This window comes from Miscanthus floridulus, chromosome 16 (genome assembly GCF_019320115.1).
Source record: "Miscanthus floridulus cultivar M001 chromosome 16, ASM1932011v1, whole genome shotgun sequence".
NCBI lineage: Eukaryota > Viridiplantae > Streptophyta > Magnoliopsida > Poales > Poaceae > Miscanthus > Miscanthus floridulus.
Genome location: NC_089595.1, coordinates 35,220,751 through 35,283,715, shown reverse-complemented (window position 1 = coordinate 35,283,715; position 62,965 = coordinate 35,220,751). Strand labels below are relative to the sequence as shown.

Sequence of the window (62,965 nt, the reverse complement as noted above, 5' to 3'; positions counted from 1 at the left end):
TCTCTATCTTTAGCGAGCGAGAAAGTAGTGACAAAGAGCATAGAAATATTTGGATATCTTGTTAAAAATATTGTTAAGGATATTTTCACTAAAATCTTAAGTTCTATCAATATACAAAAGGATATAAATAGACTGGTGAAGTTGCTCCATCGAAAACTAAAGTTGAGTTACATGGTGGGACATATGCCTCAGACCTCAGTGCATGCACTGCAGGGGTTCATGGCGTCACTGTTTTCAGAGCAATGAACGCTTGGCCGGCCAGGTTACAGACTCACAGTAGTCATGAATGGAAGTAATAATTCACTAAAGTACAAAGAAGCTCCCGTAAATTTCGCCCATACCGTGGTATCATCCGTGATCCGTTCCATCCGTGCTCAGCTCGCTCGCTCTCTCTCTCTCTCTCTCTCTCTCTCTCTCTCTCTCACACACACACACACACAGCTTCTCGGCACATTTCTTGGTGATCTTCCATTCTTGTCCAGATCGAGGACGAATACGTACAGCCTCTGAATTGTTTGAAGCATAATGCGCCTCTGTTTATTTTTTCTAAGTACTAGTATATATGGAAGATCGCTTTGATTCATTCATATATGCATCCGTTTTAGCGTACAAGTTTGCCTTGCAACATCCATGACCTCTCTCTCTGTCTCTGTCTGTCAGTGCAGCGATGTTTGTTTGCCACTCATTGCTCGCAATGCTTTCTTTTCTGGAACCAGCTGTTTCAACAGGTGGAGACATGCATGTGTGTTGTGTACATGACACCCGAAACGTTGTTCCAGGTATTCCAATCGCACTAACGACGAAGAGCGTGTGCGAGTACAGTAGTAGACTCATCAGCCTTGCAAAATTTTTTTTTGAAAGGAACAAATCATAGGGTCATAGACCTACCGGTGCAAGCACCTTTGGTACAGAGAGTCTAGGGCAAAGAACGGGATCCTATCTATCGAGGGTGGTCCATTGCTGAATCCTGTTAAGACTTATTAGCTTAGCTTATCAGTTATGGTAGAGTATTTTTCTCTCATAATAAATCAGCGAACAATATTTTTCAGCTTAGCTTTTCAGCGAAACAAACGTGGCCTTAAGAGTGGTGAGGAGCACAATTAAAAGCCCTATTTGATTTTGTCTGGGGCTTCCATAATCAACGGGAATATGAATGAAGATGGGGCAATCTTGTTTGAGCCTTAGGACAGGACAACCGGTGGGGTTAGTGTCACCCTGAAGCCTGGCCCCATACAACTAGTTTTGGCTCTATCTATCAGGCCAATCTCAGTGCTAGTTTTCATCGAAGTTTCATTTGTATTCATTAAGTTGTCAAATAAGCGTGTTTGATGATATGACAACATTTTTAATAAGAGAGAAGAAATTGATTTCATGGGGATAAAAGCTCTCTTGGCACGATTACCAACTTCCTATGAGTCATGAAATTAAATGTCTATGAAACTGTAGAATGAAACTCTCTATTGAAAGTGGGTGTTTCATCTACGTTTCATTTCATTTCTATATGATACGGTAGCCTTGAAAAAAACAACACCATAAAACTCTCCACTGACACTGGCATAAAGTTAACTACACTTATTTTTGGTTCTCACACTCTCAAATGAAAGCAAATGAATTCAATTTAGCGCTGGTATTATTTGAAAGTGGACAAAAGGGGAAAATCCTTCAAGAAGGTTTCTGTCGTAGAACCTCTCACTTAGTGCAAGAGTTGGTGCCAGAGTTGGCAAGGATTGGCATGGAATGGTAGGGAATATATATGGACTGGTTGGATCTATATAATAGCTAACTTAATAGCTCACAACTAAAATTAGGTAGCTATTAACTACGAGGTGCTTAATCCTACCAGCTAATAAAAGGTCAAATTATTCTTTTACCGTTGCCTAGCTAACAGTTACTAGTTACTAATAATTATTGATTCATCAAGTGGCATTTTGGACACTTGTTTCCCAATTAGCTATGTCAATTTTCCCAACTAATGATATAGTTGTTTGTGCAGCTAACAGTTAGTTAGCCTATATCTAGGATTGTTGGATCACCTAACTAACTATTAGGAGCACCGGCAGAGCTAAGTGTCAGCCAACCTGGGTCACAGGTCCCCTTGCCCTCCGCTCGTCCACTGCTATAGAGTCGAGAATTCCGTCGTTTACTTTGAGCTCTTGTGCTCCACAGTCCCCAGCCCCAAAATCCTATATATCCTAGACTGCTAGTCGCTCTTGGCACTTCTGAAGGTACGAAGATTCGAGATTGTTCTAGTTATTTTTATAGTTTTGTTCCTTGCTTCTCATCTGAACCTCATGTACTACGGCGTCGGTCCTCATGAAACAGAGTAGAAATGCTATATTCAGCATTTGAAGGCTACTTACTCTATATTGGGTATATGTTCATTTATATTATTAATTAGACAAAATGCCCCCCTCTCTATTGTTGTGAGCTCCGCAACTGATTGAGAGGTTGGATCAAATTAAGTCCATAACTCGATCCCTGTCATTCCATGGTTACTTACGTCAAACAGAACAAGGCTTTACTGAATTTAGTCGAAATAATTAATACCAGCGTCCGGTGGGCTAATGAAATCAAGACATTACTGGAGCATTGATCTCGATAATAAGATTACACGAGGGAAAGAGTGTGACTGCTAGCTAAGCACTCTTTTAAAACCAGAATGCTGTTATTTGCGTATTACTACAACAATATATAATGGGCCCAATTCAAGAAGTCTCTCACAGTCTCACCCTCCCAGTTCTATCGGAACAAAGAAAACACCCAATACTGGACGTGGTTGTATATAAGAGGCTCATCAGTAGTTTGGGCCTCCAGTCCATATATATGCTGACGGTTCCGATCGCTTCCAGCTCACACCTCTCTGCCTCTCACGCCCACACCACGCCACCGCACGCAGAGAGCGAGCGCGCGAACGGGGGAGACATGGCCCACTCACCGTCGGGATCGCACGCGGCGGCGCCCTCGATCGGGGACGATGCCTTCACCGACGCGGTGGCGGAGGACGGCGGCGACTCCAAGCTCTCCGCGCTCCTCTTCGGTACGACCACATCCCCCCGCAGTTCGCTTCCGCAGTCGCCCTCCCCCCTTCTGCTAATTACCCGAGATGCTGAGTCTGTTTGCTACTGGGTTCGAAGCGATTATTCGCCCCATAGATTGGTGGTTGCTGATGCGGAATTTCCTAATTCGTGCTTCCTTCGAGGAATGTTTGGTGCTGGGGTGCGGGGATCGAATCGCCCGTGGTGTCTCGTTGCCTGGTTTCGCACGACGGCACGAGTCTGTGGTCTGCTTAGAATCGCGAGCAATTTGGTCCACATCCATCCGATTCTTCTCGGTTCGGTCGTTTCCCCATCCCGTCCCGATTCGATTCATTGTTTGGGGTTATGCTCTCTCGGTAATTTTTGAATCGGTGTCTCGAATTTCCTATCAGAAACATCTCCGTTCGGCGGCGATAGATCACTGGTTACATGTTACATCCCGATTTCCGAACACTCTTCACATGTGCACACACGGGATCGCCTCAATTGACTATCTATTCGCAAGCCAGTAGTAGTAATATGCTTGTAGATTGCTAGTGCGATTTGTTGCTGCTCGAATGTGGAGTGACTGTGAAAATGGGGGCTCTATTACTCTGCAGTCGTAGTCGGGGATGGTTCTTCTGATCCATACCATACCATGTTCATTTGTTTGTGCATCCCGTTCCAACTGGATGCGACATTTAAGGCAGCTTCCTCCTCATAAGTTTACTCGTAGTATTGAACTGTTGTATTAGATTTTTACATAAAGTCAAACGAATTTCATCTACAAATCACCTCTGTTGCATAGAGTGGACAGCTTACTGAATTCCATATACCCAAACTACTCATTCAAACTGGAATTGCTCTTCATACCAACAGAACAACTGTTGGCACCTGTGTATTCCCTGGTACAGTACTATTCGTGCTAACATGGGCGTGAACTGTTTTTGCGTTTGGGCGCAGACGTGTCGCAGCAGGTGCAGGGCGGTCTCCAGAGCATGCTCAAGATGAGCAGGTGAGCACCGGTCGCGCTGTGCATCCTTATTTCAGATTCTCGATTAATCCAGTAAACCACCGGCTTGGCCCTGACACCGTTGTGCCATGCCGTGCCGTGCCTCTTGTGACAACGGTGGCAGCGAGATCGCGCGGTGTGACGGCGAGATCGACGCGGAGGTGGAGCGCGCGAGGGATGCCGTGGCGGAGAAAGGCCGGGCGCTGCACGACGAGCGGGAGAGGGTCCAGAAGGCCGCCCTCGTCGCGCTCGACATCCTCAGCGGCGGCCGTGGCGCCATCTGAAGGGACGCACGCCGCACACCGCCACCGACAGTATGCCCCCACCTCAGATCACACACGGTTCTCGCAATATTCCTGCTCCATTTGTGAATGTCATGCTGCAATACGTTTTTGGTCGATGTTAGCCTTTGGCAGTAGTAGTAATATTTAGACTGATGGCAGTAATATCAGCTTGTTGCCTGTTGAACCGCCGGAACGTAGTTCAGAACTAGGGCCTCGTTTAGATCACCTCTAAATTTAAGTTTTTTTTACTCTTTCTCCATCACATTAATTTTTGGACGTATGCATGAAACATTAAATGTAGGTAAAAAAAATAACTAATTGCACAGTTTGGTTGTAAATCACGAGACGAATCTTTTGAGCCTAGTTAGTCCATGATCAAATAAAGTTTGTCAAATACAAACAAAACGTGCTGTAGTGTCCAGATTGAAAAATTTGCAATCTAAACAAGGCCAGATGTGCACGATATGATCGATGGAGATTGCCGTGGTAGGTACTAGTGCAGAGATTATCAGTGCTGTTAGCGTTGCACGCTATCGCAAAAATGGTGACTTTTTTTTTGGGATCTGGGACGTTGAGTGTCTTTTGGAACTGAGACTGTTGATCAAGTGCAGTTGGGGAGGGGGTCTACGGGAACACGATTTGCGCTGCAGAATCGGGAGCTTTACAGCGTGTTTAGTTGTCCAAACTTTAGAATTTGGGTTACTGTAGCACTTTCGTTTTTATTTGACAAATAGTGTTCAATCGTGGACTAATTAGGCTCAAAACGTTCGTCTCGCAATTTTCAACTAAACTGTGTAATTAGTTTTTTTCGTCTACATTTAATGTTCCATGCACGTACCGCAAGATTCGATGTGATGGGTACTGTAGCACTTTTTTTTTAGAAATTAGGGTGAGAACTAAACACGCGCTTAGTTCTTGTGCTCAATTGTAGCTTCTGGGAGTCTGAGATCCCAGATCGTAGATTCTGCCTCTGCCGTTGTTCTGCAACCCAAACTTGTGAAACGAGCTGTGACGAGCAACGAGGTGCCTCACGAACTTTCAGTTGACAATCCGTCGTCTTGTACAAGTTGTAACAGACGCGGTGTAGGTAACATGGGCCGGGTGTTCCCCACCAGCACATCGTACTGGCCCATCAGGCCATGGCCGGTCCAACTCCAAATAGCGCTACACATTTTCTGAAAACGAATGGGCTACCTCACACTACGTACTTCGTTTTTCAATCTTACTCCTATTTAGTGTTTTTAATAAGGAGGACAAATGTCGATGACAGCATACGTCCTGTTCGTTTGGCTTATAAGCCATACTTTTTTAGCCAACGAATAGTATTTTTCTCTCATAATAAATCAGCCAACAGTACTTTCAGTCATGACTTATCAGCCAAGCGAACAAGGCATAGTCGACAAAGAATAGGGTTTGTTTGAGATCAAATGGAGAGGTAATACCCTATGTCTTTGCTTGTGATTTTTGTGTGCAACGGTTCGAGTATAATAGTAATTAAGCATCTGACCCTAGTTGCATAAAAGATAGGATATGGTCGATTATAAATTACATTACAAAAAACAAAGTTTTCTAGGCTTTGATTGTTGCTTATAAGTTCTTTATTAGGGGGACAACTCATCTTCTAATATAGAGCACATTTGGTTTTCTAGGCAAGCCTCACTTTGCCTTACCCAACCAGAAAATGAAGAAAGCAATGAATTTGGTTCCCTTGCCTTGCTGCCTAGATTTCAGTGCAAGCTAGAACTAAGCTAGCCAAATTAGCTCTCCTTAATGGACAAGGTTTAGGCTTGCCTGGCCGAGCAAGGTTAGCTCCCCATCCAAACATAAACCATAATAATGTCTAAGAAGAGCCTGCCTTTATTTAGATTTCCTGGGAACAACTTCAGTAGGACCATACTCACAACTTGAGAGTTGAGGAAAAATTCATCATCTCTTAAGACCCCTTAGACCCCTACTGAAGTCCTACAGTGAGGAGGCCCTCAAATCGTTCCTATGCGCTCTCTATACCAGGCCTACACACGCACTATCTCTTTTACTTGGCCATGTTGTCTCCCATCTCCATGTCTGGCGCCATACTTCTCCACCTCCGATATTGCCCACGCGCGGTCTTCCCTGCCTCTTCTACCGTCAACTTGCACAGCCTCAGCTACTTTCCTCGTGGATCTGGACCCTCCCCCTTTCAACTTTGTTGCTGACCTGCACCTCCTCTGGTTATTTGCCATCAAATTGACGTTGCTTGTCTCTGACAAAGCCTCCACGTTGAATCGAGCCTCCCTGCTCAAGCACCTACATGAGCTTCAACCTACCAAACATGCACAATCTTGTCCACCTGGAGCCCCATCGAGGATAAGCCAGCCATGGCTACAGAAAACACCGACATCATCTTCATGTCCTTCATGTCATGATATAGTGGAGTGAAAGGACCTAGGATGCCGCATAGAGGGGGATGAATAGACGTTTCTAAAAATTAACACCATCAAATACAGAAACAATTAGAAAAGGGAGTTTCCAAAATGAAAACTCCAAATTAAGAGTAATGCCACCCTCACAAATTAGTCACAGAGTAAACAAGGTATAAAGAGTATATCTAGAAGTTACAACCCTGCAACACAAAGTTAGAACAGAGAATAAATATTTTCAGCACAGGTAGAAAATACCGGACGTGTCCGGAATGAATACCGGACATGTCCGGTATACACGATTTCTGCAGAGCAGCCCCAGACTTGCTCTTTTCGATTTCTATCTTCAAGCCAAACTGCAGGTACCTACTAGAGATGACAATATACATAGAGAACCTGCACAAGAGCTGGATCAACACAAATATCAAATGAAATACGAATTAAGACACGATATTTGTTTTACCGAAGTTCGGACTCGTTCGAGTCCTACTCTCCGTTGAGGGGACTGCGGGCGACCCAGCGAAGGTCAGCCCTAGAGAGTACCACGAAGGTCACTCTAGCCGAAGTCTTTTCCAACTTATTTTCCTCCTTCCACTAGTTGATTCCGAGGCAGCGAAATCGACCGTTACAAACTTTCCGAGGCACACCACAATCTCTCGGGTGCTCTCCAGCGACGCCTAGCCGTCTAGGATCGAAGAGTCCAAGAGTAACAAATGCAAATCACAAGATTTGATAATATGCACAAGTGCTCAAGTGGTTGGATTGCTCTCTTTTTGAATTTCTCTCAACCCACTAATTGATTTGGCAATTTGGATCACACACTCACTAAGAGAGGGTTTGGAAGAGTTGGCAAGGCTCAAAAACGTGTATGTGTATCAGCAGAATCAGCAGCCTCCAAAGGTGGAGGCTTGGGGGTATTTATAGCCCCCTTGGAAAACTAGTTGTTTTATAGCCGTTGCCATACCAGACACGTCCAGTATGACTTACACTGCGCCAACGGTAACTGAGTTACAGTAACGTTTGTAAGGCATCGGAACTCCCGATGAATGCCGAAATTTCCGACCGTCGGAACTCCCGACTCATGTCGGAACTCCCGACCCTCGGCACATTTGAAAACCATGGTAACTGAGTTAAAGCATGTTAGGTGTCGGAACTCCCGATACATGCCGGAACTCCCGACCCTCAAGGCATTTGAAAACTAGCTGTTGGCCTCTGGCCGTCCATACCGGACATGAATACCGGACACGTCCGGTATGACCACCACAGTGAACTCTCCAAGTCAGTTAAGCGCGAGACGTCGGAACTTTCGACCATTGCCGGAACTCCCGACCGTCGGAACTTTTGACTCACGTCGGAACTCCCGACGAACCAACTCGAGAAAAATAAGAATTTTATTGTGGCCGGGCACATACCAGACACGGCCGGCCAGATCAGCAAAACACAAGTTAGCTCCTTTGTCTCTCAAACACTCAAAACTCACATGGGTTGGCTTGAGCACTTATGAAACATTATCTACCAACATGATGCATCCCTCTTAATAGTACGACATTCCTATTAACTCAAATTTAAAAGTATAACGAATTTCTTAATAGTACGACATTCCTATTAACTCAAATTTAAAAGTATAACAAATTTAAACCTTTTGAGTTGATCTCTTTCAACCGAAGCCATGTATTCCAATCTTCATCAAGTGAGGGTGCTAACATGTTGATATTGATCTTTTCACTTGAGCATAGCCATCTTGAGCACGTGACTTGATTCCATTCATCAAATTTGAATAATCCCAAATGTATCAAGTCACTTCCATCAAACACTCCAATAGTAATTTGATCATCCACATTAACATGACCATCATAGCTTGATTAGTACCTCAACTAAATGCAAGTACTTCCTTCTTCACCCTAGCTAGGTTCTTCGACCGCCAATCCGTCGCTTGCCCTTCACCCTTGCTTAGTACCTCGAAGCCTTTCCTTGCTTTCTTCACCATCTCAAGCCATCAAGTCACATCTTGTGTTGAATCATCAATTCATTTGTATTGTTATCTTTTTTATTTCAATTTAGCAAGCTTCAGATATGAGACCATTCCATATGCAATCCATCATGTCTCATTAATTAATTCTTACGAGTTTGCTTTCACATAGTATATGGTAATCCCACAACAAATAAGCCTTTGTATGAATTACATTTGTATTGTTGTCTTGTGCTTGAACTAGATTATTTATACAACAATACATCATTTTGGCTTTCATAAAGTACCTGTGAGATAACCTATTATCTGTCCACACTTAGTAAACGGTTTAGACCTTTAATCATGTTGTCATTGAATCATCCAAAACCCACTAAAGGGCTAGATGCACTTTCAATCTCCCCATTTTTGGTGATTAATGACAACTTGATTAAAGCTTACAAAAGAATATAAACATTTAAGCTTTTGGGTTCAATGATTTATGAGAGGCTCCCCCTTAATATGTGCTTATAATTAGAATTCACAAAATGACCTCAAATGTCAATTGCACATACTAAAATATATAGGAGACTCCCCCTAAATCATTACATCCGTGGAGTGCATGTGTGTGTGATAAAGTAAAACCATGATGCATATAACAAGATATATGACACAAGAATAAATATAAAGACGTCACATCAAATATTTTCATTCTAGTATGCATAGTCCATATGAAAATAAATAAAACACATGTATGTCACACATAGCACTCATTGCACATTTTCTCAAATCCACAAGCCATTAATATATAAATAAAGATCATGTCTCGAGAGATACATAGATAAAGCATAAGTAAGTCTCATCTCAAACTCAAGATACATTAATGAAGCTCAAAAACTATGGCCTGCAGTACATATCTTCAGGTACAAAGATAAGCAAATGAAACAAAAATCCTAAAACTTTAATCAGTCTCTCCCCCCCTTTGTCATCTATCACCACAAAGGTCCAACAATGACATACTAAGGACAAAGGGGCTACAAGCTGTCTCTAAAAGCTGTGATCACTCATCATCATCTTCATCTCTACCAACATCCTCATCATCTGAGCGTGTAGCACCGGCTGGACGAGAACCATCCGCACCAGATGGTTCATAGAAACTACCTGTGAGGTCACTCCACCAGTCTGAAGCATACTCGTCTGCAGCACTAGGACGTGGCTGAGAGTGAGTAGGCACATGAGCTTGTAGTGGTAAAGTGTCAGGGTGCTGCTACCGTTGCTAAAGGAACTTAGCAAACTCTATGTCGTACCTGCCCTGTTGCTGCTCCTCAGTCTCAGGCTCACTACCTACCTCATCTAAAAGTGGAGATCTAGGAGGATCAAGCTCAAGTCTAGTAGCAATCTGCTTCAGAGTCCGAGTGACCTTCCTCCTAGCCTCCCTCTCCTTCTGCTGATAGGTCCATATGTCCTTGCACATCCCAAAGATAGCACTGAACATCTTACGAATAGGAGAAGGAGGACTGCGATGACATGTAGGAGCATGTGGCAGAGGGGAAGCTCGTCCTGCTGCTGCACCCCCTATAGGTGCATCTGCCTCTAGTACTGCTGCTCCTCCTCCTGGTCCTGCTGGAGGTACACGAATCTCAGGTAGATCTGCAATAATCTTCAAGGACTTATGTACTTTGTCATACTCAAAGGTATGCCCTGTGACCTGCTCAATCATGTGCATGATGTAGGGAGCAAAGCCACAGCCCTTGAGGGGCCTCTCTCCGATACTCCTGATCTCGCACCAAATAAAGTCAAAGAAACTGAAGGGCCGTGCACCTAGAGCCATCCTGTGGAGCAAGTTCCTAGAGTAATCTGCAATGTTGCCCTTGTCTCCACCCTTGTAGTCAATAGTCTTCCTGAACATCCTGTCTAGGTATCTATAGGTAGGGTGAAGACCTAGAACCTTCCCCACTGCTCCTCTCTCACCTCCTAGTGGATACATGTAGACGAGCTGCTCTAGAGGCAACACCTGCTCTGTGTGGATCCTATCTTTTTGAAGATCATCATCTGAGAAGCCAAGTAGAGCTGCAAAACAATCATAATCAACGTTGTACCACTGGCCCTCAAGCATCTAGTGCATACGCCTCTCATCCTCCTCAACATATAGGGTGGCATAGAACTGAGCTACCACCTTTGTGTTTTAGTCATGCTGGAACTCCATAATCTCATAAACCCCTGTATGCTCACAAATGGCAATAGCGTGATCAATGGAGACCTTCTGCAAATCTTTGACATACTGCCAATCAATCCACTGAGACCTGGCAATCACTGAGTTTCTGGTGAGGATCACACTAGTGTGGAAGTCCATATGAAAGACTGTCTGAAATTGATGATCAAACTGAATCCTAGACAAGCCCCTTGGATCAATTCTCCTCTCATCTCTAGCTCTTCTGGTCATGCCTTTCCCTCAATAGTCAACTCCAGAAACATAAGAGGGTACACTAGGTGGATGTGGCTCAAGTAAACCATAGTGCATACCCTGACCTAGCTGGTGCTGAGTTGGAGGTACTGCCTGCTCTTCCTCAATCTCTTGCTCATCATTTGAGCTACCACCATCTGAACCTCTATCAGTGCTCTTCCTCTTTCTGGTACTGGGCTCCACTCTATACTCCTCTATATCTATGTCAGAGGAAGAATTGTTGTCTCTCTCTTTGTACTGTGGAGCACCCCTAGTAGCCCTGGAGAGTCCCCTGCTGCTGCCCTGCTCCTACTAACTGTATCTAGGATGCATTTCTTGTCTTGCCTTCTTGTATTTCTCCAAAGCTGGATCATGCCTATGCTTGGACCTAGGCTCCTGTCTTCCACTCATAGTTGTTGTCCTGTATCCAAAGATTTGCAAGGAATTTTTTATACATGCCCAAACAATAGCTCATTTTAGTTGAAATATAGAAATAAGAATAATTATCCTATGCTTTGTAATCACCTCAACCAAACTAGGTCAAAAGGTTCACAAAACACAATAGACAATTAAACTTAGTCCTAAGAATCAACCACTGAGAAGATTGAAACAAGGGAGCAAAATCTGCTCTGCTGTCCCATACCGGACACATCCGGTATGAGCGGATAGCAACCCTAACCGGGGTCCTTGGCTCAATCTTCAACCAAACCAATCCAAACTCTGGGCATTGCTTCTAGACAGGTAATGTAGCATCTCTACCGAAGGGATTTCAAAATCATGCCCTAACCACTTAAATCGGATGAGGTCCGGGATTAGGGTACCTTGAGAGTGAATGAAGATGCGATTGGAAATCCAAGTCCCAGAGCCTTCGATCTTGATGGAAATCTCCTCCTGTCCAATCTCCCTCACTTCCTTTTCATGGTGGAAACTCGAAATCGCCAATGAAGGTTGAGGAGAGGCGGCTGGGTTGGCTGGGAGGAGGAAAAACTAACTTGGCCGAAGGGGTACCGACCGTTTTATAACCCTGCTCATACCAGACACATCCGGTATCTGCGGGCTGGCTGTTCTTGTTCTAAATTTCATTCACTTAATTCCAATCCACTTCTCTATCATTTCTTGATCCAAAAACATGTATGTCCTTGATCCAAATAAGGTGTAATTACTTTTCTTATCCAAATGCCATGAGTATCACCTCTCTTTTCCAAATATTTGGCATATATAGATTTTGATTACTTGAGAGAGATTGTGAGACAGTAGATTGTGGACTTAAGAAAGCCATGTCATGTGTAATTAGCCAATCAAACAATCAAGGAGAGCTATAATTATCATATGACAAGGCTAGGTCACAAAGACCAAGATTCAAATAGTTTTTCAAATTCACACCACCTACACATGCTAGTAATGAGTTTTGAAAAAACATCTCTCCTATGTCACACAAATGCACATTCTAACATATAAAGGGCCTTAGATGCACTTACAATGCATGTATATAAAAACATACCTTTGCCTTGAGCCCACAAGAATACCACTAAGAACATACATAACATGATAATCTTTATGTTGACCTTGATTGCCAAATAATCATGCTAGATACAAAATCAATTTTTCATCCAAAGGACTACAAAGAATGCTAGATAAATTTATTAGTCCACAAGGTGCAAAATAGAAACTGAGCTCCCCCTAAATATAAGTAATTTGAATAACTTTCAACTAGCACTTTATTCTTTTAAGAATTTGGGAGTCAATTTTCTATTTTGAACCATAACCAAATAATTTGCCATATTTAAATTTAAGTACAAGAGATGCTCACAATCCACTTAGTTTTGGTAAACCACAAGCTTCTGAGTAAATTGAGGATATATGAAAATATATGGATCAAAGACCCAGTTGCAATCCTATTAGTGTTCTGGTTCTTGCAATACCGTTCACGTCCAGTAGGTATACCAGACATGTCCGAAATACGCAGAACAGAAACACTTTCTTTCTGTCCCAGGCCATACCGGACACGTCTGATAGTAATATCGGACACGTCCGATAGGTGCAGGACAGAAATAATTAATTCGCTGCTTGTGATTCTTCGTTTAGCTCTATTATTTATTGTATACCTGCAACTCAACAAATGAATTGCTCTACTAGAGAGCTATTAAAAGCATCATATGGCAAACATGATAATTATCAAGTAAAACTAATTAGTCACTTTCAATTTTTCACAAAAATGCCTATTTGTGAGTCATTGAGCACAAAACAAACAAAGTGACTATCCTATAACGGTTCAAGTACTTTGTTACCAATGGTGAAGATGAAGTAAATGATATATTCATTAAATTATCTTTGGGTCAACCATATAGGAGATTATGATAAGAATTGATTGATAGATTGAGTGAATATTTTTAATTTACTTGCTCAACCACCCGAAGCCTTCATCTCATCACCAAGTACCTACATCATTAACCTAAGCACACTTTGGTACTCAACTCTTGTTGGGTCCTTTTGAGTTAGTCAACAAATGCTTAGACACCCAAATAGCTTTAGCACTAGTTTGTGGTGAACACATCACCTTGCTAGTGCTAACTCCATTTGTGGTCTTCCTAAGCATATCATTATAAACAAATGTGTTTGGCTTAGGAGTGTTACCATTTGGGCATTCATAGCTTACATGCCCCTTTCTTCTACAAGCATAGCATATGCGGCCTTTGTTTGCTCTATGCTTGCTTTGCTTGTATGGACATCTATCAACCTTGTGGCCCATCTCATTGCATCCATAGCATCTTCTTGTTGCAACTTGGGCTTTCTTTCTTGCCTCTTTGTACATTGGCCATTTCTGGTAGGATGCCCTAATTTCTTGCTCATGAGACAAGCGCTTTGTTCATCACTTTTCTTTTGGTTGGCCAACTTATTTGAGGCCTTTTGTTCGGCCACTTCACACTTGTTGACCCAACTCTTATGTGGACACATGGCCCACTCATGTCCATATAATTCATAACCATAGCATAACCTTTTTCCATGTTTCTTGCTCTTGGTTGTGTTGGCCATACTTGAAATGTGATTCTTTTGTTGGGTTTTGGAGGAAGCAAGGTTTGAACCCTTCTCGAGCTTCTTCACCATGTTATCACGGTTATCTTGAGAAGGTTGTGCTTTCTCCTTACCCTTCAACCGAATCACATCTTTCTTTAATCTTTTCACCTTTTCTTTGAGCTCTATGTTTTCTATGAGATTTAGCTCAATCGAAGATTAGCTTGCTTGAGGAGCACACTCATTAGTACAAGAAATACTTAATTGAGATGGTGTACTAGTGAGTGAATGTGTAAGAGGTTGAGAAAATTTTACCGATGTGATCACAACCTCATGAGCTACCTCAAGCATGATGCTTGATTCTACTACTTCCTCATGAGAGCACTTTAGATGAACATAGTTTGCTTATAGCACATTATACTTGCTTGATAGTTCATCTAGCCTTGCCTTGAGCTCAAAGTTTTCCTTCTCTAGTTGTGAAACACTAGAAGAGAAGTTAGTAACTAAAACATGCTCAATTGATAATTTTTCATACCTTTCACTTACATCCTTTAGTTCTTCCATCTTAGAGATGAGAAACAATTCTTGCTTTTAAAGTGATTGCTCTTGCTTCTCAATCTCTTCTTCAAGCTCATCATTCTTTTCAACTATATTCATGATAATGAACTTGTCCTTGTGGTTGAGATGATCAAAATTGTAGTTGTCTTCAACTTCAACATCACTCTTATCTTGATCATCCACTTGTGCTTTCTCCTTTTCTTGATCTTTCTTGTTACTCTTCTTCTTGCTTTTCTTGGCCATGAGACACAAGTGATGAGTATCATGAGATACTGAGGTTGACTCATCACTTGGTCGCCACCAGGCTTGAGCCTCATCATCACAGACAACCTATTGTCCTATTGCCACGGCCATATCGGACACGTCCAGTAGGCATACTGGACACATCCAGTATGTGCAGGCAGCCAACATGTCATGCATTGCTTGCACTTCTTGCTCCGGCTCGGTGCTCTTGAGGTCTTGTGAGGCTTCTTCGCTGCATGAAGACACAATGCACATACTTTTTATTGACTCGATCTCAAGTGCATCATCACATTTAGATTTTCCATATAAATCAAAAAGTCCAGTCCAAATGAGATGAGCACTCTCCGGAGGTGGTTGTCCATTGAAGATTGACTCATCTTGAACCTCTACACTCAATGTACTCAAAATAATATTAATAGCTTGAGCATTGAGTTGCACGCATATCTCTTCCTCTTTTGACAAATTTTTGTAGTTGCTCCAATCAACTATAGAAAGAGGTATGCTTGCATCCATAATATGCTCAACAAGAGGACTAATATCTCTAAAGGCATTGAGTACATGAATTGACCAAGGTAGAAAATTTGAACCATCATTTTGGAGAAGCACCGACTCCAACTCGATGGGCGTCGACATCCTTTTCTCACGGCGGTGAAGCTTTAGGTGAGAACCTTGCTTCGATACCAATTGAAAGGACCTAGGATGCTGCCTAGAGGGGGGTGAATAGGCGTTTCTAAAAATTAACACCTTTAAATGCGGAAACAATTAGAAAAGGGAGTTTTCAAAATGGAAACTCCAAATTAAGAGTAATACCACCCCTCATAAGTTAGTCACAGAGTAAACAAGATATAAAGAATATATATAGAAGCTACAACCCTGCAACACAAAGTTAGAACAGAGAATAAATATTTTCAGCACAGGTAGGAAATATCGGACGTGTCCGGTATACATGATTTCTGCAGAGCAGCCCCAAACTTGCTCCTTTCGATTTCTATCTTCAAGCCAAACTACAGTTACCTACTAGAGATGACAATATACACAGAGAACCTGCACAAGAGCTGGAGCAACACAAATATCAAATGAAATATGAATTGAGACACGATATTTGTTTTACCGAAGTTCAGACTCGTTCGAGTCCTACTCTCCGTTGACGGGGCTGCGGGCGACCTAGCGAAGGTTAGCCCTAGAGGGTACCATGAAGGTTACTCTAGCCGGAGTCTTTTTCAACTCCTTTTCCTCCTTTCACTAGTTGATTCCAAGGCGGCGGAATCGACCGTTACAAACTTTTTGAGGCACACCACAATCTCTCAGGTGCTCTCCGGTGATGCCTAGCCGTCTAGGACCGAAGAGTCTAAGAGTAACAAATGCAAATCACGAGATTTGACAATATGCACAAGTGCTCAAGTGGTTGGATTGCTCTCTTTTTGAATTTCTCTCAACCCACTAATTGATTTGGCAATTTGGATCACACACTCACAAAGAGAGGGTTTGGGAGAGTTGGCAAGGCTTAAAACGTGTATGTGTATCAGCAGAATCAGCAGCCTCCAAAGGTGGAGACTTGGGGGGTATTTATAGCCCCCTTGGAAAAACTAGCCGTTTTATAGCCGTTGCCATACCGGACTGCGCCAACGGTAACTGAGTTACAGTAACGTTTGTGAGGCGTCGGAACTCCCGATGAATGCCGGAACTTTCGACCGTCGGAACTCCCGACCCTCAGCACATTTAAAAACCATGGTAACTGAGTTAAAGCATGTTAGGTGTTGGAACTCCCAATGCATGTCGGAACTCACGATCGTCGAAACTCCTGACTCACGTCGGAACTCTCGACCCTCAAGGCATTTGAAAACTAGCCGTTGGCCTCTGGCCGTCCATACCGGACACGTCCGATATGACTACCACAGTGAACTCTCCAAGTCAGTTAAGCGCGAGACATCGAAGCTTCTGACCATTGCTGGAACTCTCGACCGTTGGAACTTCCATCTCACGTTCGGAACTCTCGACGAACCAACTCGAGAACAATAAGAATTTTATCGTGGTTGGGCACATATCGGACACGTCCGGTATCAATCCGGATCAGCAAAACACATGTTAGCTCTTTTGTCTCTCAAACACTCAAAACTCACATGGGTTGGCTTGAGCACTTATGAAACATTATCTACCAACATGATGCTTCCCTCTGAATAGTACGACATTCCTATTAACTCAAAGTTAAAAGTATAACGAATTTAAACCTTTTGAGTTGATCTCTTTCAACCGAAGCCGTGTATTCCAATCTTCATCAAGTGAGGGTGCCAACATGTTGATATTGATCTTTTCACTTGAGCATAGCCATCTTGAGCACGTGACTTGATTCCATTCATCAAATTTGAATAATCCCAAATGTATCAAGTCACTTCCATCAAACACTCCAATAGTGATTTGATCCTCCACATTAATATGACCATCATAGCTTGATTAGTATCTCAACTAAATGCAAGTAATTCCTTCTTCACCCTAGCTAGGTTCTTCGACCGCCAATCCGTCGCTTGCCCTTCACCCTTGCTTAGTACCTCGAAGCCTTTTCTTGCTATCTTCACCATCTCAAGCCATCAAGTCACATCTTGTGTTGAATCATCAATTTATTTGTATTGTTATCTTTTTCTTTTCAATTTAGCAAGCTTCAGATATGAGACCATTCCATATGTAATTCCTCATGTCTCATTAATTAATTCTTATGAGCTTGCTTTCACATAGTATATGGTAATCCCACAACAAATAGGCCTTTGTATGAATTACATTTGCATTGTTGTCTTGTGCTTGAACTAGATTGTTTATACAACAATACATCATTTTGACTTTCATAAAGTACCTGTGAGATAACCTATTACCTGTCCACACTTAGCAAACGTGTTAGACCTTTAATCATGTTGTCATTGAATCATCCAAAACCCACTAAAGGGCTAGATGCACTTTCACGGAGGCTCCTCAAGTTTGTCGCCGGGCACCATGAGTGGCACCACGTTGTGCTCGCGCACCACCGTAGCTCCTAGTAGGATGCTTGACACTAGCTTCTTCACTGGCAGTGGTGGAAGGGGCAGACAACACAGTCGAGGCGATGATTCTAGCGGTAGAGGAGGGAGATAGGGGAGGGATGATGTATCTGGTTTTGATGGGAGAAGGTAAGGGATGATGGGGATATGGAGAGAGAAACAAGGACATTAGAAGAAAAAAAAAGTAATATAAGACAGTGACAAAAGGGTTCCACATGTCATGAGAGAATTGAGGGCTAAAATGTAAGTGTTGTTGCTAGAGTTGGATCAACTATTTGAGAGTTGTACAAGTAAGGAAAGCCCCAAATTCTCTAAATATAGATCCTAATTTGAGGGATATTATTGAGGTTGGTGTAAGCTTGTTCTTCAAGTTGGCATTATCGAACAAATATTATCCCCAATACACTAATATCCACCGACAAATCTACTACGAACCTGTACTATCTTTTCACAATTTTGGTACTACATTTGAATTAGAAAATATTTGCTAGGGAAATCTCCACTAAGGCGGTGTTCGGCTGGCTGGTGGCTGGCTGGCCAGCCCACTCATGAAAGAACAGTGTTTCCAGACAGAACAGTATTTTTCTCTCACAACAATAAGCCGGAACAGTATTTTGACTTATTTTTCAGTCCTGCCGAACATGCTATAAGTCGTTAAAAATGATTGTTCAAAATCTGATTTTGCCAACCGGATAAAAGAGTTGCGAGCAAAAGATTTGTCATCCATGAACAGTTTCTAGTTTTTCCCCCTCTACATAAGACCACTCTCAGCAGGAGTTTTATAAGAGTTTCATGTACATTAAATAAGCTAACATAACATAAGCATAGATGAAAAAGATGAAACTTGTCTATGTTGTTTTCAAAATATGTATGAGATTATTGGAAAACTCTCGCTCGTGGGCCTAGCGATTGATGGATTCAGCTTGGTCCGTGGTTTACGCGATCACGCCATCATTGATAGCCGAGATCGGCGTCTACAACTGCCATGCCACCACATCGGCAGTCAGCAGGCACAGCCAAGGCAGGCCAATCGTGAGCAGGGCAGGTAGAGCCGTAGAGGTCTTCCGAGGATACGGCGAGTCATAACAATTCTGTTTACAAAGGCAATTGAATGAATCATCGTCGGACTATTTCACACTTTTCTCTTGTCATCACAGGTCGTACAAAGTCATCGTAATGTGTATGGAAATATACGGTGGTTCTATCTCGAGACAATGAGACATACAATTATTTATTTATTTATTTATTGAGATAGAGAGAAGGGACACTGAAGAATGTGTAACGATTATTTGGCGGGTGATTCTAAGGACTACACAAGTCTATTCCGACGGAGAGATTTGTGTGTATTCGATTTGATTAGGCTGATGTAAATTGCGGTATGGATGTCTTATTATTAGTTTGGTTTCTGCAGGTTTAGGATGCATGCATGAACCAGGATCTTTGTATTGAATGAATTCGTTACTGTTTCTATTTTCCACGAAAACACTGATATACCTTTTTTTCAATGTATATAAGCAATATCATTCTAGATAGATGGCTGATAAATAAATATATGTTGATCAGACATATAGAAATAACAATAGTTATCGGTCAAAGATTTATCCTAGCTTGTATACAAAAATAATGTTATCGAAAATAGAATAGAGGGTACTTTAAATCTCTAGAAGAAAAGTTGGCAGAATCTCTTCTTCTATTTTGTTTGTGATGAAGGAAGAATCTCTAATTTACGTTCTGTTCATTTTGGCTTATTTGGCTGATAAGCCATGGCTGAAAGTACTGTTGGTTGATTTGGTGTGAGAGAAAAACACTGTTCTTTGGTTGAAAAAATACGATTTATAAGCCGAAGTGAGTTGTCCACGTTGGACCCGGGCGTCCGAATTTTTTACTTTTTGGCCCTTTTTTTCGAAAGTTTCTCTCAAATAGACCCCTGGCGGAAAGAATTCCAAAAATGTACCCTTGGCTCGGCGCCAGAGTGAGTGGCGCCGAGCTTGGCGCCACGGTGACTGGCGCCGAGCTCCTGGCCACGGGCAAACGGCCTGCAAGGGGCTCGGCGCCAGAGTGGATGGCGCCGAGCTCGGCACCGTAGATCTTGGCGCCGAGCTCGGCGCCACTCACTCTGGCGCCGAGCTACCTGCATTTAACCCCAGCCCAGCCTTCTTCCCTGAGCGTTCTTCCTCTTCTTTCTCCTCGGGTTTTTTTCTCGCCACTTCATCCTACCTCACGAATCGACATATTGGACCTTGAAAACCTTGATTTGATCCGTAGATCTTCGAGAGCAAGGTATACTCGCTCACCTCCTTGTTTTCTCGTATAGATTCGGTACATATTAGTCGGATTTTTGAACCTAAGAATCGTCATCACTTAGGGTTTCATTGTATCCCTCAATATATGTATTATACAACCGTAGGTTCATTTTAAGGCGTGAAAAATGCTAGCAAACCAAGCCGCATGTAGTTATGTTATGGGTTTATTGTTGTGGATGAAATGAGAAACCCTAGGTTTAGGGTATAATGTTAACTGCTTTTGGTTCTTATAACGAAATTGATTGTATTGTAGTTATGGTTCTCATTGATATTTTGTTGTGATGTTTTTATTTATGTTTGATAAATTACATCCTATTTGTTAGATGCAAGAAATGTTTCGGGAGGAGTTTTGGCGAAAACGGGGTCGTCCTCGCGAATTATACCCCGACGTGTCTAGCAAAGATGCCCCTGTTCCCCCTGACCTTCCTGTCCCTAACTGTGATTGTGGTTTCCCGACCCATGTTTTTCAATCGAAACATCCGGACACAGCCGCGCGTTGTTTCTACACATGTAGTCGGTTTAATGTAAGAAATTATTTGTACTATCCTTTTTCTTTATTTGTTTAAGTATGGTACTAATATATTATTGGAATCTCGTTGTGTAGGACCATGAGAGGTGCTTTTTCTTTCAGTGGATCGATGGTGTAGAAAAGTTTGATCCTAGGTACCTCTTTTTCGACGATTGGTTTAAAGGGAGACATCCACGTGAGCACTTCAAGCGGTGGGTTCCACCCCCCCTAACCCTCCGGCAATGACGGCTAAGGAGAAGCACCTAGCCGCCGTTAGACGACTCGAGGAACCTCCTCTGTGCGATTGCGGAGATCGAGCTGTGATAAACCCTGAGAATACGTTGGAGTTTGTGTGTCCAAACAAGCATGAAGTAAGTGCAAAGTGTATGTGTTAAAATCTTGAGCTATATGTATTTATGTACTAATGTCTCATTATTTAGGTGTATTCAATGGCGAAGTGTCGTTTCAAGGAGTGGTTGTATGGTCCTAAGAACCAATGGCCGAAAGAACCGCGGAGGGTTAAGGAAAAGAAGAAAGAACGTGTAATCTACAAAGCACCTCCTGTCATGTGCGAATGTGGTGTAAAATCCAACTATAGCCTAGTCCCTTCGGAGCTTGGAATAGGTCATTATTGCGGCCATATGATTGAGTATGATGAGGTTTGTTATAATTCTGGTAAACATGAAATCGTATTTTGTTTGTTTTCCTAATACATATATAATATAATATTTGTTTTGAACAGAGTACTAGGAAATGCAGTTGGGAATGTTATGATGGTCAAGCTAAGTTCTTGGATGAACTGAAGAAGAGGCAAGTAATTGCACGGAAGAGGGGATATGGACCTGACTACGTCAACCTATTCGTTAAACATCACAAAGAAAAGATGTATGAGTTTGCTAGACAGCGCGGTATTTGTAACCCGGTCGATGTTGGGCTTAACAAATGGGGATTGGAGAGGCGAACGACGTTAGAGGAGGAGAGGGCAAGGAATGAGGCAAGGGAGGAGACAAGAGTACAGATGCAGGTCTTGGACGAGCATGTTGCTACATTATGTGCCAGTGAGTGCTTGAAAACCTTTTTTCGTTGCCTGGTTTTAAATGTAATATTATCGAGTTGCTAACTGATTGCATTTTATACATCAAGGGATTGGTTGCAGCGGAGAACATGCTGCAGAGGTGGCTCGTGCAAGATATGAGGAGAAGAAGTTAGATGCCCATAGATCACGAGCTGGTCGCACCGTTCAATCATTGATTGTGCTGTGTGATGATGGAGACGAGGATGAGGACGACACTGGTAGACTGAGTGAGCTCATTGCTTTAGCAGAGGCGGGCATACAGGCGTAGGAGGCTGAGGACGACACAGGCAGACTGAGCGAGCTCATCTCTCTAGCAGAGGCGGGCATTCAGGCGCAGGAGGCTGACGACGACACTGGCAGACTGAGCGAGCTCATCGCTCTAGCAGAGGCAGGCTTACAGGCAGAGGAGGATGACGACGCGTTCTTCACTCAGACCGCAGCGGCCACAGACGAAGCGGAGGCCGCTTACTACAAGCGACAGGCAGGTGAGAGCAACGCAGTTGAGCCTAGCCGCAGCAACAGGGTTGTAGTAGAGGACTGGTACTCGGATGATGAGTTGCTTACTCAGTACGTTTCAGATTGAGGATTTGGAAGTGCATTTGCCCCTTTGTCTACTGTCGGCACTTAGTTATACTATTAATATGTTGTGTAATATGACATAGTATCTAACTTTTCATTATGTGGTTGTTTTCATTATCAATGGTCTTAATATTCCGCTTAATGATACAGACTTATTTCTATTTGAACACGTGCTGCAAAAAACAGTTAACGACATACGATATTATAGAAATCAACACACGAAACACATTAAATGGCATGTGACTACAGGTACCGAACCTAGGTACATAGTTTTCTTTGACTAAACCTAACATGCCTTAGGTAATTAAACCATGCCTTCGGTAATTAAACCTAACATGCCTTAGATAATTAAACCTGGGATTCTCCACAAGAAAAACATAAACTCATCCTAGTAGTGTGGCCACATAGCAAATTATGTTGCACCTTCTCCATAGTAGCCTCCCGTTGTTGGTGGTGGTGGTGGCGGGGGTGATGGGGGAGACCCCATTTTCTTGTGGTTAGGGCAGGTGCAATATGGATCATTGCAGAGTGCCTCCTGTGAATCGGCACCATTGTTGTTGTCGTCCTGTTCGTCGTCCTTGTAACCGCTGCTAACTTCCCTTTCTAGATCGAAGATACGGTCTTGTAGGTAGTAGATGTACTCCGCATGTGGATAAATAGTTTGAGGATCGACCCACCTACTGAACCCATAGTTTTCTTCTGTCAAGAAAGACTACAAAAAGTATGTCGTGTAAGTGATATACAAGACAAACATATTGAAGAAACAAATAGTAAAAGAAATTACCCATGCTCGCGGGCATTTGAAGAAACGACGACCTCCATCTATTCCCTCGGTGAACATCTGCACTAGGCAGTCCTCACCATGCATGCATTTTGGCCACTCTTCTTTCCTTTCATCGTATCCTGTCAGTGGTGCCTCTTTGGTGAAATCACTTTTGCTCTCAACTGGGAACCTCTCATAAAGAGCTTCCTCAAAGAAATCGGGACCAAGAGGACCCTCCCACCCCCAGGTAGTTTTCTTCCCCTTTCCTCTCCCTCTGGACGACCCTCCAGACATTGGTACTACAACGAAAGCAAATGCTGAGGAGTGTTCTTCTTCCTTATTGTTTGTGTGAATGAGAGGGAGTAAGTGGTTATTTATAGGTCACGAGGAGGAATGGAGGCCTGTCAATGTGTCATGTTAGCGATCCGTGTGCCGCTTTACCTCAGCCCTTGGATCAAACAGTCATAAGATGGATGGTGGAGATAGAGTTTAGTTGTGCTTCCTTGCATGTTGTCCTTGCAGCTGAGAGGTCTATATTAGTGATGTGATAATTCGATGATGTCCGTGTATCTAAAAAGTCTATATTTATTCTCTGAAAAGCATAGATTCTCTAAAATGCATAGATTCTTGTACACAGCGTATGTACAAATATTCCTGGATTATAAACGTAATAAATTTATAGTTAATCTGTGTACTACATTTGTGTCTTTGTACAAGTATAGTATGATTAAAGATTCACGCAAAAAATTCGCAAGATACGGTCTTGTATTAGAAGCATCCACAGTTACAAACAGAGACATCAATATATATTCTAAACATTTACTCATCCAACAAGCATAATACAACCACAACGAATATCACAACTAACATAATATGTCATGCAAAGTACAAATAGTCCACAATATTCATACGGTTCCGAATAATTAAAGATAAGTAAATACAATAGTTCATAGTAACATCTAACACGTCCCTCACTGTCTCCTACTCTTGCCCCTACCCTTGTGACCCAGAGTGCTGGTGCCTGGAGTGTAAGGGTCACGGGGACAGCGTCGCCTAGTGCCTAGAGGTGGTGTATGATAAGTCGATGGAGCGTCATGGAGCTGAGAGGGCCCAAGCTCATCGTGCCTCTTGTCCATGTCATCGTCGTCGTCGGCCTCCTCGTCCCCTGTAGCTGCTTGACTAGAGGAACCCAAGGCTCCTCTTCCTGCAGAAGGATCGTACACGTCATGCGTCGTGTTTGTCCTGCAACCACAACGACCAGCCGCACGGCGTAGATGACGTGACAGCCTCTGTTGTACAAAACAATATTAAGTGAAAGAATATAACGTATTAATGATTTGTTTGAAAGAATATTTGTAATTTTACATCTAGGAAGCCAAGTATGTAGTCATCATTGACTGTAGCCAAGTATATTTAGTTTTGTTTTCTTTTGTACAAGAATGTAACTTATTACAAGGGTTATACAGCGCGAAGGTTGCAATAACTACAATAGATAACTCCTAACGTCGGTCCAAGAACACCTAATGTATTGTTATGTAACTAAACGTAACAAAATAAGTCGATTGGCTTACCACTCTGTCCAAGATTGGTCCTGCCTCCACCTGCCTTCCTGCACGAGTGGACCGGTCGTACGTCGTGTCCTCATCGTCGGAGGACTCGATGTCGGCGTAGTCAGCTTCGGTCCACTGTAGTCTGAGCCTGCACCTTGTCGAACGCTGGTACCAAGCTTGGTACCGCCTGAACTCACGGTTCGTGTGCGGCTCATTGTTGTCGTCCAGGTTGTCGTGCATCTCCTCCCATTCCTCAATGTAGGACTGGTGGTGCCTCTCTCAGTCAAAAATCTTCTTGTTCCTCTAACGATCCAACCTGCACGTATGTCATCGTTACATTAATCCACGTACGTGGCACCATATTATAATAAATGGACCATCATCATGACTCATTTGAAATATCAAAACACTTACTTATGTAAGTCAACGCCAGTCGAGAACAGAGGCATAGGCCAAAGCTGTCTCACTCCAAATTGGCGTGCAACCCTATCTGGCAGGTGGTACTCGATAGCATAGAAGCAGATTAGAGGACACCTCATCCTATAGAAGTAGTCGTCGACCCCACATACAGCGCTCAGCTGAAAAAGTAGTGCGTCCTCTCCACCATATGGCTCCCACTCTACCTGCATCATGTTCAAATAAGATGTTAGATGGTATACTAATCCTTTTAATAGGTGCATGGAAAATAAAATTTACTTACACTAGACGCCGTCAGCGAATCTAGCTCGTTCGTGTACTGAATGTACGCCCGGTCTATCCTCATGTGCGAAACCCTGACCTGGTCCCAAAGGTACGCCCACGTCGGCTGGCGACTTGGAGGCTGACCTTGGAACCACTCACGACGAGCCAGTACCTCTGGACGACCAACTGGAAAACGAGCCCACATCCACAACTGTAATAGGTACACGCATCCACCAAGTGACGGGTTCGCCGTAGACCGACGACACCCCTCGCACAGCTGCCGGTATAGAAAACACAAGACTGTAGAGCCCCAGCTGTACTGACCCGCCTGGTCCCAGTTACTGAGGCAGTGGATCCACATCCAGGACGCATTGTCACCCGTCATGTTAGGAAAGAGAACGCAAGCAAAAAGGTGTAGGATCCACGCCCGGCAGTAGTACACAACCGTCTCCTCATCTGCCTCCTCGGGGCACTATGCGAACTCTATATGTAGCCATGAGATGGGAACTCCAGAAGTGCGAGCCCCTTGCTCGCCAAGCTCACGCCCAAGGAAGGCCTCCACTCGTGCTCTCCATCCCTCTGACCTGCACTGCCCGGTGACTGGGTTCCCATGAATCCTTAGGCCTAGCATCTTCTGACAGTCCTGAAGCGAGACTATCATCTCCCCGAAAGGTAGGTGGAAGCTGTGAGTCTCCGGCCGCCACCTATATTTAAGACCAAGGAAGATTACTTGTCAAAAAGTCAATCGCATTAACAAATGGCCATGAATGGAGGCAATGATTCACTTTAATACCTGTCTACCAACGTAGTTATCGCCGCTGAGTTGAACTTGGGCAACCCACGACGAACCTGAAAGGAGATGACATCCAGGCCAGCTCTTTGCAGAAAAGGAGTGTACCTATCGTCGTATCGAATGTCCAAGAACCCACTGTGGGTCCTAGAACGAAGGTGCAGAAGGTCCTGCATCGAAGATAACATAGTCACATGTTACTTCACGAACACATGTACGAATAAAACTTATACATTATTACCTGCCCCAGCGCAACGAGACGTCCTCTGTGGGTCTCCTCGTACGTCGGGTCGAGCAGGTGGAATTGCTCCATCCTACAAAAAAGTGAATGAATTAGAATTGCAATGTACAATGAAACATGAACTTATAAATGTATACATAATTGACACAAATACAAGCATAAATTGAGACATGCATAATTAAATATATGATACGACAAAATATAAAATAATACTATAAACCAATAGTCCTACCTCACTAATCTGCCAATGGCAACTTCATGAGTTGTGGCCAAGTCTACCGCACTTGCCGCACTCGTACTGCTCGGGATCAGTAACAAATGAAGTTCCTCTCCCACGCCTAGTTCTTCCGGGTATCTGATCCATAACCATCCTATGCCTCGTCCTCTGCCTTGATCCACGCTTGTTCCAACGATAAGCTGGATCCGCAATGTACTTCGGCCCATCATAAGGAGGCCACTCTCCAGGGTCCCGGAAAGGCACGAAGCGAGGGCTCCATGTGTTCACAAGCGTGTTGACACTAAACTCGTGAGGTATCCTCCTCTCGATATTATAGTTGCGATGCCTAGCTGCTGCCACCAAATGCGAACATACAAAGTGGTATTGCCTTGGTTTACCACAAGTGCACTTGAAATCTTGGAGGACAACCACATGTATCGTCGACTCTCGGACCTCGCCATCGGACGTTGTACCGCCCCTATGCTCGACCTGATAAGTCCCTGTGGCGTGGTCAAAGCATGCAACCTCATGTGTGCCAGCCCTTTCTCTTGCCTTCTCTAGGTGTGCCTTTGGTTTCGGAGCCCATATCTCTCCATCACTACTCAACTGCAATGCATGGGCGTGTCTATCGTTGAACCAGGCAACAAGCTTATAGAAGGTGAATTGAACAATTGCATTCACGGGCATACCACGTATCCCCAATAGCAACTTATTGAATGACTCTGCCATGTTGCTGCATTGAAACTCGTACCTTCAGCCACCGTCGTCATGAGCTCTCGTCCATTTCTCTAAATCCCTCATCAAACCTGTGAGCCATTGTCTACCTTCTGCATTTGATGTGGTTCTGACCTGCTCCAACTTTTCCCTAAAGTACTTGTCCTCAAGCTGTCGAGCAGCCTCCTGCAACAGATCAAAGTTTTTCTTGACACTGTCCTTCCGTAGGAGATTCTCGGCAAGGTGTCGAGTACACCAACGATGGTGCAAAGGTGCATACCCCTCTAACTGCTCTCGCACGGCATTAAGTATGCCCTGATGCCTATCAGATATGACGCCAACCTCCCTGCCAGGGCCAACCACATGTATCCGGACTAGCCTCAAGAACCATCCCCAACTGTCATTGTTCTCCTTCTCAACCAAAGCAAATGCCAAAGGAACCAACTTGTTGTTCGTGTCACAGGATATGGCTATAAGAAGTGTGCCTTGGTATTTGCCAATCAAGAACGTACCATTAATGGAGAAGACGGGACGACAATGCCTAAAGGCCTCGACACACTGAGGAAAGCACCAGAAGGCACGGAAAAATATCTGCCTCCCATCCTTCCATGCATTAGGTTTTGGGATGTACTCATAATGCATGCCTGGATTCACCGCTTTGATTGCATTGAAAAGAACTGGCAGCTGCTCATATCCATCCTCCCAGTCCCCATATATCATGTTCCACGCTCGCTGCTTAGCCCTCCATGCTTTACCATAAGTTATCACATATCCTCCATACAACGCCTCAACGGTCCTGATAATTGTTCTCACCTTCATGTTGGGTTCTCCCTGCAAAATTCCCATCAACCGCTTGGCAATGAGGGTAGATGTCAACTGCCGATGCCTCAGTGTCAGCTCATTGTCAGCATAATTGTGTGGCCCAACTACTTTTGTGATCTTCCATTTTTCGGTCACCTGTTGCTTCCTTGCACAAACCCTCCATGGGCAGCGTTCCTTGTCACACACAACTATGTAACGGCGCTCCACATATGAATGCAATACCCTGTAAGGCCTCTTTCGTATCACTGCAAAAGCCTGCAACCACCTCTTCAAAGCAGGGAGGTCATTGAACACCCTCCCCTCCTCAATTACCATGTTAGGACCGGCCTCAGGAGCTTCTAGGAGCTCATCATCACGTCCTTCTGCAAACGCCAGATCAGAATGAGCAAGATCACTAAACTCATAAACTCTAGGATCACGGCGGTCGGGAAAGATACGTCTCATCATCTCAACATCATTCTCCGTCAGCTCTCCAACAGGACGATCATCATCAGAATCAAGAGCCCTAGCCATCTCATATGGCTCCGAATCATTCATAATTTCAATATTATTGGAGCCACGAAATCCATCTGAAAAGTGCACTTGCGCAGCAACATGGGGCACATCGATATTCTCAGGAATGTCTCCTGCAACGTCATTACAGAAATGAGGAAAGAATGAAATAAATAGATGTAAGGAACGGGATAAGCTCCCAAAAACCATGCGGTTAAGACACTTACTCGGATGATTCTGTGTCAAAGGGATCTCATAAGGAGGATCTGCCATGAAAACATGAGTATGACAACCATCTCTAAATAACGCATTGGGGGCAGATTGAGCATCAGGAACCGTAGGCGCAATCTGCACATGCAGGTAAGGTTCCGGAACGGGAGGGTCGATGTGTCCCGGATGATCCATTGCTGGGGTAAACCCATGAGGGATTGGATCAACTAACACCCGACGAACAACCACGTCCAAACATTGCAGCTGGCTCTTCATAGCCGATCTCACATAGTTGTCCCACTGATCCGCACAACCAATTGAGATCATTCGCCTGAAGATGTTCGGAGGACAACCTAGGTGCAGTACACCATCAATTGCAATGTCACCATCTCCAAAGCAATGCAGCTTCTCCCGAGCCCTTGCAACCATATCACTAAATGAAGGCCTATCATTGAATAGCACAGGCACGCTTTGCATGTCAAGAAACTCAATATATCCATAACGATCGCTTTCAACTGTGCCTCCATGATATATGATCACTAGGTTGTCCATCTATTTAAAAAATGTAACGAAACACATGTCCTTTAGTCCAAATTATACGATAGATAGTACCTAACAAGTACTTTCTAACTACAAACTAAGTAATCATGATAATAACTACGTATATATTTATAGTGTACTCATTAAATAGCAAGATCATATGTAGGTAACTATAAATATAACTACATATCTAAGTAGCTATCTAACTATATCTATTTATCAATATATCTATGTTTCTATCTATCTATATATATATATATATAGTGCATGTGTGTGTGACAAAGTAAAACACGCTGATATGCAATGCACAGAGATATATGACACAAGAATAAATTAAAGACGTCACATCAAATATTTTCATTCTAGTATGCATAGTCCATATAAATAAATAAAACACATGTATGTCACACATAGCACTCATTGCATTTTCTTAAATCCACAAGCCATTAATATATAAATAAAGATCATGTCTCAGAGATACATAGATAAGCATAAGTAAGTCTCATCTCAAACTCAAGATACATTAATGAAGCTCAAAACTATGGCCTGCAGTACATATCTTCAGGTACAAAGATAAGCAATGAAACAAAAATCCTAAACTTTAATCAGTCTCTTTCCCCCTTTGTCATCTATCACCACAAAGGTCCAACAATGACATACTAAGGACAAAGGGGCTACAAGCTGTCTCTAAAAGCTGTGATCACTCATCATCATCTTCATCTCTACCAACATCCTCATCATCTGAGCGTGTAGCATCGGCTGGACGAGAACCACCCACACCAGATGGGTCATAGAAACTACCCGTGAGGTCACTCCACCAGTCTGAAGCATACTCGTCTGCAGCACTAGGACGTGGCTGAGAGTGAGTAGGCACACGAGCTTGTAGTGGTAAAGTGTCAGGGTGCTGCTACCGTTGCTAAAGGAACTCAGCAAACTCTATGTCGTACTGCCCTGTTGCTGCTCCTCAGTCTCAGGCTCACTACCTACCTCATCTAAAAGTGGAGATCTAGGAGGATCAAGCTCAAGTCTAGTAGCAATCTGCTTCAGAGTCCGAGTGTCCTTCCTCCTAGCCTCCCTCTCCTTCTGCTGATAGGTCCAGATGTCCTTGCACATCCCAAAGATAGCACTGAACATCTTACGAATAGGAGAAGGAGGACTGCGATGACATGTAGGAGCATGTGGCAGAGGGGAAGCTTGTCCTGCTGCTGCACCCCCTACTAGGTGCATCTGCCTCTAGTACTTGCTGCTCCTCCTCCTGGTCCTGCTGGAGGTACACGAATCTCAGGTAGATCTGCAATAATCTTCAAGGACTTATGTACTTTGTCATACTCAAAGGTATGCCCTGTGACCTGCTCAATCATGTGCATGATGTAGGGAGCAAAGCCACAGCCCTTGAGGGGCCTCTCTCCGATACTCCTGATCTCGCACCAAATAAAGTCAAAGAAACTGAAGGGCCGTGCACCTAGAGCCATCCTGTGGAGCAAGTTCCTAGAGTAATCTGCAATGTTGCCCTTGTCTCCACCCTTGTAGTCAATAGTCTTCCTGAACATCCTGTCTAGGTATCTATAGGTAGGGTGAAGACCTAGAACCTTCCCCACTGCTCCTCTCTCACCTCCTAGTGGATACATGTAGACGAGCTGCTCTAGAGGCAACACCTGCTCTGTGTGGATCCTATCTTTCTGAAGATCATCATCTGAGAAGCCAAGTAGAGCTGCAAAACAATCATAATCAACGTTGTACCACTGGCCCTCAAGCATCTAGTGCATACGCCTCTCATCCTCCTCAACATATAGGGTGGCATAGAACTGAGCTACCACCTTTGTGTTTTAGTCATGCTGGAACTCCATAATCTCATAAACCCCTGTATGCTCACAAATGGCAATAGCGTGATCAATGGAGACCTTATGCAAATCTTTGACATACTGCCAAGTCAATCCACTGAGACCTGGCAATCACTGAGTTTCTGGTGAGGATCACACTAGTGTGGAAGTCCATATGAAAGACTGTCTGAAATTGATGATCAAACTGAATCCTAGACAAGCCCCTTGGATCAATTCTCCTCTCATCTCTAGCTCTTCTGGTCATGCCTTTCCCTCAATAGTCAACTCTAGAAACATAAGAGGGTACACTAGGTGGATGTGGCTCAAGTAAACCATAGTGCATACCCTGACCTAGCTGGTGCTGAGTTGGAGGTACTACCTGCTCTTCCTCAATCTCTTGCTCATCATTTGAGCTACCACCATCTGAACCTCTATCAGTGCTCTTCCTCTTTCTGGTACTGGGCTCCACTCTATACTCCTCTATATCTATGTCAGAGGAAGAATTGTTGTCTCTCTCTTTGTACTGTGGAGCACCCCTAGTAGCCCTAGGAGAGTCCCCTGCTGCTGCCCTGCTCCTACTAACTGTATCTAGGATGCATTTCCTTGTCTTGCCTTCTTGTATTTCTCCAAAGGTGGATCATGCCTATGCTTGGACCTAGGCTCCTGTCTTCCACTCATAGTTGTTGTCCTGTATCCAAAGATTTGCAAGGAATTTTTTATACATGCCCAAACGATAGCTTATTTTAGTTGAAATATAGAAATAAGAATAATTATCCTATGCTTTGTAATCACCTCAACCAAACTAGGTCAAAAGGTTCACAAAACACAATAGACAATTAAACTTAGTCCTAAGAATCAACCACTGAGAAGATTGAAACAAGGGAGCAAAATCTGCTCTGCTGTCCCATACCGGACACGTCCGGTATGAGCGGATAGCAACCCTAACCGGGGTCCTTGGCTCAATCTTCAACCAAACCAATCCAAACTCTGGGCATTGCTTCTAGACAGGTAATGTAGCATCTCTACCGAAGGGATTTCAAAATCATGCCCTAACCACTTAAATCGGATGAGGTCCGGGATTAGGGTACCTTGAGAGTGAATGAAGATGCGATTGGAAATCCAAGTCCCAGAGCCTTCGATCTTGATGGAAATCTCCTCCTGTCCAATCTCCCTCACTTCCTTTTCATGGTGGAAACTCGAAATCGCCAATGAAGGTTGAGGAGAGGCGGCTGGGTTGGCTGGGAGGAGGAAAAACTAACTTGGCCGAAGGGGTACCGACCGTTTTATAACCCCGCTCATACCGGACACAGTCCGGTATCTGCGGGCTGGCTGTTCTTGTTCTAAATTTCATTCACTTAATTCCAATCCACTTCTCTATCATTTCTTGATCCAAAAACATGTATGTCCTTGATCCAAATAAGGTGTAATTACTTTTCTTATCCAAATGCCATGAGTATCACCTCTCTTTTCCAAATATTTGGCATATATAGATTTTGATTACTTGAGAGAGATTGTGAGACAGTAGATTGTGGACTTAAGAAAGCCATGTCATGTGTAATTAGCCAATCAAACAATCAAGGAGAGCTATAATTATCATATGACAAGGCTAGGTCACAAAGACCAAGATTCAAATAGTTTTTCAAATTCACACCACCTACACATGCTAGTAATGAGTTTTGAAAAAACATCTCTCCTATGTCACACAAATGCACATTCTAACATATAAAGGGCCTTAGATGCACTTACAATGCATGTATATAAAAACATACCTTTGCCTTGAGCCCACAAGAATACCACTAAGAAGATACATAACATGATAATCTTTATGTTGACCTTGATTGCCAAATAATCATGCTAGATACAAAATTAATTTTTCATCCAAAGGACTACAAAGAATGCTAGATAAATTTATTAGTCCACAAGGTGCAAAATAGAAACTGAGCTCCCCCTAAATAAGTGCTTTAAGTAATTTGAATAACTTTCAACTAGCACTTTATTCTTTTAAGAATTTGGGAGTCAATTTTCTATTTTGAACCATAACCAAATAATTTGCCATATTTAAATTTAAGTTACAAGAGATGCTCACAATCCACTTAGTTTTGGTAAACCACAAGCTTCTGAGTAAATTGAGGATATATGAAAATATATGGATCAAAGACCCAGTTGCAATCCTATTAGTGTTCTGGTTCTTGCAATACCGTTCACGTCCAGTAGGTATACCAGACATGTCCGAAATACGCAGAACAGAAACACTTTCTTTCTGTCCCAGGCCATACCGGACACGTCTGATAGTAATATCGGACACGTCCGATAGGTGTAGGACAGAAATAATTAATTCGCTGCTTGTGATTCTTCGTTTAGCTCTATTATTTATTGTATACCTGCAACTCAACAAATGAATTGCTCTACTAGAGAGCTATTAAAAGCATCATATGGCAAACATGATAATTATCAAGTAAAACTAATTAGTCACTTTCAATTTTTCACAAAAATGCCTATTTGTGAGTCATTGAGCACAAAACAAACAAAGTGACTATCCTATAACGGTTCAAGTACTTTGTTACCAATGGTGAAGATGAAGTAAATGATATATTCATTAAATTATCTTCGGATCAACCATATAGGAGATTATGATAAGAATTGATTGATAGATTGAGTGAATATTTTTCAATTTACTTGCTCAACCACCCGAAGCCTTCATCTCATCACCAAGTACCTACATCATTAACCTAAGCACACTTTGGTACTCAACTCTTGTTGGGTCCTTTTGAGTTAGTCAACAAGTGCTTAGACACCCAAATAGGCTTTAGCACTAGTTTGTGGTGAACACATCACCTTGCTAGTGCTAACTCCATTTGTGGTCTTCCTAAGCATATCATTATAAACAAATGTGTTTCGGCTTAGGAGTGTTACCATTTGGGCATTCATAGCTTACATGCCCCTTTCTTCTACAAGCATAGCATATGCGGCCTTTGTTTGCTCTATGCTTGCTTTGACTTGTATGGACATCTATCAACCTTGTGGCCCATCTCATTGCATCCATAGCATCTTCTTGTTGCAACTTGGGCTTTCTTTCTTGCCTCTTTGTACATTGGCCATTTCTGGTAGGATGTCCCTAATTTCTTGCTAATGAGACAAGCGCTTTGTTCATCACTTTTCTTTTGGTTGGCCAACTTATTTGAGGCCTTTTGTTCGGCCACTTCACACTTGTTGACCCAACTCTTATGTGGACACATGGCCCACTCATGTCCATATAATTCATAACCATAGCATAACCTTTTTCCATGTTTCTTGCTCTTGGTTGTGTTGGCCATACTTGAAATGTGATTCTTTTGTTGGGTTTTGGAGGAAGCAAGGTTTGAACCCTTCTCGAGCTTCTTCACCATGTTATCACGGTTATCTTGAGAAGGTTGTGCTTTCTCCTTACCCTTCAACCGAATCACATCTTTCTTTAATCTTTTCACCTTTTCTTTGAGCTCTATGTTTTCTATGAGATTTAGCTCAATCGAAGATTAGCTTGCTTGAGGAGCACACTCATTAGTACAAGAAATACTTAATTGAGATGGTGTACTAGTGAGTGAATGTGTAAGAGGTTGAGAAAATTTTACCGATGTGATCACAACCTCATGAGCTACCTCAAGCATGATGCTTGATTCTACTACTTCCTCATGAGAGCACTTTAGATGAACATAGTTTGCTTATAGCACATTATACTTGCTTGATAGTTCATCTAGCCTTGCCTTGAGCTCAAAGTTTTCCTTCTCTAGTTGTGAAACACTACAAGAGAAGTTAGTAACTAAAACATGCTCAATTGATAATTTTTCATACCTTTCACTTACATCCTTTAGTTCTTCCATCTTAGAGATGAGAAACAATTCTTGCTTTTAAAGTGATTGCTCTTGCTTCTCAATCTCTTCTTCAAGCTCATCATTCTTTTCAACTATATTCATGATAATGAACTTGTCCTTGTGGTTGAGATGATCAAAATTGTAGTTGTCTTCAACTTCAACATCACTCTTATCTTGATCATCCACTTGTCCTTTCTCCTTTTCTTGATCTTTCTTGTTACTCTTCTTCTTGCTTTTCTTGGCCATGAGACACAAGTGATGAGTATCATGAGATACTGAGGTTGACTCATCACTTCGCCACCGGGCTTGAGCCTCATCATCACAGACAACCTATTGTCCTGTTGCCACGGCCATATCGGACACGTCCAGTAGGCATACTGGACACGTCCGGTATGTGCAGGCAGCCAACATGTCATGCATTGCTTGCACTTCTTGCTCCGGCTCGGCGCTCTTGTGGTCTTGTGAGGCTTCTTCGCTGCATGAAGACACAATGCACATACTTTTTATTGACTCGATCTCAAGTGCATCATCACATTTAGATTTTCCATATAAATCAAAAAGTCCAGTCCAAATGAGATGAGCACTCTCCGGAGGTGGTTGTCCATTGAAGATTGACTCATCTTGAACCTCTGCACTCAATGTACTCAAAATAATATTAATAGCTTGAGCATTGAGTTGCACACATATCTCTTCCTCTTTTGACAAATTTTTGTAGTTGCTCCAATCAACTATAGAAAGAGGTATGCTTGCATCCATAATATGCTCAACAAGAGGACTAATATCTCTAAAGGCATTGAGTACATGAATTGACCAAGGTAGAAAATTTGAACCATCATTTTGGAGAAGCACCGACTCCAACTCGATGGGCGTCGACATCCTTTTCTCACGGCGGTGAAGCTTTAGGTGAGAACCTTGCTTTGATACCAATTGAAAGGACCTAGGATGCCGTCTAGAGGGGGGTGAATAGGCGTTTCTAAAAATTAACACCTTTAAATACGGAAACAGTTAGAAAAGGGAGTTTTCAAAATGGAAACTCCAAATTAAGAGTAATACCACCCCTCACAAGTTAGTCACAGAGTAAACAAGATATAAAGAATATATCTAGAAGCTACAACCCTGCAACACAAAGTTAGAACAGAGAATAAATATTTTCAGCACAGGTAGGAAATATCGAATGTGTCCGGTATACATGATTTCTGCAGAGCAGCTCCAAACTTGCTCCTTTCGATTTCTATCTTCAAGCCAAACTACAGTTACCTACTAGAGATGACAATATACACAGAGAACATGCACAAGAGCTGGAGCAACACAAATATCAAATGAAATATGAATTGAGACATGATATTTGTTTTACCGAAGTTCAGACTCGTTCGAGTCCTACTCTCCGTTGACGGGGCTGCGGGCGACCTAGCGAAGGTTAGCCCTAGAGGGTACCATGAAGGTTACTCTAGCCGGAGTCTTTTTCAACTCCTTTTCCTCCTTCCACTAGTTGATTCCGAGGCGGCGGAATCGACCGTTACAAACTTTTTGAGGCACACCACAATCTCTCAGGTGCTCTCCGGTGATGCCTAGCCGTCTAGGACCGAAGAGTCTAAGAGTAACAAATGCAAATCACGAGATTTGACAATATGCACAAGTGCTCAAGTGGTTGGATTGCTCTCTTTTTGAATTTCTCTCAACCCACTAATTGATTTGGCAATTTGGATCACACACTCACAAAGAGAGGGTTTGGGAGAGTTGGCAAGGCTTAAAACGTGTATGTGTATCAGCAGAATCAGCAGCCTCCAAAGGTGGAGACTTGGGGGGTATTTATAGCCCCCTTGGAAAAACTAGCCGTTTTATAGCCGTTGCCATACCGGACTGCGCCAACGGTAACTGAGTTACAGTAACGTTTGTGAGGCGTCGGAACTCCCGATGAATGCCGGAACTTCCGACTGTCGGAACTCCCGACCCTCAGCACATTTAAAAACCATGGTAACTGAGTTAAAGCATGTTAGGTGTTGGAACTCCCAATGCATGTCGGAACTCACGATCGTCGAAACTCCTGACTCACGTCGGAACTCTCGACCCTCAAGGCATTTGAAAACTAGCCGTTGGCCTCTGGCCGTCCATACCGGACACGTCCGATATGACTACCACAGTGAACTCTCCAAGTCAGTTAAGCGCGAGACATCGAAGCTTCTGACCATTGCTGGAACTCTCGACCGTTGGAACTTCCATCTCACGTTCGGAACTCTCGACGAACCAACTCGAGAACAATAAGAATTTTATCGTGGTTGGGCACATATCGGACACGTCCGGTATCAATCCGGATCAGCAAAACACATGTTAGCTCTTTTGTCTCTCAAACACTCAAAACTCACATGGGTTGGCTTGAGCACTTATGAAACATTATCTACCAACATGATGCTTCCCTCTGAATAGTACGACATTCCTATTAACTCAAAGTTAAAAGTATAACGAATTTAAACCTTTTGAGTTGATCTCTTTCAACCGAAGCCGTGTATTCCAATCTTCATCAAGTGAGGGTGCCAACATGTTGATATTGATCTTTTCACTTGAGCATAGCCATCTTGAGCACGTGACTTGATTCCATTCATCAAATTTGAATAATCCCAAATGTATCAAGTCACTTCCATCAAACACTCCAATAGTGATTTGATCCTCCACATTAATATGACCATCATAGCTTGATTAGTATCTCAACTAAATGCAAGTAATTCCTTCTTCACCCTAGCTAGGTTCTTCGACCGCCAATCCGTCGCTTGCCCTTCACCCTTGCTTAGTACCTCGAAGCCTTTTCTTGCTATCTTCACCATCTCAAGCCATCAAGTCACATCTTGTGTTGAATCATCAATTTATTTGTATTGATATCTTTTTCTTTTCAATTTAGCAAGCTTCAGATATGAGACCATTCCATATGTAATTCCTCATGTCTCATTAATTAATTCTTATGAGCTTGCTTTCACATAGTATATGGTAATCCCACAACAAATAGGCCTTTGTATGAATTACATTTGCATTGTTGTCTTGTGCTTGAACTAGATTGTTTATACAACAATACATCATTTTGACTTTCATAAAGTACCTGTGAGATAACCTATTACCTGTCCACACTTAGCAAACGTGTTAGACCTTTAATCATGTTGTCATTGAATCATTCAAAACCCACTAAAGGGCTAGATGCACTTTCACGGAGGCTCCTCAAGTTTGTCGCCGGGCACCCTGAGTGGCACCACGTTGTGCTCGCGCACCACCGTAGCTCCTAGTAGGATGCTTGACACTAGCTTCTTCACTGGCAGTGGTGGAAGGGGCAGACAACACAGTCGAGGCGATGATTCTAGCGGTAGAGGAGGGAGATAGGGGAGGGATGATGTATCTGGTTTTGATGGGAGAAGGTAAGGGATGATGGGGATATGGAGAGAGAAACAAGGACATTAGAAGAAAAAAGTAATATAAGACAGTGACAAAAGGGTTCCACATGTCATGAGAGAATTGAGGGCTAAAATGTAAGTGTTGTTGCTAGAGTTGGATCAACTATTTGAGAGTTGTACAAGTAAGGAAAGCCCCAAATTCTCTAAATATAGATCCTAATTTGAGGGATATTATTGAGGTTGGTGTAAGCTTGTTCTTCAAGTTGGCATTATCGAACAAATATTATCCCCAATACACTAATATCCACCGACAAATCTACTACGAACCTGTACTATCTTTTCACAATTTTGGTACTACATTTGAATTAGAAAATATTTGCTTGGGAAATCTCCACTAAGGCGGTGTTCGGCTGGCTGGTGGCTGGCTGGCCAGCCCACTCATGAAAGAACAGTGTTTCCAGACAGAACAGTATTTTTCTCTCACAACAATAAGCCGGAACAGTATTTTGACTTATTTTTCAGTCCTGCCGAACATGCTATAAGTCGTTAAAAATGATTGTTCAAAATCTGATTTTGCCAACCGGATAAAAGAGTTGCGAGCAAAAGATTTGTCATCCATGAACAGTTTCTAGTTTTTCCCCCTCTACATAAGACCACTCTCAGCAGGAGTTTTATAAGAGTTTCATGTACATTAAATAAGCTAACATAACATAAGCATAGATGAAAAAGATGAAACTTGTCTATGTTGTTTTCAAAATATGTATGAGATTATTGGAAAACTCCCGCTCGTGGGCCTAGCGATTGATGGATTCAGCTTGGTCCGTGGTTTACGCGATCACGCCATCATTGATAGCCGAGATCGGCGTCTACAACTGCCATGCCACCACATCGGCAGTCAGCAGGCACAGCCAAGGCAGGCCAATCGTGAGCAGGGCAGGTAGAGCCGTAGAGGTCTTCCGAGGATACGGCGAGTCATAACAATTCTGTTTACAAAGGCAATTGAATGAATCATCGTCGGACTATTTCACACTTTTCTCTTGTCATCACAGGTCGTACAAAGTCATCGTAATGTGTATGGAAATATACGGTGGTTCTATCTCGAGACAATGAGACATACAATTATTTATTTATTTATTTATTGAGATAGAGAGAAGGGACACTGAAGAATGTGTAACGATTATTTGGCGGGTGATTCTAAGGACTACACAAGTCTATTCCGACGGAGAGATTTGTGTGTATTCGATTTGATTAGGCTGATGTAAATTGCGGTATGGATGTCTTCTTATTAGTTTGGTTTCTGCAGGTTTAGGATGCATGCATGAACCAGGATCTTTGTATTGAATGAATTCGTTACTGTTTCTATTTTCCACGAAAACACTGATATACCTTTTTTTCAATGTATATAAGCAATATCATTCTAGATAGATGGCTGATAAATAAATATATGTTGATCAGACATATAGAAATAACAATAGTTATCGGTCAAAGATTTATCCTAGCTTGTATACAAAAATAATGTTATCGAAAATAGAATAGAGGGTACTTTAAATCTCTAGAAGAAAAGTTGGCAGAATCTCTTCTTCTATTTTGTTTGTGATGAAGGAAGAATCTCTAATTTACGTTCTGTTCATTTTGGCTTATTTGGCTGATAAGCCATGGCTGAAAGTACTGTTGGTTGATTTGGTGTGAGAGAAAAACACTGTTCTTTGGTTGAAAAAATACGATTTATAAGCCGAAGTGAGTTGTCCACGTTGGACCCGGGCGTCCGAATTTTTTACTTTTTGGCCCTTTTTTCGAAAGTTTCTCTCAAATAGACCCCTGGTGGAAAGAATTCCAAAAATGTACCCTTGGCTCGGCGCCAGAGTGAGTGGCGCCGAGCTCGGCGCCACGGTGACTGGCGCCGAGCTCCTGGCCACGGACAAACGGCCTGCAAGGGGCTCGGCGCCAGAGTGGATGGCGCCGAGCTCGGCACCGTAGATCTTGGCACCGAGCTCGGCGCCACTCACTCTGGCGCCGAGCTACCTGTATTTAACCCCAGCCCAGCCTTCTTCCCTGAGCGTTCTTCCTCTTCTTTCTCCTCGGGTTTTTTTCTCGCCACTTTATCCTACCTCACGAATCGACATATTGGACCTTGAAAACCTTGATTTGATCCGTAGATCTTCGAGAGCAAGGTATACTTGCTCACCTCCTTGTTTTCTCGTGTAGATTCGGTACATATTAGTCGGATTTTTGAACCTAAGAATCGTCATCACTTAGGGTTTCATTGTATCCCTCAATATATGTATTATACAACCGTAGGTTCATTTTAAGGCGTGAAAAATACTAGTAAACCAAGCCGCATGTAGTTATGTTATGGGTTTATTGTTGTGGATGAAATGAGAAACCCTAGCTTTAGGGTATAATGTTAACTGCTTTTGGTTCTTATAACGAAATTGATTGTATTGTAGTTATGGTTCTCATTGATATTTTGTTGTGATGTTTTTATTTATGTTTGATAAATTACATCCTATTTGTTAGATGCAAGAAATATTTTGGGAGGAGTTTTGGCGAAAACGGGGTCGTCCTCGCGAATTATACCCCGACGTGTCTAGCAAAGATGCCCCTGTTCCCCCTGACCTTCCTGTCCCTAACTGTGATTGTGGTTTCTCGGCCCATGTTTTTCAATCGAAACATCCGGACACAGCCGCGCGTTGCTTCTACACATGTAGTCGGTTTAATGTAAGAAATTATTTGTACTATCCTTTTTCTTTATTTGTTTAAGTATGGTACTAATATATTATTGGAATCTCGTTGTGTAGGACCATGAGAGGTGTTTTTTTCTTTCAGTGGATCGATGGTGCAGAAAAGTTTGATCCTAGGTACCTCTTTTTCGACGATTGGTTTAGAGGGAGACATCCACGTGAGCACTTCAAGCGGTGGGTTCCACCCCCCCTAACCCTCCGGCAATGACGGCTAAGGAGAAGCACCTAGCCGCCGTTAGATGACTCGAGGAACCTCCTCTGTGCGATTGCGGAGATCGAGCTATGATAAACCCTGAGAATACGTTGGAGTTTGTGTGTCCAAACAAGCATGAAGTAAGTGCAAAGTGTATGTGTTAAAATCTTGAGATATATGTGTTTATGTACTAATGTCTCATTATTTAGGTGTATTCAATGGCGAAGTGTCGTTTCAAGGAGTGGTTGTATGGTCCTAAGAACCAATGGCCGAAAGAACCGCGGAGGGTTAAGGAAAAGAAGAAAGAACGTGTAATCTACAAAGCACCTCCTGTCATGTGCGAATATGGTGTAAAATCCAACTATAGCCTAGTCCCTTCGGAGCTTGGAATAGGTCATTATTGCGGCCATATGATTGAGTATGATGAGGTTTGTTATAATTCTGGTAAACATGAAATCGTATTTTGTTTGTTTTCCTAATACATATATGATATAATATTTGTTTTGAACAGAGTACTAGGAAATGCAGTTGGGAATGTTATGATGGTCAAGCTAAGTTCTTGGATGAACTGAAGAAGAGGCAAGTAATTGCACGGAAGAGGGGATATGGACCTGACTACGTCAACCTATTTGTTAAACATCACAAAGAAAAGATGTGTGAGTTTGCTAGACAGCGCGGTATTTGTAACCCGATCGATGTTGGGCTTAACAAATGGGGATTGGAGAGGCGAACGACGTTAGAGGAGGAGAGGGCAAGGAATGAGACAAGGGAGGAGACAAGAGTACAGATGCAGGTCTTGGACGAGCATGTTGCTACATTATGTGCCAGTGAGTGCTTGAAAACCTTTTTTCGTTGCCTGGTTTTAAATGTAATATTATCGAGTTGCTAACTGATTGCATTTTATATATCAAGGGATTGGTTGCAGCGGAGAACATGCTGCAGAGGTGGCTCGTGCAAGATATGAGGAGAAGAAGTTAGATGCCCATAGATCACGAGCTGGTCGCACCGTTCAATCATCGATTGTGCTGTGTGATGATGGAGACGAGGATGAGGACGACACTGGTAGACTGAGTGAGCTCATTGCTTTAGCAGAGGCGGGCATACAGGCGCAGGAGGCTGAGGACGACACAGGCAGATTGAGCGAGCTCATCTCTCTAGCAGAGGCGGGCATTCAGGCGCAGGAGGCTGACGACGACACTGGCAGACTGAGCGAGCTCATCGCTCTAGCAGAGGTAGGCTTACAGGCAGAGGAGGATGACGACACGTTCTTCACTCAGACCGCAGCGGCCGCAGACGAAGCGGAGGCCGCTTACTACAAGCGACAGGCAGGTGAGAGCAACGCAGTTGAGCCTAGCCGCAGCAACAGGGTTGTAGTAGAGGACAGGTACTCGGATGATGAGTTGCTTACTCAGTACATTTCAGATTGAGGATTTGGAAGTGCATTTACCCCTTTGTCTACTGTCGGCACTTAGTTATACTATTAATATGTTGTGTAATATGACATAGTATCTAACTTTTCATTATGTGGTTGTTTTCATTATCAATGGTCTTAATATTCCGCTTAATGATACAGACTTATTTCTATTTGAACACGTGCTGCAAAAAACAGTTAACGACATACGATATTATAGAAATCAACACACGAAACACATTAAATGGCATGTGACTACAGGTACCGAACCTGGGTACATAGTTTTCTTTGACTAAACCTAACATGCCTTAGGTAATTAAACCATGCCTTCGGTAATTAAACCTAACATGCCTTAGATAATTAAACCTGGGATTCTCCACAAGAAAAACATAAATTCATCCTAGTAGTGTGGCCACATAGCAAATTATGTTGCACCTTCTCCATAGTAGCCTCCCGTTGTTGGTGGTGGTGGTGGCGGGGGTGATGGGGGAGACCCCTTTTTCTTGTGGTTAGGGCAGGTGCAATATGGATCATTGCAGAGTACCTCCTGTGAATCGGCACCATTGTTGTTGTCGTCCTGTTCGTCGTCCTTGTAACCGCTGCTAACTTCCCTTTCTAGATCGAAGATACGGTCTTGTAGGTAGTAGATGTACTCCGCATGTGGATAAATAGGTCGAGGATCGACCCACCTACTGAACCCACAGTTTTCTTCTATCAAGGAAGACTACAAAAAGTATGTCGTGTAAGTGATATACAAGACAAACATATTGAAGAAACAAATAGTAAAAGAAATTACCCATGCTCGCGGGCATTTGAAGAAACGACGACCTCCATCTATTCCCTCGGTGAACATCTGCACTAGGCAGTCCTCACCATGCATGCATTTTGGCCACTCTTCTTTCCTTTTATCGTATCCTGTAAGTGGTGCCTCTTTGGTGAAATCACTTTTGCTCTCAACTGGGAACCTCTCATAAAGAGCTTCCTCAAAGAAATCGGGACCAAGAGGACCCTCCCACCCCTAGGTAGTTTTCTTCCCCTTTCCTCTCCCTCTGGACGACCCTCCAGACATTGGTACTACAACGAAAGCAAATGCTGAGGAGTGTTCTTCTTCCTTATTGTTTGTGTGAATGAGAGGGAGTGAGTGGTTATTTATAGGTCACGAGGAGGAATGGAGGCCTGTCAATGTGCCATGTCAGCGATCCATGTGCCGCTTTACCTCAGCCCTTGGATCAAACAGTCATAAGATGGATGGTGGAGATAGAGTTTAGTTGTGCTTCCTTGCATGTTGTCCTTGCAGCTGAGAGGTCTATATCAGTGATGTGATAATTCGATGATGTCCGTGTATCTAAAAAGTCTATATTTATTCTCTGAAAAGCATAGATTCTCTGAAATGCATAGATTCTTGTACACAGCGTATGTACAAATATTCCTGGATTATAAACGTAATAAATTTATAGTTAATCTATGTACTACATTTATGTCTTTGTACAAGTATAGTATGATTAAAGATTCACGCAAAAAATTCGCAAGATACGGTCTTGTATTAGAAGCATCCACAGTTACAAACAGAGACATCAATATATATTCTAAACATTTACTCATCCAACAAGCATAATGCAACCACAACGAATATCACAACTAACATAATATGTCATGCAAAGTACAAATAGTCCACAATATTCATACGGTCCCGAATAATTAAAGATAAGTAAATACAATAGTTCATAGTAACATCTAACATGTCCCTCACTGTCTCCTACTCTTACCCCTACCCTTGTGACCCAGAGCGCTGGTGCCTGGAGTGTAAGGGTCACGGGGACAGCGTCGCCTAGTGCCTAGAGGTGGTGTAGGATAAGTCGATGGAGCGTCATGGAGCTGAGAGGGCCCAAGCTCATCGTGCCTCTTGTCCATGTCATCGTCGTCGTCGGCCTCCTCGTCCTCCTCCTCGTCCCCTGTAGCTGCTTGACTAGAGGAACCCAAGGCTCCTCTTCCTGCGGAAGGATCGTACACGTCATGCGTCGCGTTTGTCCTGCAACCACAACGACCAGCCGCATGGCGTAGACGACGTGACAGCCTCTGTTGTACAAAACAATGTTAAGTGAAAGAATATAACGTATTAATGATTTGTTTGAAAGAATATTTGTAATCTTACATCTAGGAAGCCAAGTATGTAGTCATCATTGACTGTAGCCAAGTATATTTAGTTTTGTTTTCTTTTGTACAAGAATGTAACTTATTACAAGGGTTATACAGCGCGAAGGTTGCAATAACTACAATAGATAACTCCTAACGTCGGTCCAAGAACACCTAATGTATTGTTATGTAACTAAACGTAACAAAATAAGTCGATTGGCTTACCACTCTGTCCAAGATTGGTCCTGCCTCCACCTGCCTTCCTGCACGAGTGGACCGGTCGTACGTCGTGTCCTCATCGTCGGAGGACTCGATGTCAGCGTAGTCAGCTTCGGTCCACTGTAGTCTGAGCCTACACCTTGTCGAACGCTGGTACCAAGCTTGGTACCGCCTGAACTCATGGTTCGTGTGCGGCTCGTTGTTGTCGTCCAGGTTGTCGTGCATCTCCTCCCATTCCTCAATGTAGGACTGGTGGTGCCTCTCTCAGTCAAAAATCTTCTTGTTCCTCTAACGATCCAACCTGCACGTATGTCATCGTTACATTAATCCACGTACGTGGCACCATATTATAATAAATGGACCATCATCATGACTCATTTGAAATATCAAAACACTTACTTGTGTAAGTCAACGCCAGTCGAGAACAGAGGCATAGGCCAAAGCTGTCTCACTCCAAATTGGCGTGCAACCCTATCTGGCAGGTGGTACTCGATAGCATAGAAGCAGATTAGAGGACACCTCATCCTATAGAAGTAGTCGTCGGCCCCACATACGGCGCTCAGCTGAAAAAGTAGTGCGTCCTCTCCACCATATGGCTCCCACTCTACCTGCATCATGTTCAAATAAGATGTTAGATGGTATACTAATCCTTTTAATAGGTGCATGGAAAATAAAATTTACTTACACTAGACGCCGTCAGCGAATCTAGCTCGTTCGTGTACTGAATGTACGCCCGGTCTATCCTCGTGTGCGAAACCCTGACCTGGTCCCAAAGGTACGCCCACGTCGGCTGGCGACTTGGAGGCTGACCTTGGAACCACTCACGACGAGCCAGTACCTCTGGATGACCAACTGGAAAACGAGCCCACATCCACAGCTGTAATAGGTACACGCATCCACCAAGTGACAGGTTCGCCGTAGACCGACGATACCCCTTGCACAGCTGCCGGTATAGAAAACACAAGACTGTAGAGCCCCAGCTGTACTGACCCGCCTGGTCCCAGTTACTGAGGCAGTGGATCCACATCCAGGACGCATTGTCACCCGTCACGTTAGGAAAGAGAACGCAAGCAAAAAGGTGTAGGATCCACGCCCAGCAGTAGTACACAACCGTCTCCTCATCTGCCTCCTCGGGGCACTATGCGAACTCTGTACGTAGCCATGAGATGGGAACTCCAGAAGTGCGAGCCCCTTGCTCGCCAAGCTCACGCCCAAGGAAGGCCTCCACTCGTGCTCTCCATCCCTCTGACCTGCACTGCCCAGTGACTGGGTTTCCATGAATCCTTAGGCCTAGCATCTTCTGACAGTCCTGAAGCAAGACTATCATCTCCCCGAAAGGTAGGTGGAAGCTGTGAGTCTCCGGCCGCCACCTATATTTAAGACCAAGGAAGATTACTTGTCAAAAAGTCAATCGCATTAACAAATGGCCATGAATGGAGGCAATGATTCACTTTAATACCTGTCTACCAACGCAGTTATCGCCGCTGAGTTGAACTTGGGCAACCCACGACGAACCTGAAAGGAGATGACATCCAGGCCAGCTCTTTGCAGGAAAAGAGTGTACCTATCGTCGTATCGAATGTCCAAGAACCCACTGTGGGTCCTAGAACGAAGGTGCAGAAGGTCCTGCATCGAAGATAACATAGTCACATGTTACTTCACGAACACATGTACGAATAAAACTTATACATTATTACCTGCCCCAGCGCAACGAGACGTCCTCTGTGGGTCTCCTCGTACGTCGGGTCGAGCAGGTGGAATTGCTCCATCCTACAAAAAAAGTGAATGAATTAGAATTGCAATGTACAATGAAACATGAACTTATAAATGTATACATAATTGACACAAATACAAGCATAAATTGAGACATGCATAATTAAATATATGATACGACAAAATATAAAATAATACTATAAACCAATAGTCCTACCTCACTAATCTGCCAATGGCAACTTCATGAGTTGTGGCCAAGTCTACCGCACTTGCCGCACTCGTACTGCTCGGGATCAGTAACAAATGGAGTTCCTCTCCCACGCCTAGTTCTTCCGGGTATCTGATCCATAACCATCCTATGCCTCGTCCTCTGCCTTGATCCACGCTTGTTCCAACGATAAGCTGGATCCGCAATGTACTTCGGCCCATCATAAGGAGGCCACTCTCTAGGGTCCCGGAAAGGCACGAAGCGAGGGCTCCATGTGTTCACAAGCGTGTTGACACTAAACTCGTGAGGTATCCTCCTCTCGATATTATAGTTGCGATGCCTAGCTGCTACCACCAAATGCGAACATACAAAGTGGTATTGCCTTGGTTTACCACAAGTGCACTTGAAATCTTGGAGGACAACCACATGTATCGTCGACTCTCGGACCTCGCCATCGGACGTTGTACCGCCCCTATGCTCGACCTGATAAGTCCCTGTGGCGTGGTCAAAGCATGCAACCTCATGTGTGCCAGCCCTTTCTCTTGTCTTCTCTAGGTGTGCCTTTGGTTTCGGAGCCCATATCTCTCCATCACTACTCAACTGCAATGCATGGGCGTGTCTATCGTTGAACCAGGCAACAAGCTTATAGAAGGTGAATTGAACAATTGCATTCACGGGCATACCACGTATCCCCAATAGCAACTTATTGAATGACTCTGCCATGTTGCTGCATTGAAACTCGTACCTTCAGCCACCGTCGTCATGAGCTCTCATCCATTTCTCCAAATCCCTCATCAAACCTGTGAGCCATTGTCTACCTTCTGCATTTGATGTGGTTCTGACCTGCTCCAACTTTTCCCTAAAGTACTTGTCCTCAAGCTGTCGAGCAGCCTCCTGCAACAGATCAAAGTTTTTCTTGACACTGTCCTTCCGTAGGAGATTCTCGGCAAGGTGTCGAGTACACCAACGATGGTGCAAAGGTGCATACCCCTCTAACTGCTCTCGCACGGCATTAAGTATGCCCTGATGCCTATTAGATATGACGCCAACCTCCCTGCCAGGGCCAACCACATGTATCCGGACTAGCCTCAAGAACCATCCCCAACTGTCATTGTTCTCCTTCTCAACCAAAGCAAATGCCAAAGGAACCAACTTGTTGTTCGCGTCACAGGATATGGCTATAAGAAGTGTGCCTTGGTATTTGCCAATCAAGAACGTACCATTAATGGAGAAGACGGGACGACAATGCCTAAAGGCCTCGACACACTGAGGAAAGCACCAGAAGGCACGGAAAAATATCTGCCTCCCATCCTTCCATGCATTAGGTTTTGGGATGTACTCATAATGCATGCCTGGATTCACCGCTTTGATTGCATTGAAAAGAACTGGTAGCTGCTCATACCCATCCTCCCAGTCCCCATATATCATGTTCCACGCTCGCTGCTTAGCCCTCCATACTTTACCATAAGTTATCACATATCCTCCATACAACGCCTCAACGGTCCTGATAATTGTTCTCACCTTCATGTTGGGTTCTCCCTGCAAAATTCCCATTAACCGCTTGGCAATGAGGGTAGATGTCAACTGCCGATGCCTCAGTGTCAGCTCATGGTCAGCACAATTGTGTGGCCCAACTACTTTTGTGATCTTCCATTTTCCGGTCACCTGTTGCTTCCTTGCACAAACCCTCCATGGGCAGCGTTCCTTGTCACACACAACTATGTAACGGCGCTCCACATATGAATGCAATACCCTGTAAGGCCTCTTTCGTATCACTACAAAAGCCTGCAACCACCTCTTCAAAGCAGGGAGGTCATTGAACACCCTCCCCTCCTCAATTACCATGTTAGGACCGGCCTTAGGAGCTTCTAGGAGCTCATCATCACGTCCTTCTGCAAACGCCAGATCAGAATGAGCAAGATCACTAAACTCATGAACTCTAGGATCACGGCGGTCGGGAAAGATACGTCTCATCATCTCAACATCACTCTCCGTCAGCTCTCCAACAGGACGATCATCATCAGAATCAAGAGCCCTAGCCATCTCATATGGCTCCGAATCATTCATAATTTCAACATTATTGGAGCCACGAAATCCATCTGAAAAGTGCACTTGCGCAGCAACATGGGGCACATCGATATTCTCAGGAATGTCTCCTGCAACGTCATTACAGAAATAAGGAAAGAATGAAATAAATAGATATAAGGAACGGGATAAGCTCCCAAAAACTATGCGGTTAAGACACTTACTCGGATGATTCTGTGTCAAAGGGATCTCATAAGGAGGATCTGCCACGAAAACATGAGTATGACAACCATCTCCAAATAATGCATTGGGGGCAAATTGAGCATCAGGAACCGTAGGCGCAATCTGCACATGCAGGTAAGGTTCCGGAACGGGAGGGTCGATGTGTCCCGGATGATCCATTGCTGGGGTAAACCCATGAGGGATTGGATCAACTAACACCCGACGAACAACCACGTCCAAACATTGCAGCTGGCTCTTCATAGCCGATCTCACATAGTTGTCCCACTGATCCGCACAACCAATTGAGATCATTCGCCTGAAGATGTTCGGAGGACAACCTAGGTGCAGTACACCATCAATTGCAATGTCATCATCTCCAAAGCAATGCAGCTCCTCCCGAGCCCTTGCAACCATATCACTAAATGAAGGCCTATCATTGAATAGCACAGGCACGCTTTGCATGTCAAGAAACTCAACATATCCATAACGATCGCTTTCAACCGTGCCTCCATGATATATGATCACTAGGTTGTCCATCTATTTAAAAAACGTAATGAAACACATGTCCTTTAGTCCAAATTATACGATAGATAGTACCTAACAAGTACTTTCTAACTACAAACTAAGTAATCATGATAATAACTACGTATATATTTATAGTGTACTCACTAAATAGCAAGATCATATGTAGGTAACTATAAATATAACTACATATCTAAGTAGCTATCTAACTATATCTATTTATCAATATATCTATGTTTCTATCTATCTACATATATATATATATAACCATATCACTAACAAAGTCATCACAATATAACCAGTCAATAACATACACCAACTAAATAGGTACATTGCATATTCATATTTTATACCTTTTCGGGTCGACGGACGATGGGCGTAGGTCAAGGCGAATATCCGGGACTGCGGTGGCGCGGCCAACGACAGAGGTGGCGCGCGGCGGTCGCGGGGTGGCCGGCGCTCCGCGCTGCAAGACCGGCTCGACGGCCGTGGGAGGCGGGGCGAGGCGAGGACAGCGGTGGATGTCGGCAAGGCGGGGCGAGGCCGAGGCCGGCGGTGGAGACAAAGGCTACGACGACGGTGGAGGGCGTGGCGGCTCGGCGCTGCAGCCAACCAACGGCCAACAACGCGAGGGCACGGCGGCGCGGTGTGGGCTCGGGCGAGGGAGCGGAGGCAGCGGCGCGGCGCGGGCTCGGCCGCCGGAGCAGCAGCGGCTCGGACGGGCCCGGCGCGGCGCGGGCTCGGCGCGGGCGGGCGCGGGCGGGCGCGCGGCGCGGCCAGGCGCGCGCGGCGCGGGGGCGCGGGGCGCGGCGGGCGCGTGGCGAGGCGGGCGCGGGCGGTCGGGTGCCGCAGCGTGGCGCACGCGGCGTGGGGCGGGCGCGGGCGACGTCGGGCACGGGCGGGCGGCCGGACGCGGGCAGACGCGGGCGTGGGCGCGGCGGCGACGGCGGGGGCTGGCTAGGGCAACGAGATGGGGAAGAAGACCGGGTAGATATTTAGGACGAGCTCGGCGCCAGAGTGAGTGGCGCCGAGCTCGGCGCCAAGATCTACGGCGCCGAGCTCGGCGCCATCCACTCTGGCGTCGAGCCCCTTGCAGGCCGTTTGCCCGGGCGCCGAGCTCGGCGCCACTCACTCTGGCGCCGAGCCAAGGGTCCATTTCTGGAATTCTTTCCGCCAGGAGTCTATTTGAGAGAAACTTTCGAAAAAAGGGTCGAAAAGTAAAAAATTCGGCCCGGGCGTCCGCGGCCGTAGAAAGATCAGCTCGAAACGGAACCTTCGTTCTCCAAATCCTGATATTCTGTTGGCATCAGAACGCGGCGAAGCAAAGGAAAGCAGAGCGTCCGGACACTCCCCCCCCACCCCCACCCCCACACCCACACACACACACCCACGTGCCTCGTCGCTCGGCAGCCGTCCCGTCCCGGCATCAGGAATTCAGCATCCTCGGCTGCCAACTCGGAAGGGAATCGGCAGAACTACTCGGCACCGCCCGCCTCTCCCTATATAAAGCAGCCACAGCACCGCTCCGAGCTTGTCCCTCGTCATCAGATCAGCCAGCCAACCAACCAAACCAACCAGAGCCTCCACCAGTTCACTTCGCACGCGAGGTCCGGGCCTGATCGATCCGTGCCGCAGCAGCCCTTTTGGTCGTTCGCCGCCGATAGATGGGGTCCGTGAAGACGGCGGCGCGGGCGGGGCTGCGGCGGGCGGTGGACGGCACGACGGTGGACCAGGCGGTGGCGTACGTGCTCATGGCCGCCGCGCTCGCCGTCACCTACCTCGTGCGCTGACAACCGGCCGGTCCGCGCTGGGCGTTGAGTTCTTCGCCATAGATGGATCGAGCAGTTTGTACAGCTCGATGCTGCCTGATATATTTGTAAGATCGTTATTAAATATACTTAAATTAATTTAGCTGCAAGTGTTGCATCTGGTCTAGGCTGTCTACGCGACCCTGCACCGCGTTTGTCGATTTGTGCAACACACACACAAAAAAAACTAAGGGATTCCTTTTTATTGCACGTTTATTTCTTGTCTCGGTTCGATGCATGCCTCCCATGTCCTGTTACCGAAAATCTGACTTGTCATCAAGTTCTCATCGTCGTGTCTCGATGCATCTCCCATTCTCCCCTCCCCTGTGTCTCGCTGCATGCCGCTGCAGCACGCGGCGCCAACTCGTGTCGGACGCCTGCCGTATGGGCACTCTCGATGAGGACACGAGAACTCTTCTCTGTAAATGATTTAGGTTAATTTCTTTTTGTCTTCGGTGGAGCAGAGAGAGAACAGGGTCACATGTCTTCCACTATTATATACAAATAATTTCACGAGATACTGTACGATTATTAATAGAGACGGTAACAAAATAGACCCATCTCGTAAATAAATTAGTTAAGTATTCGGAGACGGCCGATTTACTCATAAAAATTATCCGTCTCTTAAATTGGATCTACAAAGGCGATCAAAATTTATCTGTCTCTTAAAATAGATTTATAGAAGCGGGAGGTCCATCTCTGAGCTATGCCCGCCTCTGTTAGAGCATCTCTAAAAGTTTTTCTAAAATTTGCTCTCTAAATCATCATATGTAGAGTCACTTGAGTAAAAATTATTTTCTATATCTGTATACTCTCCAACAACTTTTCTACATCTTCTGCGTACTTTAGAGAGTCATCTTCGCGCTCTATCTTTTGCTAGTGAGGAATACAAAATAGAGGATGTCTATATTAGGAGATCCAGTTAAAAAGGTTGTTGGCGGGTATTTCTTCACCAAAGCATCTATTCCTGCAAATTAGGAAGAATATAAAGAGTCTTTTAGGGGTGCTTTTAATGTGGCCGAGCCCACTATCGGCTAGGGCAGTCCATCTCGATCCGAAAACAGGGTCACAATATATAAATGAAATGAAACTCTAGCCCACCACAATACCCTTTCTCTCTCCGAACTCGCCCGTCAGCGCCCCTCTCTCTTCTCACCCACAGGCGCGACGCCTCTCTCTTCTCTTCCTCACCTCTCTCAGTGTCGGTCTCTCTCTTCTCTCCCTCACGCCTCTCAGTGTTGGTAGCCGGGGCTACGCGCCCATGGTGGGGGGAGGGGTGCGTGCCCCGGTGGCGGCAATGGATCCGACGAGCACGGGGCCTCCTCCCCAAATAAGATGGGTATGAATTTCGGTGTGGATGTTGGATACCCAGCGACTGGTATAACTACGACATAAATGGTTAAAACTGGTGCCAATTTTGGAATTAAAGGTTAGTGGAAATGGTGCCTTCTATAGTTTCGCTCGCGTTGGCTTGAGAACCATCAGTGTGAATCCATTTACACTAGCGGTTGGCATGATGCTACCACTTGTAAATAGATTTACATGAGCGGCACCCGGTATAAACATTTTACAAAGGTTGTTTATGATGCAGGTCATTTAACCAAGCGCCAGTATAAGATGTATCTCCACTGGCGGGTCATTGTCATAGGCACACATATTTGTTTCTAGTGACACTCGTTCTTTATGAGTCGCCAGTAAAAAAACTAACTGCTAAAATACGCTTGTAATAGTGAAGCGGATTATCCATAGATGAATATTTAACTCAATTGATCACCTACAAGTAGAAATGGGTGGACATCTGAAAATTACAAAGGTCCATTTAGCTCCGGGCTTCTAAAGTGGGACCAAACGTTGCACTAATCTGCACAAATTGCCCGCTGCCATATTGAGTGTGAACGAGCACAAATGTTACACACTCGAATGCAAACTTCAGCAAACGCACAGCACAACACCCGCGTCTACGTGTCTGATGCATTCTGCAGCTGATAAGCCGGTTGATACTATTTTGTTATAAAAGAAAAACACCGTACATGGCTGATTAGTCGGGCTGATAAGTTCAAGCAAACAGGGCCAGGCCCAGGATTTTAAGGCCGGGTATTCGAAATGTAAAAGGATGTTAATTGTTTTAGACAAACAAAGCTTAATATTTAGCATCATAATTGATATTTTTTGTGCGAGGATACCATATATGTAATTGCATAATATATAATAACACATAATTGAGCAAGTTTTCATATATTTTAAAAAATCGAGCATATTTTAAAATTATTTAATGAAAGGTACGAATAGTTCAGCAAACCAAAACGAAAACATATCAAATATATATATAGTCATATAGAGGAATAAGAAAACTTATACAGTCAAACTCAGCAATTGACCGTGAGCTGCTGCTGTGCCCGTTGCTCCGCTGCTCCCAATCCCAGAGTCCCTGACCACTGACCAAACTAGTTTTTTTTTAATGAATCAAACTAGCTTGCCAGTATAACTTCTTCGGCCGCAATGGGCCGTTGGGCCATCAGGTGGGGAGAGGAGAGGAGTGGAGAAGTCTGTTTTTGGGCCGTATTCTCACCGGATGTTTACTTATCTTCAGTGTTTTCTTCTTTCCAATACATATACACATATACACTATATATCTAAAAAAATTCTTGCCAAAAAATCTGGGTATTCAGAATATAGCTGGGCCCGCCCCTGGTAGGAATGAAACTAATGAATCAAAGTCAGCAGCCATACACCATTCACCAAGGGATAATGTCTTCAGATTGCGAAAAAAAGGGGCATGTTTTCAGTTCCCTGTTCAGGATCGCCTTCATATGGAACATACAAGTGAATTTGTTCAATGCATAACAAAAGTAGCATTTTTAAGTAATATATGATGAAAGAATATGTAAAAATACATAGTTTTTAGTAAGGACTTGTAAAAAGTAAATTATATGGATTATGGTAATACCCAAACTATTGCGATATAAAAACTACCACCACTTTTGCATGGAAAATGCACTAGTGATTCATTATTACAATCATAAAAGAGGGACTAAACTACACAGACCTCCAAGTTTATTATAAAATGTCAACGAATTGCATCTTTAAATTTGCATATGAGAAAAGCAAGTTTACAATTTTCTTAAAGGAGCTGAACCCAGCCTCACTTCAGGCCACTTGATAACTTGTGCGTACAAGTCAGGCACACAAAACACACACAGAAGGGACTTAGAGCCTGTTTGGTATGGCTCCCGGAGGGGCTCCGGCTCCGGCTCTGGCTCTTGAAGGAGCCATACCAAACACCATTGTTTGAAATGGCTTCACCGGAGAAGCGCATGGGAGAGCCGGAGCCTTTTTGCACTACGAAGGAGGAGCCACGATTTCACCCTCCACCTGATGGTCGCAGACGTATGGACGCGGTTGCCCTTCACTGCATGCTTTTTGCCCGGGTACAACGTACAAGACGAAACCGACGCCGGCGTGGTGCTTCACCGTCGGGCAAATCGTGCGAGCAGCAGTGCGGGCGCCTACGCTGTGCGAGCAAGCGACGGCCTAGGCAAGTGCGTCGTGGGAGCGCACGGCGGCGTGGAAGAAGGTAAGCCTTGCTTGGGCGAGGGCGAGCGGTGGTGCAAGCATCCAGGTGCATGCGGCGGCGGCCAGTGCGAGTTGCTAACAAGCGGTGCAGCGGCGGCGTGCGGTGTTCAGGGAAGGGAGCATGCGGTGTTCAGGGAAGGGAGCAGGAGGTCTGCAGCTGCAGGCCGTATGGGCCTTGGCCCAAAACCGAACGTTTAGCCTTATTTTTGTCATAAAAATAATTCAAATACAGTTTACCTTAATCATGATAAATATTACGAGTAATTAATGTAATATTGCCAATTTTTGTTTCAAAAAAAATTACATGCATTTTAATTTCTTATGCGTACAACCAAATCAAATAATAAGCGCATGGGTACTTTGGACATTTGGTATATCTCATCCATTTCAAAGAAACAGGAGGAGCTGTTTTGCCAAACGTTTTCTAAAATTATTTTAGCTTCTCCAGAGGAGCCACTCCTTCAGAGGAGCCAGAGCCTGAGTGAGCCTATTGCTTGTGTGTGTGACCTAGTGATGGGGATATGTGCCTTAAGAGCTTTAACCCTTTAATGTGTGGTTCTCAATTCAATCTAAAAGTTACTATTTGGTAGCTTTGCCAATACAGTTTTTGTGAAGTTTACTAAAATAAGTACATTGTGAGTTGACTAAAATAAATGGACGTTCCCAGCAGGCTACACTTAGTATATAATCAATTCACTTTGCAACAATTGGTAGAAGAAAAAACTAATTTCCTTTCTAAGTCAATTGCTATACTTTTCCTGATTTCAATTCCTTTTGGCTCAAGTCAATTGTTGGGATACTATACTATAATACCAAATGTGCTTTGATAAACACCATGTGAGAGGACGAAAAGATGGTTTGAAATTTCGAAAAAACACCATTTTCCTGTAACAAATATAATCCATGGACCCATTTAAGAAACTAGGAAAGATCACAAATAGCGGGAGAGAGATATCAGCACTATACCTCCCCAGAATTGGCTCATAGCTCCAAACTTGTAGCATTTGATATGCTGCGAAGAACATTATGGCCACCTAAAATTTGACTGGCACGAAATATGTTCCGATGACCATACCTACGGCTGCTCCAATATGTGCCGTAATCATAACAGTTACAATGTTTGCAGTGATCATGGTCCTCACCACTGTCGCCACACCGTTTATCTTCATAACCAGTTAGAATCTCACTGTATTCACAGGTGCTTGCATCACTACAGGTATCACTATCACACTCTGGATCATCTCTAAGTGAAGAATCACTGTTGTTGTCACTGCCCTCTCCAAGTGCATCCACATCGATGTCTTTATACTCGTATTCATAATCAACATTCAAGAGTCATCAAGAACGACAGTAGCCGTGGCCAGTGAACCCAGATTCTCAAATAAGGGAGCTCGGTGGTGCGGTTTGACACAGTGCAGAGACAACAGGTTCGGAGCAGCAATTGTGAGGTCCCTGATGATCCTGCACTAGATGATGGACAACATCTTGAGAGAGGAAGACGATATCTCAGAGGCATCTAGATAGCAGCCCTTGAGGTCGAGGACTTCCAAAGAAGGGCAGTGAAAACAGAGCTGCCTTAGCTTCTTCTCACTCAAACGACAACCTGACAGCTTCAGGTGTTCTAGGTGGTATGAGCTGACGTTGACGCGCTCCAGATTAGAGAAGACCTTGTACCGTGGATGCGCGGTAAGGTGGATGATCCGAACCCGACGCTTGATGGCAAACTGGATCCACATGCCAACATCAACGGTGGTGTAATCCTCCTCGATGTAGTCACTCGCGGAGCTGGAGAGCAGTCGGAGCGTGTCCACCGGCGCAGTCGCCTCCTGTTCCAGCAAGAAGAGGTAGACGAACCTGGAGAGCTCCTCGGGGGGAGCACGGTGGCGGCCGAGGCGCCAGACGCAGGGCGCGGAGGCCCAGAGGTGGCGCCAGCGGCGCAAGAGCATGCAGGTCGGCGCCACCTCCCATGCAGTGCCGGCCCTAAGGGTAGGCCACGAGGTGCGACGGCCGAGGGCCCAAGCGGAGGAGGGGCTCAAACACAGATATACAAACCCTCAGGTCCTATAGTCCATTAAGCATTAACAAACTAATAAAAAGAGAGACATAGAACTGGCTAGGCGGTCCAAAAAGACAACATTGATATTTCTTTTCTAGTTTCATTTCCCCACGGCCCTCGGGTAGAGAGGAGGCGAGGAGTCACGCTGCACACAACACACTCTGATCGTGAGTTCGGGACGTGCGCCTTACACGCGCGGAGCTGGCGAACCGCGCCGCCGCGAAGAGCTAGACTACCGAAGACACGGACACGGCGCACGAGGATGACGACCAGGCAGGGCTCCACGACGACGACATCTTGATTCTTTTCTTCTTATAAATTGCGATCACCGATTAGTTGTTTAGGCCCAAAGTATTTTTTCCTTTTTATTTTTAATTTAAATTAATTATTTGTATAGTATTCCAGACTTCTAGTACTTTGTACCCATATAGTCATATTTTTCTTCTAATTTACATGTTAGAATTTTATAATATTACCTAAGAAACATTTGTCATGGGTGAGAAAAGAAAACGAAAATATTATTTTTTTAATCTACATTATTCCTCGATAATTATCATACATCTATAAATATATTCCTTAATCTATATTGTTCCTCGATAATTATCAGACATGTTAAATTAAAAATATGTTATTGAATTTGCTTTCATTTTGCAAGTAAAATTAGCGCATATATATTATAAGATTTTATACATGGTCAAGAGGGCCGTTACGACGAAATCGCCGAAGGGCCCTTATAATCCTAGGACCGGCACCGCTCCCATGCCCGCAGGAACGACAAGACGTGGTGCAGCAGCGTGTCAGGGAGCGCGCTGAGGTGGTCCGCCGGGGCCGCTGCGTCGGCGACAGACGTATCACCGACGGAGCATAGCTTGGGTTTATTTCGTGGGCATATCGTCGAACACCTGGTCTTCCCTGCATATAGGCAACTTCCTTGCGTCAGGCGTCAACGACGAGTTTCATGAAAATTTGTCTGTGAAGTTGGTTTGCAGCGGCGATGAGATCGAACGAGGGGAGGAATGGATCGAACTTACGGAATTGATTCGTTGCAATAATTATGGCAAGTTCTTGCCTCCTTCCCTCTTTCAATCCCGCCTGGCGGATGGATTCACGAGACCATCAGTTCTTCAGTAACTTCACAGAAATGGTTGGGTTCACGGTAGTGCTGGGATTTGCCGTGTTGTTGTTGTTGGAGGCTGTCAGAAACCTACACACAGGCGAGGACGACTCCAGGATGACATCGGGCTCGCCAAAGGCTTCGCTCGAGCGTAGGCCCACAAGGAACCGATGGCCCAACCCCCGCTACGCCGGCCCAACGGGATTGCTTGAGCACTGCTGAAGTGCTGATAACATATACTCCTATGTAACAGTGGGGAGAAGAGAGAAGATTATGAAATGATGTATCCAAATATTTAGTTCTAAGCTAAGCACTCTTCCTACGCTACCTGTTCTTCCCGTTCTTCCACTGTTCTACTACTTCCTCCTTATGGTTGTACTCCTCACAATTGGTATCAGCTTCCGGTCCAAATCCTTGCCTCCGATTCCCCTCACCACCACTTCACCCCGTCTACAGCGATCCCTGGGAGCCATGGATCCAAACCTCAAGCTCGTTCTGGAGGAGATACAGAAGTCGAAGGAGGAGATCGTCTGCCGGTTCGACGACCACGACGCTAGTGGGAGCGTCGATTCGTCGATCTAGAGTCCGCTCGCGCCGCTCATGATGCCTCCATCAACACGCATCTCGTTGCCCTCGTGGCCGGCTGCACCACCCTGGATCCAGCCGTTGAGTAGCGCCTCTCTGAACTAGAGTCGCTCCGCCTCGCGCAGATCTAGTATGAGCATGACAACTGCGTCTCCGCCCTATAAGCCGCTGTCACTAATTTGGGGATCTGGCGCCGGGAGACAAAGCCGTCGTCGACGATCTTTGGCTCGAGGTCTCCAAGCTCTCCAAGCACTAGGACCACGCAATGTTCAACACAACGTCGCACCGCCCCGATCTCTTGAGTTCACCTTCATCGGCGTCCGCGCGCCCACCTACCGAATCAAGTGCTGATAGGACCAAGGGGCACGACGATTCCACGGGACAATGGCCATGGGTCAGTCACGACCTTGGTCCATGTCCCGGCCATTGGTCCATGTCTTCACCCTATATGTCACCCCCTCCCATGATAACTGCTGCCGCTAACCCCACCGCTACCGGTCGCCTACCCAAGCTCGATTTCCCCCACTTTGATGGTGACAATCCTCGCGTCTAGCGCTCACACCATGAAAAATACTTTGCCGTGTATGAGGTCCCTGAGTCCCTTTGGATTTTAGTCGCCGAAATGCATCTAGATGGGGGTCGCGACTCGCTAGTTCCAATCCATCTAGCCCCAATTGCCTAACTGTAACTGGTCTACCTTTTGCCGCTGGCTGCACGACCGTTTTGATAAGGACCAAAAAAAATTACTCATTTGCAAACTTTTCCATATCCGCTAGGCCAATACAGTTGCTGAGTATGTCGAACAATTCACTGAATTGGTCAACGAGCTTGCTGCCTACTCCTCCAATACTGATCCTATGTATTTTACCATGAGATTCATTGATGGCCTCCAAGTCGATATCAAATCAATCGTATTGGTTTTGCGCACCCAGAACTTGGATACTACTTGCATCATTGCACTGTTGCAGGAAGAGGCCGGAGGTTCCTCGTCTATGTAGAATTCTTGCCATTGTGATTGGTCTCCGTCTGAAGGGTCGAGATGACGGACTAGAGGGGGGTGAATAGTCTTTTCTAAAACTTAATTGCGTCGGCTAACCGATATCAATGCGGAATTAAAACAATCGGTCTAGCCAAGACTACACCCCTCTATATATGTTCACTAGCACCTTGCTAAGATACCAATTATGCAACAAAGGTGCTGGGCTAGCTAGAGCTCTCCTAAACAATTCTAAGAGCAAGGTTACACAAACCTATGCCACTAGTATTTTAAGCAACAAGAGAGCTCCTACACATGCTAGTAAGCAAAAGCACAAAGCTAACTATGCTCACTAGCAATGCTCAATAACAAGGCAACCAATGCCTAATTAGAGAGCATAAATACTTAGCTACACAAACTAAGCAATGTGACTAACAAGGTTACCAAATTAACCACGCAAGGGAGCTACTTCTATGCTACACAAGAAAGAAGGTAATTAGCAAGCTACACAAGCTATCTAATTACAAGAGCAACTACACAAGCTTAATATGTATAAAAGTAATTGCAAGCTTGTGTAATGGGGATGCAAACCAACGGGAAGAACAAGGTTGACACGATGATTTTTCTCCCGAGGTTCACGTGTTTGCCAACACGCTAGTCCCCGTTGTGTCGACCGCTCACTTAGTAGTTCGGTGGCTAATTAGCATCACCCGCTAAGCCTGCACGTCGGGCGCCGCAAGAACCTACCCATTGAGTGAGGGTAGCTCAATGACACACTTTACTAGAGTTGCTCTTCGTGGCTCCCATGGGGCGAGCACAATGCCCCTCACAAGCACTTCTCTGGAGCGCCGCACAAGCTTCTTGCGGGCTTTGACGGAGACCACCACCAAGCCATCTAGGAGGTGGCAATCTTCAAGAGTAACAAGCACCACCACCTTGCAACTCGATCACCTAGTGCCACTCGATGCAATCGCACTAGAATCGCTCACTCACACAATCGAATGATCACTATCAAGTATATGTGTGATGGAGGGCTCCCAAGCACTCACAAGCATGGACACTAAGTCCCCTTAGGTGCTCAACACCAGCCATGGCCGAGGGCCACTTCTATTTATAACCCCAAGGGCTAAACTAGCCGTTACCCCTTCACTGGGCATTTTTCGGGCTGACCGGACGCTACACCGGACGCAGCACCGGATGCACCGGACGTGTATACCGGACACGTTCGGTCGCTATACTGGACGTGTCCGGTAGCGCCTAACCACCACATGTCCCATTCAAGCTAGCCATTGTCACAATGGCACTTTGACATGTTCGACCGGACGCTCACACAGGACACAGAAGCAGACATGACCGGACGCTGAGCCGCTGCGTCCGATCGAGTCCAGTAAGCACCCAGGTCCGACTAGACACGTCCGGTCGACCGTTCACAGAACTTCGACCATGCAAAGTCACACCGGACACGTCTGGTGTGGCGACTGGATGCGTCCGGTCGCTGAGTTCGCCTGTTGATACAGGACGTGTCCGGTCACCATACCGGACGCGTTCGGTCACTCTCTGACCAGCGCGACTTACTCCTTTTCTTCGCCAAGTTGATCCACATCAACTCCAACTTCATCTCCTTTGTAAATGTGCCAACACCACCATGTGTATGTGTTAGCATTTTCACAATCATTTCCCAAAGGGTTAGCCACTCAACTTGCCACGCCACTCAATCCTAGCGACGATGCAAAGTTAGATCACTCGAGTGGCACTTAGATGACCGATATGCAAACAAGTTTGCTCCTCTTGATAGTACGGCCATCTATCCTAAACCCGGTCATAAACTTCTCTACACACCTATGACTGGTGAAATGAAATGCCCTAGGTTATACCTTTGCCTTGCGCATTCCATTCCATCTCCTCCAACGTCGATGCAACACATGCACCAACACGATCAACAATGATATGATCCACTTCATATCATCACGTGATCATATTGGTTCATCGATCTTGACTTCACTTGCTCTTCACCGTTGCCATCGTCCATCGGCACCAAGTCTTGCTCAAGCTTCACCGCCACGCGGTCCATCACTCCAAAGCCTTCGACTTGCCCTTCACGCTTGCAACCGGTCCATCAAGCCAAGTCTTGTCTTGATCTTCTCCACCTTGATCACATGACTCAATGTCATGTCTCATGTGCATTTAAGCTCCTTCATCATCACATGTATGAGCTTTACAACATCTCCAAGCCATTTTCACCTCCATGGCATATGTTGCTCACACACATGTACCTGTGGACTAATCACCTGTGTATCTCACATAAACACAATTAGTCCACCTAAGTTGTCACTCAATTACCAAAACCAAACAAGGACCTTTCAATCTCCCCCTTTTTGGTAATTGATGACAACTCTACAAACATATATAAATTAAGCTCTTTTGGATTCATGTTGCTTGCCCTAAGCAATTTTACCATGTGTAAATGATTTTGGACAAGTATTACAAACCTGAAATGGTAGTATTAGCTCCCCCTACATATGTGCTAGAGTATTTAATTTGAATCTTGCACATATGCATAGATTGAAATTGTGGGAGAGTAATTACTACAAAATGATGCTAAGGTGTATAGAATAAACCTTTGAAGCATGTACCAATCGGAGTTGCACCTTTAAGTTTATCCTTAGCACCATGGTTAGCTAGATATCACTTGGACATAAAAGCACTAGATACCTCATGAGATCAACATTAAAAGCAAGGTACTAGCATTACTTGAAAAGCATAACAAGTGTCTAGCTATCATCCTATGCATGCTAGTTACAACTAGCATACACCATACAAGCATGCATATTGAATTTGAAAGCTTAAGCAAGCACATGAATATGCATATATCAAATGCAATCAATCAAAGTTCATGAGCTTGCTCCCCCTACTTGTGTGCTTCTCTTGTCTAAGAATTTTGATCCATCTCTTTTCTTCAATGTTGCTCCCTCTTTGTCCATGTCCATGTCCAACCTCTCAAGC

The 62,965-nt window shown here is 44.4% G+C and overlaps 2 protein-coding genes and 1 pseudogene across 6 annotated transcripts; 2 read left to right on the top strand and 1 right to left on the bottom strand.

Moving 5' to 3' along the window:
• Nucleotides 1-2,849: 2,849 nt before the first annotated feature.
• LOC136513394 (uncharacterized) lies at nt 2,850-22,491 on the top strand. Of its 5 annotated transcripts, XR_010773360.1 has the most exons (8): nt 2,850-3,037; nt 3,978-4,029; nt 4,151-4,340; nt 20,563-20,763; nt 20,844-21,118; nt 21,188-21,406; nt 21,490-21,805; nt 21,891-22,489. XR_010773360.1 is itself a non-coding variant. In XM_066507402.1 (5 exons), exons 2-5 carry the CDS (start codon nt 20,990-20,992, stop codon nt 22,088-22,090), a joined length of 864 nt encoding a protein of 287 aa, XP_066363499.1. In that variant the 5' UTR covers nt 20,579-20,763; nt 20,844-20,989; the 3' UTR covers nt 22,091-22,491. The 5 variants fall into 5 exon arrangements, 3 of the variants coding, with proteins under 3 accessions (XP_066363501.1, XP_066363500.1, XP_066363499.1); XR_010773361.1 differs by lacking the exon at nt 20,563-20,763 and having other exon boundaries at nt 21,891-22,486; XM_066507402.1 differs by lacking the exons at nt 2,850-3,037; nt 3,978-4,029; nt 4,151-4,340 and having other exon boundaries at nt 20,579-20,763; nt 21,891-22,491.
• An 18,518-nt stretch (nt 22,492-41,009) lies between these two features.
• LOC136513393 (uncharacterized) lies at nt 41,010-42,845 on the top strand. Its single transcript, XM_066507401.1, has 5 exons — nt 41,010-41,181; nt 41,262-41,537; nt 41,607-41,825; nt 41,909-42,224; nt 42,310-42,845. Exons 2-5 carry the CDS (start codon nt 41,487-41,489, stop codon nt 42,822-42,824), a joined length of 1,101 nt encoding a protein of 366 aa, XP_066363498.1. The 5' UTR covers nt 41,010-41,181; nt 41,262-41,486; the 3' UTR covers nt 42,825-42,845.
• An 11,478-nt stretch (nt 42,846-54,323) lies between these two features.
• Nucleotides 54,324-58,874, bottom strand: LOC136510571 (F-box protein At5g03100-like; annotated as a pseudogene).
• Nucleotides 58,875-62,965: the final 4,091 nt, after the last annotated feature.

What these genes read in the sequence shown, in the direction of transcription:
- LOC136513394 (XM_066507402.1), top strand. Translation starts at nt 20,990, where the DNA reads ATGACGGCTAAGGAGAAGCACCTAGCCGCCGTTAGACGACTCGAGGAA. An exon ending in TGTGTCCAAACAAGCATGAA is followed by an intron (nt 21,119 to 21,187) that starts GTAAGTGCAAAG and finishes CTCATTATTTAG; the next exon opens with GTGTATTCAATGGCGAAGTG. An exon ending in ATATGATTGAGTATGATGAG is followed by an intron (nt 21,407 to 21,489) that starts GTTTGTTATAAT and finishes TGTTTTGAACAG; the next exon opens with AGTACTAGGAAATGCAGTTG.
- LOC136513393 (XM_066507401.1), top strand. Translation starts at nt 41,487, where the DNA reads ATGATAAACCCTGAGAATACGTTGGAGTTTGTGTGTCCAAACAAGCAT. An exon ending in TGTGTCCAAACAAGCATGAA is followed by an intron (nt 41,538 to 41,606) that starts GTAAGTGCAAAG and finishes CTCATTATTTAG; the next exon opens with GTGTATTCAATGGCGAAGTG. An exon ending in TGTTGCTACATTATGTGCCA is followed by an intron (nt 42,225 to 42,309) that starts GTGAGTGCTTGA and finishes TTATATATCAAG; the next exon opens with GGATTGGTTGCAGCGGAGAA.